The sequence below is a fragment of the Leptodactylus fuscus genome, chromosome 3 (assembly GCF_031893055.1).
Source record: "Leptodactylus fuscus isolate aLepFus1 chromosome 3, aLepFus1.hap2, whole genome shotgun sequence".
In the NCBI taxonomy this organism is placed as follows: Eukaryota; Metazoa; Chordata; class Amphibia; order Anura; family Leptodactylidae; genus Leptodactylus; species Leptodactylus fuscus.
Window position 1 is genome coordinate 66,009,666 of NC_134267.1, and position 72,089 is coordinate 66,081,754.

Below are 72,089 nucleotides of genomic sequence, written 5' to 3' on the forward strand. Positions count from 1 at the left end.
GAGTATTGTTGCTGACCATGTCCATCCCTTTATGACCACAATGTACCCAACATCTGATGGCTACTTTCAGCAGGATAATGCGCCATGTCATAAAGCTGGAATCATCTCAGACTGGTTTCTTGAACATGACAATGAGTTCACTGTACTCCAATGGCCTCCACAGTCACCAGATCTCAATCCAATAGAGCATCTTTGGGATGTGGTGGAACGGGAGATTCGCATCATGGATGTGCAGCCGACAAATCTGCGGCAACTGTGTGATGCCATCATGTCAATATGGACCAAAATCTCTGAGGAATGCTTCCAGCACCTTGTTGAATCTATGCCACGAAGAATTGAGGCAGTTCTGAAGGCAAAAGGGGGTCCAACCCGTTACTAGCATGGTGTACCTAATAAAGTGGCTGGTGAGTGTACATAAGACAATAGTATACATAGGTTCCTTGAAATGGGAATACCCCTTTAAGTAGTTGAAGTGCAAGTTGTTCATAGATTTAAGGGCCCCTTCACACGGTGTAAGCACACCGCTCATTTAGACCCGTACACGCGAGCGCCTCAAAACATATCCCATTCACTTCAATGGAAGCGCGCGTAAAGCCGGCTTTATCGCGCTCCCATTGAAGTGAATGGGATATGTTTTGAAGCACTCGCGTGTACGGGTCTAAATGAGCGGCGCACTTACGCCATGTGAAGGGGCCCTAAAGGTTATCAAGCAAACTATTACGCAAATAGACGTGCGTTATACGAACATGCCATTGAACTCAATGGCTAACTACATTTTACATGTGTATTTTTATACTTGTAAAATGGACAGAATACACGGTGCGTAAACTCTGTGTGAAGGGTCCCTTACACGTGTAAAAATACACGTGTAAAATGTAGATAGCCATTGAGTTCAATGGCTTGTTCATATAACGCACGTCTTTTTGCGTGTGCGTAGACGCGCTTGCAAAAAGGCGTGTTATACAAACAAGCCATTGAACTCAATGGATAACTACATTTTACACGTGTATTACACTGTGTCATACCATTTCATTATTGTCAATTCATCCCTGTTTACATGGAGCAATGTGCTGCCAACAAGCAATGATTTTAGTGTCCACATAAGGCTTCCTGTGTGCCGCAGTCTATGTCAGTCTAGTCTAAGGCAAAGGTCAAAGTAGCGTTATGTGACCGTTCAGGGATTCTGCTCCCCGTTTCAATTAAAACATGTGGAGAGATTTTTCTCTCTCCGATTTTGGGCAGAAATTTGGCTGACCCCATTATAGTCAATGGTGTCTGCAGGTAAGGGCTTGTTCATGTCTGCGCCCGGGGTCTCCGTTATGCAGTTTTCCGTTTCCTGCACGAAACTGGGCAGTAGACGGAAACCTTCAGGCATTTTTCAAAGTGTCCGACAGTGAGCGCAGGTGAGCGTTTTATGCGCCGTTTTTTTTAACTGGACACAAAGTCGAACATGCAGGACTTTGTGTCCAGTTTAAAAAAAACGGTTTCACCGTGGAGAGCATGAAATGCTCACTGGAGCTCATGGTCTGACAGGTTTCCGTCTTCAGCTGGCAGAAGACGGAAACCTGATAACGGAGACCCAAACGCTGGTGTGAACCCAGCGTCACCCATCTAAAAGTAGATAGGATTTCCATTTTTGAGTCCCTAAGGAGACCCAAGGAATAGAAAGTGGGACGCTAATGTTTAGGGTAACCTTGCTCTGTCTAATAGAGTATTTGTTTATCTTCCCCCTGTCTGGGATTACAGCCAGGCCAGAACACCTTCTCTTAGAGAGACATCTATTCCTTCAGCAGCATTCGGAGCACCGTGTGTACTTACCATTTATGGTGCTAGTCGCAGTTAAGAGAAGGTTATTACTACACACAATGGCTAAAGTAATAGGTTTTCCTATATGAATTTATTACTAACGCTGCAGTGACATAATGCGTTGGCCGAGTGCGTGACTTTTATCTGTCCGCCCCCTCCATCACCATCATAACCACAAGCGAGAAGTCATATGAGGTCCCGAGACCGCGCTCCGCCTGTTGTTTAGCTACAGTTTCGTGGGTCACGCGGAGCACTCGTGACGAAATCGAGGCTTGAGCCGCACCAAATTAGTACGGTGGCCGGCAGAGGTCAATGCGGAAGCGGGCGCCTCCTTTTAGGTAAAACATTGTTAATTTGTATCTCAGTGTGTGAATACGTTGCATTGTGTTCGGCAGAGCCCGGTCCTTGTAGTCACTGCATTAACTCTTGTTGAGAGGTTTTTCAGGTGAAATGAATTGGCGTGAAATCTGCTTCCTTTTTTTTGGTTCCGGATTTCCAGATTGACATTGGCCCCTGGCTATGGATTTTTTAGTAGTTTCTATCTGTACTGTATTTGGTCATCTCTACTCAGGATGTATGAACCTGAAATGTGAACATTTTATATAAAAGAGTGATTTTGTTTGGAGTTACCCTTTAGTTCTAGAAGTAGTCAAGATGTTAAAGGGTTCCTCCAACATGTCTCTTCACCACCTGTATGTGAAAAGGGAATAGAGCTGTAGTCCCATATACAGACATATTGGGCAGACCTGATGTGACATATATAATCAGCTTTGCAATATGTTTTTTATTCCTTTAATCACATATGTGTGTGAATGACACCGCTCCATTCTCTTGTTTTACACTGCAATATGTAGATATCCAAGTACAGCAGTCTCAGTCATTTAAAGGGAACCTGTCATATGGTTTGGGGCACCAAATCACCAGCTTATTGTCATACAGCTGTGGTTTAAGGTCCCAAACTCTATGTAAATTGCTGTTGCCCTTTCCCAGAAGATTTAGGATTTCACTAATTGTAGACACTGCCACCGGATCTCTCATTAACAGCTCAGTCCCCTTGGCAATGGTGCTTGCTCAGTTTTCGAGTAGGCACTATATTAAACTACCCAATATCTGTTATGTGTAAGGAAGATGTATACCTTATGGGATTTCTGTTTGTGGAGGACTTGGGGTACTGATGCAATAAATCAACTGTCCATTAAATTCAGTAGGTATCGTCTAAAGGAATTTTCTCATCTGGACATCCCCTATCTTTATGCAGTGTTACAACATATGGAAATCTTAGAGGCACTCTCTGTGAGCTAAGCAGAGAGCAAACTTGAAAAAAACAGAAGCTTTTGTTGTGGAACATTGGGACAGCCAGGTACAAGAGTGGATATTCATCTTAAAGTCAGGCAGCCATGTCCAAAATATCTTCTAAACTAATATGGTATGGGTTTTTAAAAGGAGCAGAAAGGTACCTTTGTGACCACTAACCGATCAAATCATATTATTTTAATGGAAAAGCCTGCATTTGCCTACAGAGACTCATGATGTAGGGCAGTGATTCCAAAAGGGAACCAGAGAATTTGTAGCTGCCTATAGGCTAAATAGGCTCTGCTTCTAGTGCACTTTCTGGTTGATTTGCATATCCATAAAGAGATGATTATTTTTGCATTGCCTCATTGATTTATGACCACAAAGGTATGCTTTCTGCACCTATTAAAGGTCCTTCCATGGCATTGTTATTGGTTTGGAAGGCATTTTGGACCTGCAGATGGATAAATGGGTTGTCTGTAGTGAGACCACTTTAAGGCTGAAGCCCCATGTTGCAAAAATGCTGTATTTTACAGTTCGTGCAAAGTGGATGGGATTCTGCCTAATCCCATCCACACATTTCAGGAAAAAAATGCAGTGAAAAAGCTGCATTTTCAAAAATGCTTGTGTTTTTGAAAATTGCAGCATGTCAGTTATATTAGCATTTTTTGTGTAGGTGTGGTAGGGGCAGAAAGTCCGCAGAAAAATTATTTTCCACAATGTTTTTTTTTTGCTTCGCTAAGGCTGAAGCCCCAGGTTGTGGAAAATGTCACTTTTTCTGTTATAAATTTTGCTGTTTTTTTTTTGAGCCAAAGGTAAGAGTGGCTACAAAAGAAATAGGAAACATAACAATCTGTTTGATATTTACATGTGATACTTATGAAAATCATCCTTCATTACCATACTACAGTAAAGATTGTGTAGTTCTTGTATTTGCCATTGTGTATAGAGAGGTGGTGCGTAACCCATGAACAGTGAAATGCTAATACTTTTATTTTGTTTCTGCATTGAAGATAATTGTGACTTGGAGATATGATAACATTCATGAACAGCTCAGACAGTGAGGAAGAAGAGGAGTGCAATGAGAGAACATCACTTATTGCCTCTGAGAGTCCACAGCTTCCTTCTTATCAAGATGGACCACCAACTACAGAAGATCCTTCTATTAATAGGGTTAGAGATTACTGTCACATGCAGTACTTTGCTTTTAAAGTTAATGTGAATATTTTATTCCAATTTATGTCCTTTATATAACAACTGTACTGAAATAGTAAAATATAAATCTGATTGGTGGGCTATGTTTTAACATTGTGTTAAAAAAACAAACAAAAAAAACCCACTTTTGCATACCTCCCAACTTTTGAAAAACTGAAAGAGGGACAAAATGTGCAGTCATCTCCATCTCTGCCCCCAGTGTCGTGCGGTCCTCTCCATCTCTGCCCCCAGTGTCATGCCGTCCCCTCCTTCATCTGCCCCCAGTGTCATGCCGTCCCCTCCTTCATCTGCCCCCAGTGTCATGCCGTCCTCTCCATCTCTGCCCCCAGTGTCATGCCGTCCTCTCCATCTCTGCCCCCAGTGTCATGCCACCCTCTCCATCTCTGCCCCCAGTGTCATGCCGTCCTCTCCTTCATCTGCCCCCAGTTTCACGTTCCACCTCCACATTAAACTTACCTTCTCCTCCGCTCCCTCGCCGCTCGAAGCGAGGAGCTGACCTGTGTCGGCTCCTTGCTTCAGCCGCATATGTGTTCAACTCAGATCTGCGTACTCTGGACGCAGATCTGAGTTGAAATCGGGACATGCCTCCCTCCAACCGGGACGGTTGGGAGGTATGACTTTTGGAGTCACGTTTTACGAGGGGTGATCCAAAAGTAATGATAATCAATAATAAACACAATGAATATAGTAAAAATAATAATTTATTTTTCTACATAGTCTCCTAACAAGTCTATACATTTAGTCCAGTGGTTCCCAACCTTTCTAATGCCGTGACCCCGCAATACAGTTCCTCATGTTGCGGTGACCCCATTCAGTTTGGAACACGCGTCCATAACGGCGTGCGTTCCAGCTGAATAGCGCTGCTGTAGATAGTAGCGTGGCTTCTCAGTGGCTAAAGCCATCGGAAATATGTCTTTTCTGATAGCTTTAGGCATACCTCCCAACTTTTGAAGATTAGAAAGAGGGACAAAATATGCGGCGCGTGCTGCGGCGAATTTAGCTACGCCCACTTTTATGTTGACTCCGCCCATTCTCATTAATTTTTCATGTGCTCCCACACAGTATAATCCTCCTACAGTCACCCGGACATTATATGTCCCCTCGCCATCTCTCCCCCAGTTTCATATAACCTCTTCATCTGCCCCCAGTGTCATGCTGTACCCCCACCCCTTCATCTGCCCACAGTTTCATGTCCCCCCATCTCTTCCCCCAGTTTCATGTACCCATCTGTTCCCCAGTTTCATGTTCCCCCATCTCTGCCCAGAGCTTCATGTCCCTCCATCTCTGCCCCCAGTGTCATGCCGTCCCCCCCTTCATCTGCCCAGAGCTTCATGTCCCTCCATCTCTGCCCCCAGTGTCGAGGGACGTGGATGGGCGTCCTTCACGATGTTCATCTTCCGTTGTTGCTCTTCCCAGCTTAAACTCCTTGGCCCAGCGTGCAACTGTGCAATATGGAGGAGAAGAGTCCCTCAATGTTTCCACCAAGTCGCTGTGTATGTCTTTGGTAGACATTTTTTTTCAAGCAGAGGTATTTGATGACAGCTCTGACTTCATTTTTTTCCATTTTGATGTTCACTCCTCAGCAGTTCGTATTCAAATGAACGTAGCTCCCGGGAATTGTGGCCTATTTAAGTGATTTTCTTTTTCCCTGAACTAGTGGGTACCTAAGCGAGTAGAGGACATTTTATTTTTATTTTTGTGTGCACTAGAAATAACCGATTATCATTACTTTTGGATCACTCCTCGTAGTTATTGTTTATAGCGGTTATGTTATATTTAGAATTCCCTAGCATGAATCTCTGTATTCACTGCCTCTCCGCTGGTGCTTCCGTTATCTGTTTACTTGCATATTTCCTGTGGCTACTGCTGCAATCAGATATCATATTACTAGCATCATTTCTCCCTTCATATAGCTACAATGTCAGTAATAGGTCACGTGACCACTAGAGTCAAGTGGCATGTGCATGTAAACAGTCATTGGGAGGACTAGAGGGAAGGCAGCAGAAATGCTGGATTCCTGGGTGTCATGCAAGTTATAGTGATTTTTAACTAAGCATATATTTGCATAGCCTTTAGAAAGGCTATTCCAGTCATACCTTTTATTTAGTAATCCTCCCACCCATTTTTGAATTGGCCTGCTTTTATTGATATGCTAATTAGCCTCTACGGTGCACGCAGAAGTGTCTGTGATGCTCTCTGAGCACTGTATGCTATGTGTAAACAGGGGAGAGGTGAGACGGCTGGGAGGATTACTAAATAAAAGGTGTATCTGGAATAGCCTTTCTAAAGGCTATGCAAATATATGATTAGTTAAAAATCACTATAGCCAATGATAGAGCCCCTTTAAAGCAGTGGTATAACTACTGGGGTAGCAGGGGTAGCAGCTGCCATAGGGCCTGGGACATTAGGGGCCCAGCGACAGCTGCTACCGCTGTGTTTTTTTTTTTTTGGGGGGGCCATGTAAAAAGTTCACCATGAGCCCTGCCGTTCCTAGTTACGCCACTGCTTTAAAGCTTGACTGTATGATCACCACGATGTACATGCATATCATGGTTCTTTTAGAAAAGGCATTCAAATGCGTAATGCACAGGTAAGTCATGGTATATTAAAGTATTAAAATTGGCTTTCTTTCTCATAATTTGTGCCAAGTTCCCCCTGACCACACCTTCTGAGATCCAGTGTTTCAGCTACTCCAATACCAACTTTGTTTTAATCTCCATCCACATAAATGTCAACATCCTGTCATATATTAGCATGAGAATATGAATATGCATGTAGGTTTATGCTGCTGCATTTTAAAGTGGATTTTACCCTTTTCAGTGTAAGGGGTGAATTCTTTGGTAAATCTGCAATGATGTGTGCAAAATCTAGAGCAGAAAATGTGCAAAAGAAATAACTTGGATGAGTCTTATGTGAACCAGTCTGTATATGTGTTTGTGTGAGGCTTTTTATTTGACTTATACATCTTCAACAGAAACAATACAGTGGTAGCACATCAGTGCTGGAAGATTCATCAAATGGTGAAACCTCCGGAGCAGCATCCTCTATCAGGGACGCTCCAGTGGAAAATGAAGAAGAAGAAATGACACTGAAGTATGGAGCCAAACACGTAATAATGCTCTTTGTGCCGGTCACACTCTGTATGGTTGTAGTTGTTGCAACCATAAAGTCAGTCAGCTTCTATACTGAGAAAAATGGACAGTTGTAAGTAGACGTTTTTACATTTTTGTATTTGTTATTACTGTATATTATGTGCCTTGTCTTTCACTAACTAGCAGGAATGTGGGGGATGTTTTGTGGGGAAACAAGGCTCTCTGTACTAAAGTACTCTAATCTGAGTATAGTAACCTAGTTAAGTATATTAGAAAAATGTTTTAAAGAAATTATATTTCTGGTTTACTAAAGATTAAAAAAAAGTTGATTGATCAATGCGGTTTAAAGAGGACCTTTCATCAGATTGGGCACAGGCAGTTCTATATACTGCTGGAAAGCTGACAGTGCGCTGAATTCAGCGCACTATTGGCTTTCCCGATCTGTGCCCGGTGTAAAGCGCTATCGGTCCCGATACCGTAGCGCTTTACAGTCAGAAGGGCGTTTCTGACACTTAGCCAGGGACGCCCTTCTGCACAGCAGCGCCTATCGCGCTGTACTGTGGAGTGGGGAGGAACGCCTCCTCCCTCTTCTCACACAGCTCGTCCATAGATGAGTATTATCAGGAGAGGGAGGGGGAAGTTACTCCCCGCTCCACAGTACAGCGCGATTGGCGCTGCTGGGCAGAAAGGCGTCCCTGGCTAAGTGTCAGAAACGCCCTTCTGACTGTAAAGCGCTACGGCACCAGGACCGATAGCGCTTTACCCGGGGCACAGATTGGGAAAGCCGATAGTGCGCTGAATTCAGCGCACTGTCAGCTTTCCAGCAGTATATAAAACTGCCTGTGCCCAATCTGATGAAAGGTCCTCTTTAAAGCTGTGTCTTTTTAACTGTATCATACCTTATCAATAGTGGTATTATATTAATATCTTCATTTAATGAAAGAGAAAAATTGCAGTTAAAAAAAAATCATAAGTATAAATTACCCCAGAAGAAAAATGTTTCTTTAACAGGACCTGTAACCAGGTTTGACAAGCCCATTGTCTGTCACCCTAAGCATATTGATGTTTTGTTTATCCAAATCCGGTCAACCACTCCAGAGATATAAGCCCTTTTAAAGCGTACCTCCAGTTATTAACAACTTTTTGTAAATTAATAGTGCTTGTAACTATAAGAAACTTTGTAATATATCTTCTTATTTATATCTGTTTCCTTCTCCACTTATTAAGGGTTGAGGAGATATCGTCACTCCATAGGGAGAGACCACCAATTAGGTGTGTGGAGTCTTATTATGGAGTGACGATATCCCCTCAACCCTGTCTAAGCCTCTCACCTCTGCCAGGTCAGTCCTCTCTGTGCCAAGCTGATGAGATGCAAGAACATTGAAACAGCTGTCCTTGGCTGAGGGGCTACCTGGTATAATCCCAACATCATTGCAAACAAAGGCCTCTGAGAAGGTCAGCATGATGTTAAAGGGAGCGCCCTCTATTGGTTTGCTTGACTGAGGCTCTGTCTTCCTAATTAGATCATGGAAGATAGACTTGCACATTCTCAGTGAGCGCCCTCTATTGGTATGCATGCCTGAGGCACTGGCTTCCTAATTACATCATGGAAGTCAGATTTGCATATTCTTCCGACTTATTAAGCTGTTCTCCTTCTCATTATCTTTAATCTGACTGCTTGTTTACATTAGATTCTATATTCAACTTCACGCACAGAGCTGATATGGAGAAGAGATGGGTGGAGTGGGAAGCTGCTGCCAGCTGGTTAATTGATTTATTGCCTCATTCTGTGTACTGTTAATCTCTGATCTACAAACCTAGCAGTGTTAAGAGTACAGAGTAGCAGAGTGTAGCTGCCGCAATTATTTGAGTCTTCCGGCAGGCTCATCCTACTCCTTCTTTCTTCATAGACTAATATGTAGAAAGTAACTGCCTGAAAATTGGAGAGAAAAACTTATTTCTCTATTAAGATATATCACAAAGTTTCATATTTTCATGTGTAGTATTCATTTATAAAAAGGTACGATTTAAATGTTACTGAGTAAAGTAGACCTATTACAAGAGTGGACCAAGAAAGTTATTCTGAGCCAGGGCAGAATTTTTCCTCTAATCTGGGGTAATTGTCACCTCTCTTGTAGTGATATGTCTTCCTCTGGATTAACACTGTAACACTTTAGGTCATAATTGATGGATAAAATTAATTTTTACACCCTTATTAATTATGTTATCTGTAAATATGTACTAAATAGAAATATATAGTCTAGATTTTCTAGGCTTTTAAAAGTAGATCTAAGATTTGTTTTCTACCTTATTTCCTTGACTGCTAATTTTTCATTTTAGAATTTACACCCCATTTTCTGAAGATACCCCATCTGTTGGTCAAAGACTTCTAAATTCTGTATTGAATACACTGATTATGATAAGTGTTATCCTTGTGATGACAATATTCTTGGTTTTGCTATACAAGTATCGCTGCTACAAGGTAAGCCAAATCAGCTATTCTGTTAATCCTTGTAAACTCGTATGTTGTAGATGTCAGATTTCCATGGCATTTTGATGATCATAATAGCATAAAAAAGCCTGATGTACCCATTACTAGACAATGGAGACCAAAATGGATCATGTTTCCCAGAAAGTAGAGATCGCATATAAAAGGTTTGTTTGCTTAATCGTGGTATTTTATTTTGTTTCCTGCTATAGAATAATGCATAATGTTTTGGAAGACATAGTGACGTTTTTCAGGCTACAGATATAGTAGAAAGGTCCTAAGGACTATGAATGCGTGAATAGACATAGGTTTCTGTTAGAACTTGAATCCGTATATGAGGTAGTGGATAACAATAGATCATAGCAGATCATAGAGAATTAATGTTATATTGGCTTCAGTCAGGCTGGTATATTTCAGTATATGTATAAATAATTTCCTTTTGATATTGTCTATACAAAGGTTATTGACTATGCGTCGATTACAGATGCACCAAATGCAGAGACATCCCTTATTGTAAGAGTAATATAGGATGAATATGTGTTGTTTTTGAGATCTTCTAATAAAATACTCCACTGACCCTTGCTTAGTAGATATCGTAAAATGATATTAAGTAGACAATAGAGCCCCGCCCAATCATATTGTGGCTATTACCATGTCTGGGTCCTTAACCCTCACAAAAATTATTTTTAGATGATTTGAGTTGTGAATAAAATACAGAGATTCAAAACTGGTTATTAAAATGGATGTGCTTAAAGGGGTTTTATAAATAGTTATGTAAAGATTAGGGCAAGTATAGGAAGTGATTCTAAGTAATAGAAGATGCTATACTTATCCGCCATTCCTGGCCATTATTTCCAGCACTGCATCACGGTTTGCCGTGCCAGGATATCTTTACATGGCTGCAGCGGGGAGGTGCCATACACCCACAACACTGCTGCAGCCAATCACTGGCTTCAATGGCCCAAAAGCACTTCCTGGTTGTAACACTGTAACGATATTCTGGTTCTGAGGACCAGAGGGCAGAGCTGTAAGCAGCGACTGGGAGAACAGGTAAGTATAGCACCTTTTTTAATCACTTCCTCGGGTGCCAGCATTTATGGCAGCATTGTACTATTTTAGGTCCTTTTAGTCATCTCTTGGGTGAACCTCTTTCAACCCTACTAACTATGCAACCGCTATAAAAAGTGTAATGTGGCAGATTTCTGAAAACGGTCTTAGTTGCCCATAGTAACCAATCACAATTAATCTTTTTTAAAAAAATGAAAGCAGTGCTGGGTTGGTTGATATGGGCAATGAAGACCGTTTTCAGAAATCTGACATAATAATTGTTCTGAGTATGGACAGCAGTGCTAAATCGCTGGAGATGGATTATCAATATTAATATCGTGGATAACCTCCTCTTAAAAAAACATAACCTTACCTTGTACTGCTCCTGAATTCCAAAATCTAATCATTTTATTTTTCAGTTTATTCACGGATGGCTCATTCTTTCATCTTTGATGCTACTTTTTATGTTCACCTACATTTATCTATGGTAAGTATGCTCCCATTTCTTACTATTACAGGGCATCAGGAGCAGGTTGCCAGTGAATATGATCAATAAGCTGTGTGAAAGTAACTGTACTGAACCATTTGCTCCCCAGAAAACATGATGTGCACACTTGCCAACACCTGACATGTTCTCTGTTCAGTGCCCAGTGCCAAACTTCTGTTTGCTGTTAGTGCGGAGCCAACCACATTATAGCAGGAGGAAGGAAGACTCCTCTTTCCTTTCTCTATTGCGGCCAGTTATGGGGGTGGCTGGGGGCACAACACATTCTTATTCCTTCTCACAAAGCAAGGGGCACAGACAGTGTCTCACAAGCACCATTATTGCCAGGAGTCAAGTGTGATTGTGTGATCAAGTAGTGACAGCTCAAACTGACTAAGGACTTATATCCCCCATTTAAAATCTGAGGCATATTAGGTATTTGAGGTGCATGGGAATCTCCATAAACTTCTGTATAAGCACTATGGGTAGGTTGGGATAGCACAGCTGGATATCATTACAGGTTATGTGGTGACAGCAAAACCGAACATCCTGGAATGATATCCAGCTGAGATGAGGCAGTGTTTCACTGAAAAGCACAGGCCACCAGGGACAGGATGCAGTTGTAGCCGCATCCATGTACACTATGTGTCACCAACCCAAAACAAGTGGTCTGGCCCCAAAATGATTTTTCACAGGATAGGTCATCAGTATCTGTACTGATCAGTACACCCAGGACTCAGAGAGACCCAGCATCAGGATTTACAGCAGTAGACAGGGAATGCATGCAGCTGCTCCAATTCAAGTAATAGGAACTGCACACACTCTGTCCACCGCACCAGCTTCCAACAGGTTGGAGGCCGCTGGTCAGCTGACCTGTGTATAGGTGATCAGTATATAAAATCATTTTGGGGTTAGACAACTCCTCGTAGCCCTTGAGCCAATACAGTAATGTACCTTCTTTAGCTCAAATGACAAAACATGTGGCATGATCCCTCATAGGACCTATTATGGAGAAGCAGAGTTTACAGTGGAGGGCCAATAGAGACTCTCTGTATTGTCTATATATACATGTCAATTAAGGAATATCCTTTTAGAAAGCTTGTAGATCACAAATGGAGGTATTAGTCTATTAGACTGGTCGAGAAAATTTTATACATATGTGCATGCTATTTGATTTCTAAAAACTAATGACTTTGCTTTACTTTTATAGTGAAGTTTTCAAGACATACAATGTGGCAATGGACTATCCAACTTTGTTCATTGTCATCTGGAATTTTGGGGCAGTAGGAATGATCTGCATTCATTGGAAGGGGCCTCTTCAGCTACAACAGGCTTATCTGATAATGATCAGTGCTCTTATGGCCCTTGTTTTCATCAAGTATTTGCCAGAGTGGTCAGCATGGGTAATTCTGGGAGCCATATCTGTTTATGGTATGCAATTAATTGTTCTTGTTTTTTAATACGTTGATTTAAAGATGATCTATCACCAAATGCAAAATGTTAAATGATGAAAAAAATGGCCCATGGTAGGTTGTATGTAAATTAGCTATTGTTTTCCAAGTAGGCAGTAACCTTTTATTTTTTCATAGAAAATAAAAGGTTAATTCCCACTTGGAGAACAACCTTCTGGGAGCCATCTATTGAATGGGTGGATGGATTCAAACCCCCCCCCCCAAAAAAAAAAAAAAAAAAAAACAAAACAAAACAAAAAAAAAAACACTGCAGCACAGTGGCAGTCAACAGGGAATAGGGCATTCCAGAGCCTCATGTTCTCAAACCAGAATATAGAGTCCTTGGAGGCACACTTTGTTGCATTTCAGCTTTATTTGCATATTTTGAAAACAACTTGGAAATGAGGGTGTTCACCATAACATCCCCTACAATGCACTGTGGCTGGTTCAGTATTGACTTTTCTGGTGGCATACTCTCCTTAATTGCTATATCAAGACAGAATCTGATGACAGAGGTGGGTTTTACTGTCCTTGATTCTTGAACTTTAACACCTTAATGACATTGTAGCGACCCCATTTTGTAGGAGTCATTTTAGGGTCTCTGCCAAGATGACAAGACATCCAAAAACCAAACAATCCAAAGCACATAGCACTCTTTCACATCTGCTCGCTGGTGTGAGCCCAATTGTGGTTTATGCCCACATGCATGACGCTGTTATACATTATACCCAGGATAATGCATTTAAAGGGATCCTATCTTTCAAACCCTTTTTTTTTTTTCTAACTAACACGTCGGAATAGCCTTAAGAAAGGCTATTTGTCTCCTACCTTTCGTTGTCTTCACCGCGCCGCCGTTCGCCTAAAATCCCGGTGTTTGTCGGTATGTAAATGAGTTCTTTCGCAGCACCGGGATTTTTTTTTGTTGACGAAGCTGTTTGAGGGTTGCTTTTTGTGGGCCAATTTTAGACCATATATAACTTTTTGATCACTTATTATTCCATATCTTGAGATAAAATGGCAAAAAAATTATTTCAAATGTTATTAACTTTTTTTCTTTTTTTTTAAACTCCATTCACCGTACAGGTTAACTAATGGTTTGATTTTATTGTACTGTTTGTTATGGTTATGGCCATATACCAAATTTGTGCTGTTTAATACTGTATTTTGAGCTTTATACTGCATATAGGAAAAGGGACATTTTATTGAAGGGGAGCTTTTATTTTTATACTTTTTTTTGTTGTTGTCCCAATAGGGGACATGAACCAGTGACCAGAGAATGAAGTAGACATCTCTGTTCTCTGTTTGGTGGCTGAACCTAGTAACCACAGCTCAGCTCCTATTGCAGGTATTGATCTGCAATACCTTGGTGTGTTCACTACATGGAGAACAGAGCTGTCTGCTTCCTGCGCCATTCTCTGTGAATCAGATGCTGAGAACAGCTGATTTTATCGGGATGCGGTTTGTTGAACCTTCACTGATTTGATAGTAATGACTTATCCGAGGGTAGGCCACCAATATCTTTAGCTCAGAAAACCCCTAATAAAATTAAATTTTGTTGATAAATATGAAAATAAATGCTACAAATTCTGATGTGTTTCATAACTGTTGTGTCTTTGCTGACAGATTTGCTAGCTGTATTATGTCCAAAGGGCCCCCTGAGGATGCTGGTAGAAACTGCACAGGAAAGAAACGAGCCTATATTTCCAGCACTGATATATTCCTGTAAGTATAATAAATATTGTTTCATTATTTTCCATATCCAGTGCCATGCTATATTACTATAAGATGTAATATATGCTTCCATGGATTATTTAAATAACATATTTGGGCATATTCCCATTAAAAGAAACATGCCATAAAACATAAAGTCAAAAAAAAAAAAAAAATACTAATATGTGTAATGGATCATTATTAGAAATAAATCTGATTCAAGATCTACCGGTATGCATGGTGTGAAGCACTTCCTATACTTGTTTGTCATAGTAATGACCATCATTGGCTGTGAGATGGTGGACACAATTGTAGGCTCCTTCACGTGTATACGTGCCAGATTGCGCTCTACTTTCCCCCGTGTGAACTCACCCTAAAGCAGCTGCACAAAATCAGGCAGTCCCAGACTTGCTATAGAGAAGGCACGGGCGTTTCTGAATATTGTGTCACAGTTATGGGAGCAGCCAAGTTGTGCCTCTGCATCTGGCCTGGTGTTCACATGAACGCTGGGGTCCCAAAGTTCTCCAGTTTAAATCAGATTTTTAACAATTATTAAGTTAAAATGCCATCTAAAGGTCTATTATAACCTTATTAGGGGTACAATGTACAGGGTGGGCCATAAGTATCTTATAAGTATCTTATCGGTTGTGGCATATTAGTACATGGTAGGGGGAAACATTTGAGGCCAGGTGTTGCCCGAGGCGGCCATCTGCAAAGCCACCATTTTGGATTCAACTTTACTTTTTTCAATGGGAAGGGGGTCATGTGACGCATCAAAAACATGGACAATTGCACAAGAAGAACAATGGTGGGCTCATTTTTAACATAACTTTATTTGTTATCGAGTATTGACACGTTTGTGACATGGAGCAACGACAGTACCCACTAAAGGATGTACTCAAAGTTCTGCCCATGGTGTTGAATTGTCAATGTGATTCTCCCCAGAGATAGAAGTCCAAGGAAGTAAGATCCGGAGACCTTGGGTGTATCCAAATCTGGGTGAATCCATACTTAGGGCCCACCTGGGTATATCCATACTTATGGCCCACTCTGTATATAAAAATAAATAAATAAAAATGTTACCACTCACATGCCACAGGTTCTAGCCCTACCCCTGGCAATACAACAGTCCTTTTCTCATAACATCGTCTCGGATATTAAAATAAGGAAAAAATATGCAAAAAGAAAGCCCTATTTATCACCAAAAAAGATGCAAACATTTTTGAATAATCCAAACAAGTATACGTTATAGCCCTCAAAACGACATGTATAAAATAAAAAAAACAAACAAACAAACATGAAAATGACCCGGTCATGAAGTGGTTAATAGCGAATTAAAATATTCACTACTAATGAATTATGCTGTCTAAAGTATTCCGTCAGTATTTCAGATTCACATGGATTCATGCATGTAAATACATCAGTTAAAACCTGTAAGCATCCATTGCTGTCATCCAATGCACAGAGCCGGCTAAGTGGTGTTCTCTTTCTAGCCACTCAAGCTGCTACAATTTCATTGTATTGTGTGATAAGATATATTATTTATAGATATGCAATTCTTTTTTTATTTCACTTTAAAAGCTGCCATGGTATGGATTGTGGGTATGGCAGATTCAGAAAATACAAATCGAAGATTAAGTCAACATTCAGGAGGTAAGTGTTCTTATAAGTCACCTATGCAGTGTTTCCATTTAAAGTAACAATAAAGATGGATGGCCACACATTGTTTAGGTGTTTTTTTTATATCCACCTGTGTTTCTAAGCCAAAATATCTGAGGCCAGATGTTTGTTATTGTTTAGAGAGCTATAAACACCATAATAGAAATATCATTTTGGTTTGTGGCAAATCTATGGTTGGTGGTGACTTTTTCTCAAAACACGGCATGCTCTAAGTTCAGAGGTCTCAAACTTGGTCAGCAAGCGGCTTGCACATAGAAAATTTTTTTAAACTGAAGGGCCGCATTCCTTCTATACAATACAAATTTATCATTAACTAACCCTGACAGTGGCCAGTACAGTTTAATGTTCCCCAGCAGTGGTGCTGTATAGTATAATGTCCCCTACATTTTACTACTGCCCACCCCAGCAGTGGCCCCAGTATTTACCCCACACTCTCTTCCTTGCTCTAGGCGCATATATGTCATAGCAGTGTGCCCGGAGCAAGGGAAGAGAGTGAGAGGTGCCTCCTGTGGAACAGAGAAGTAAGTATATACAGTATAGCTGCCCGACCTTATAGGCCACAGGTTTCAGGCCTACAAGCATGGGAAGCTCAAGACCCCAATCAGGGGTTATTTTCTCTTTGATTCTGCGGCATCGACAGAACTGGGGGATAAGGCAGTGGACTGTATTTGCATACAGAAAGGCATTCATTAAAAAAACAAACAAAGAAAAACCCATTTTAAAACACTTTAAACAGCTTCAAGCGTTTCTAATGTAACTGTGTATGAACCCAGCTTTTTATACTTTTTATTGGGTCCTTTTCTAATTGTATGCACTATAAACATGTTTTTTTTTCCTGAAAATTGTATTTCAAGTTATTGTTGGGTGGTGATGAACGCCTCTTTAACACTACACTTCTATGTGTTCCTAGGTGTTTCTTACTGCCTAGCGATGTTGCTAAGCTGTAAGGCTGGTGCCTCTGCCAGTTCAGTGATATCGGTATCGACAGTAACATCACCAATGCTCTGCAACTGGGAGATACCTGAAAAATGCTCACAATGTTATTCAAAAAATATATAACTTTAGTATCACTGTACTCAATCAATCCAGACAATAAATTCATCACGCTATTTAATGAGGACCTTTCATCAGTTGGGGCACATGCGGTTTTATATACCGCATGTGCCCCAAGCACTGTCGGCTTTCACGATCTGTGCCCCAGGTGAAGAGCTATTGGTGCTGGTACCATAGCTCTTCACCGTCAGAAGGGCGTTCCTCCCTGCTCTCATAGTACAGCGCTATAGGCGCTGCTGTGAGGAAGGGCATTCCTGACAGTCAGGATGATGGTGAAGAGCTACGGTACCGGCACCGATAGCTCTTCACCAGGTGCACAGATCGTGAAAGCCGACACTGCGCTGTATTCAGCGCACTGTCAGCTTTCTAGCGGTATATAAAACCGCATGTGCCCCAACTGATGAAAGGTCCTCTTTAAGTGCACAGTGAATGACGCAAAATTTAAAGCAATTTAAAGGCAATGGTTACATTGATGTTTTTTTTCGTTTCAGTCAAAGAAAGAGTTAATAAAAGGGCCAATGGTGCTATCACATACAGTGCCTACAAGTATTATTCAACCCCCTGCAGATTTAGCAGGTTTGATAAGATGCAAATAAGTTAGAGCCTTCAAACAAGAGCAGGATTTATTAACAGATGCATAAAACTTACAAACCAAAAAGTTATGTTGCTCAGTTAAATTTTAATAAATTTTAACCCCTTAAGGACCAGGCCATTTTTTGGTTTCGCATTTTCGTTTTTCCCTCCTCACATTTCAAGAGCCATAACTTTTTCATTTTTCAGTTCACAGAGTCACATGATAGCTTATTGTTTGCGGGACAAATTGTACTTTGTAATGGCACCATTCAATATGCTGTGCAATGTACTGGGAAGCTGGAAAAAATTCAGAATGAGGCGCAATTGGAGAAAAAATGCATTTGCGCCATTTTCTTATGGGTTTAATTTTTACAGCATTCACTGTTTGGTACAAATGACATGTTACCTGTGTTCTACGTGTCAGTACAAACGCGGTGATACCAAATTTATATAGTATTTGAAATTTTTTGATACTTTTAAAAAAATGATAAACTTTGCAAAATAGAAAAAAATTTTTGTGTCATCATGTTCTAACACCTGTAACTTTTTCATATTTCCATGTATGGAGCTGGTTGTGGTGTCTTTTTATGTGGGACAAGATGACGTTTCTATTGATACCATTTGGGGAAAGATCCGATGGTTTGATCACTTTTTATTCAATTTTTTATAGGAGGCAAAGTGTTGAAAAAAACGCTTTTTGGCTGTTTTTATTTTTTTTGCCGCTACGCCGTTCGCAGTACGGGATAAATGTTTTAATATTCTAATAGTTCAGGCATTTTGGAGCGCAGGGATACCTAATATGTTTATGTTTAATGTTCTTTAATTACTTTTATAGCTGATCTAGGGAAAGGGGGGTGATTTGAACTTTTATATTTTTTTTATTTTTTTAATACTTTTAAAAACTTTTTTTTTTCTTCTGTTACATTTATGATCAGACCCCTTAAGTACCTTGAAACCTAGGGAGTCTGATCGCTCATACTATTCACTGCAATACTACAGTATTGCAGTGAATAGCAAAATCCCAGCACTTCTATTAGACGATGCCTCTGGCATCGTCTAATAGATCTCGTGCAGAGACAAGCCTGGAAGCCTTCAATAGGCTTCCGGCTGTCATAGCAACCGATCACCGCCCTCTTGTGACGTTCAGGAGGGCGGCGATCGGCGAAACATGGCGGCGCCCATGCCGCCTGCGCTGTTTACACGCTGCGGTCGCGTTTGACCGCAGTGTGTAAAGGGTTAACAGCAGCGATCGGCTCGGGCACCGACCGCTGCTGTTAGTGGCAGGTCCTGGCTGTATTATACAGCCGGCATCTGCCGTGTATGGAGCGAGCTCAGCGTGTGAGCTCGCTCCATACATCCCCATGCGACCCATGACGTACAGTTACGTCAAGGGTCGCTAAGGGGTTAAACATAAAAGTGTGGGTCAATTATTATTCAACCCCTAGGTTTAATATTTTGTGGAATAACCCTTGTTTGCAATTACAGCTAATAATCGTCTTTTATAAGACCTGATCAGGCCGGCACAGGTCTCTGGAGTTATCTTGGCCCACTCCTCCATGCAGATCTTCTCCAAGTTATCTAGGTTCTTTGGGTGTCTCATGTGGACTTTAATCTTGAGCTCCTTCCACAAGTTTTCAATTGGGTTAAGGTCAGGAGACTGACTAGGCCACTGCAACACCTTGATTTTTTTCCCTCTTGAATCAGACCTTGGTTTTCTTGTCTGTGTGCTTTGGGTCGTTGTCTTGTTGGAAGATGAAATGACGACCCATCTTAAGATCCTTGATGGAGGAGCGGAGGTTCTTGGCCAAAATCTCCAGGTAGGCCGTGCTATCCATCTTCCCATGGATGCGGACCAGATGGCCAGGCCCCTTGGCTGATGCTGCCACCACCATGCTTGACTGTAGGGATGGTATTCTTGGGGTCGTATGCAGTGCCATCCAGTCTCCAAAAGTCACGTGTGTAGTTGGCACCAAAGATCTCGATCTTGGTCTCATCAGACCAGAGAACCTTGAACCAGTCTGTCTCAGAGTCCTCCAAGTAATCATGAGCAAACTGTAGACGAGCCTTGACATGACGCTTTGAAAGTAAAGGTACCTTACGGGCTCGTCTGGAACGGAGACCATTGCGGTGGAGTACGTTACTTATGGTATTGACTGAAACCAATGTCCCCACTGCCATGAGATTTTCCCGGAGCTCCTTCCTTGTTGTCCTTGGGTTAGCCTTGACTCTTCGGACAAGCCCGGCCTCGGCACGGGAGGAAACTTTCAATGGCTGTCCAGGCCGTGGAAGACTAACAGTAGTTCCATAAGCCTTCCACTTCCGGATCATGCTCCCAACAGTGGAGACAGGTAGGCCCAACTCCTTGGAAAGGGTTTTGTACCCCTCAGCGCCACACCTCCCATGAGGCGACCTGAAGTGACCGCTTCAGGCGGCGCTATGCCAGGGCCCCAGGGAGGGCGGCATTTTTGCTGACCTAAGCCAGTCCAGGACAAGCTGGTGATTGTAAGGCCCCGCCCCCTTCCAATCGGCTCCACCCCCTCCTCCGGTTGGGGGGGGGGGCGACTTTCTGACGTCTGCCTGAGGCGGCAGAAACTCATGGTTCACCCCTGGTACCCCTTGCCAGCCTTGTGACCCTCCACGATCTTGTCTCTGATGGCCTTGGAATGCTCCTTTGTCTTTCCCATGTTGACCATGTATGAGTGCTGTTCACAAGTTTGGGGAGGGTCTTAAATAGTCAGAAAAGGCTGGAAAAAGAGATAATTAATCCAAACATGTGAAGCTCATTGTTCTTTGTGCCTGAACTACTTCTTAATACTTTAGGGGAACCAAACAGAATTCTGGTGGTTTGAGGGGTTGAATAATAAATGACCCTCTGAATAAACTTTTCACAATTTAAAAAAAAATTAAACAAAGAAATAACATTCTTTTTTGCTGCAGTGCATTTCACACTTCCAGGCTGATCTACAGTCCAAATGTCACAATGCCAAGTTAATTCAGAATGTGTAAACCTGCTAAATCTGCAGGGGGTTGAATACTACTTGTAGGCACTGTACCATAGCTTGTCCTCCCAAAAAACAAGCCCTCAAATTGTTACATTGATGAAATTTTTTTTTTAAGTTTTGTATCTTTGTATGCAAGTATAGAAAAATGCAAAAAATGGTTCTTTAGGGAACAAACACAGGTTGGTCATTAAGAAGTTAATCATTTATTTATGTTTGGAAATATATCTCAAATGTTTAATCTGCCACTATTGTCTGCTCCTTTTTTAAATTTTATTTTAGAAACATCAGAAAGTGTTAACCACATATCAGAAGTGGATACAGAAGCTCCAGAGTCTGAAATTCGGACATCTAACAATAGGACTGCAATGTCAGATGATGGAGATGAGGAAAGTAAGTGTCAAGAAGTGTGCGCACTGATTTTACAGAGTTCCATGAATAATCCTAATAAAACTTCATAGACTGTAGCAGTCTTTGGGTGCATTCACACGGAGTAAAATGGAGTGTAATTTGGAGCGTTTACGGAGCGTTTACGTAAACGCTCCGTAAACGCTCCAAATTACACTCCATTTTACTCCGTGTGAATGCACCCTTTAAGGACGCCTTGTCTGAGGCATTTTGCACAGTCCACCAGGACCCTCTGTACTGACTAGAGACCCCCCTCCCCCCAAAAAAAAGCAAACAAAACCCCCCACAATGCTGTCTACAGATGGGTGTCAAGCTAAAACAGCAATATATGCATATATAACATATACGGTACATATATAATGTATTACTTGCATATTAACTAATTGTTTTTCAACTATATCTTATGCACATGGCAGAGCGGTTTATAGGAGTCTGTATGTTGGCACATACAGTCCTCTGCTGTTTTGTAATACAGGAGGTATGGTCCATTATACAGCATCCAATGGAGAATTCCATCATTTCTGTTCTATGGGATTAGTACAAAATGTGACAGGCAAAGAACTTAAGAACAGTAACGTGCATGAATGTCTTTGGTTGCCTTTTTATAGCTCTGTACAATTCTAATCCATAATATATTTATGTATGAAACCTAAAGGACCTTACAAAAGGTTGATAAAAGGTAATTAATGGTAAAGTCGTCAGTCTGTAGAGTTTTCTGTATGTTTCCAAATAAGACAGTTTCGTAGAACCCTTCAGAGGACACAGGTTAATTTTTGGCTGATAGAGAAGTGTGGATTGGTTGCAGAAACTCTGTGCAGCCTCGCAGAGAGGGGAGGTTTCGGCAGTAGTCATTTGTCTTATGGTCAGATACAAGATGGTGAGGGAGATGAAGAGATAAATGGCTGATCTCTTGGTTCACTCAGAAGAATTCTTTATATATTTATTGGAGTGTAGGCAGATTTAGATAACAATAATAATAATGTTATAGAGTAGTTGGTGTCGCTAGCTCTGGTGAACTAAGGGTGGTGTCCCTGTTCTTGAAAATTTATGGTAGAAAAGGCGATTTGCATTGATAGGGTAGGAAGGGTTAACCTTTTCGCTGCCAAAGGTCTCTAGAAATTTTGCACCTCCAGTAGCCAGAGCAATTTTCACAGTTTTGAGATGAACAAATCAAACCTAAATTGCAACATTAAAAAAAGCATCCAACCCCCCCCCCATACCTATATATTTTCTTAAAGTAGACACCTGCAGTATTGTCAGAATGCCACTTGGTACTTGGTACTGTATACGAACAGGCACCTTCATGCAATTTTGTTTTAAAGTGAATGTTTTATGAAAAAATGCAAATAAATGTATATTGGTTGTTAAAAGCGGAAACCAAACAAAAAATTAAATGCACCAAACCTCCTCAAAATAAGAGCTCAACATGTGCAGAGTTCATACATATCACTATAGCCTGCACCCGCATGCACGTGTCTTCAGAAAATCGCTAGAACTGAAAGGAACAAAAATCTGCTTTGAAGCTGGAAATGTTAAAAAAGTATCATCCTATAAAATGTAGGGATTACACACCATGAAAAGTAAATGAACCCCTAAACCCTATATATTTTTTGAAAGTAGACAACCTGAAGATTACAAATATTTTAATGGGTCATCGATAGCCACATCCACCTTCATGCAACTTTGCGACCAACACAATTAATTTTTTGAAAAAATATGCTAAAACACATATTTGCACCTAAAACTCATGTTCAATCTCAGATTCATATACAAAATACATTTAAAATAATAGCTTAAGGTGTATACAATGTGTATATATACTATATGTACCGCAAACATCAACTACAACAAGAGCTCAGACTCCCTAAAACACGTATACAGAAGACAAGCAGGATTTTGCTGCTGTTCACTAATATGTTAAAAGCTATACTGCACCTACCAAACGGTGACTGTGATACCAAAATCTAACTTTTTTTCAGATTACACAGCATACCGTATATAAAAACACAATTTAATAGCTCATATATACAACCACCTTCATTCAACTTTGCGGCAAACAGAGATTGCTAGCAAAAATTGCGCAAAAATTCTAATCTGCCACTAAAGTGCGGCTCAAGCAATCCCTTTCTGCAAACATAATGTACTGTACATAAAACTGCAATATGTGAGGAGTTCATAAATACCACAGATGAATATATTTAAAGGGGCGGGTGTTAAAGAATCGCCAAGCCATCCCATTTTGCGCATGAAAATTAAATAGGACTTTACATAAAAATGTTATTTTCCATCCCCCTATAAAAATTTTAGCAATCTATACGTTCATCTCTAGTGATAATCATTATTACTATTATTTTAGTGTGTAACGGACATCACTAGAGACGTATTTTACTGTAGAAAGCTCAGGTATAGACAGGACAGGGATTGGGTGAAATGTAAACTTTATTTGCAACTTTATGTATATGTTGTGTAAGTGTTTGGTGCGACTTTTTTTTTTTGGCGCTGCGACCTGGACAATGGTAAATGCCTGGGTCACAGCGCCAATAAACTTCCTGGTTATGTTCAAGGGGTATAACATAAGAATACCCCACTAGTAAAGCTCAGGGAGGAATTACATTATACCTGTATGTGACAATCAGAGACAAATGTATAGTATGTTCTCTGATTGGCAGGAGAAGGGTTAATAGGGACAATAGAGTCCCTGCCACCCCCTCCTGCTGTCACATACAGGGTATGTACAGAGTCTGATTGTTTCTCTGTCTCTCTCTCTCTCTTCTGAACTGCTCGTGTCCCTCTCCCTTTCCTGTTAAAGTTTGCAAATTGCTTTCTTAGATGGGGGGGGGGGACACTTTGGAGCTCTATATCTTTGGACTGCATCAACATATCTTGATGCTTTCAATTGCATTTTAAAGAGGAGAATCCCGTCTTTAAAATGATACCAGGAACTTGATGATTATACTTACGGTTTTGGAGTGATTCACTGTTGAAACGCTGTCAGGAATTGAGATCTGCAGTTGGATCTCAATGACAAATAGTGTTTTCAACAGTGAATCGCTCCAAGACTGTAAGTATAATCATCAAGTCCCTGGTATCATTTTAAAGATGAGATTCTCTTCTTTAAAATGCATTTTAAAGCATCAAGGTATGTTGATGCAGTCCAGAGATATCGGCATTAGTAAGGAGGACGTAGTAACTACGTCCTCGGCTACTGAACTACCACCTTGGGAGCACGTATAGCTACGTGCCTGGCAGTGAAAGGGTTAATAGAGTATGTTGTCTTGTATATGAAGGTGCCATGTTGGACCCCCGCCAATCTCATATTGTTAGCCTTATTCTTAGAATAGGTAATCAATAAGAAGACTTGGTTTTACTCTTTTTAAGCCCCATCTTCTTTTATAACCGTAATCTGCACACAGTTTTAGATCTATAAAATAAATGATGATCATATTCCATATTTTTTAGTTTCAAAGGTAATTATAAAATTACATTATACTAACAGGCAGATAAAATTGCAAGGAAGGCAAGCAGGACTGGCAATAAAATAAGAGAGTAGGTAGCAAATACCGTAAACAATACCAAATGGTAGCATACAAGTAAAACAGTGTAAAAGGCACATAAGGTGATAATAAAATCCTAAACCGTGAACTGGAACAAAGTAGGAAAAAAGAAGCGCTACGATGAGTACGAGCAGCCATAGAGCCAACTAAGAATCTGCAAGTGTGGGGGTGGAGGGAGGAGTGAAGACTCAATCCAGACATAGGACTAGAGCTGGAGACCGTACGGGAGGCCCAGGATGTGAGACCTGTCGACCCACGGCAACACTCATGTTTTTTTAGTAGACCATGGAAGAATAATCAGGTGTCATACATCTGATGTCTGTCCAGTTTCACTGGAAATGAATAGCTTTGTCTAAAATACTGATAATTTATTTCCATTCTATTTGTTCATAGGGGGAGTAAAGCTTGGTCTTGGAGATTTCATATTTTACAGTGTGCTTGTAGGAAAAGCAGCAGCAACAGCGAGCGGAGACTGGAATACCACATTGGCCTGTTTTGTTGCCATTTTAATAGTAAGTAGCTTCATAGGTATGCATAACATTACTAATTCAATAGAATTGTTCTACATTAGCAGACTTCTTAACATCTCTTTTTCATTTTATAGGGTTTGTGTCTGACCCTGTTGCTCCTGGCAGTTTTCAAAAAAGCTCTACCTGCTCTTCCAATCTCAATTACTTTTGGCCTGGTATTTTACTTCTCTACAGATAATATTGTGCGGCCATTCATGGACAATCTAGCTTCCCACCAGATGTACATATGATAGGTACTGCCATATATTTGTAGGTGAACACGTAACCCACTACTGCTGTATTTTTTTTTTTTTTTTTAACTTAGTGGAGATGCTCTTCACACCATTTGGTAATCGTAGAAACAGATTTTTTTTTAGAAGGACATTAAGTATTTCTATGTGATAATCTGAAAACTGTGGAAGTACTGCAATAGGATATAGGATAAAATATGTGCATTTTTTTGTTCTTGCTTACTAACCTAATGGTAACAAATCATGTTTTTGTTTTTTGTCTTTATGGCTTGTAGCACATTATTGCAGGTGTTACATAGTGGCATAAATAAAACAGAGGTTTCAGGCATTTAGGTCTTAAACTTCTGCTGGGATATTACGCCAAATTTGTTTGTACTGCCACATTTTTAGATTCCTTGTTTAATTGCAGAAAAGACCAAAACAAAATTCACTACTGGAACAGTTTACTTTTTCAGGAAAAAAAAATCTAGATAAACATTCTACAGTGTTACATTGTTACAATTATTATTTTTGTGGGGGTTTTTTTAAAGAGAAAAGTGTTCACCAATTTTCAAAAATATACCTGTGAGAGAATGTGCTCTATAACATTAACAGTTAAATAATGAAGTAATTTGAGATAATATATATGTATATCTTTTATATATTTTTAACTGCAAGGATTTGCAACAATTTATTGTGAGGTTTACAAACAGAATAACCCTAGTGTAACGTAATTAGAAAGAATCCTATTTTTCAAGTTTTGTATTTGGAAAACATGGGTTCTAGGCCTCATACCTATAGGCATCTCTAGGATTCTTACAACACATATCCTGAATAGAGATAAGCGAGTAGTATTCGATTGAGTACCTCCCCTGCATAGATATTGGTGTACTTAGTCGAATACCATGCGGTAAACGCAGTAAAAATTCAATTCCCCTCTTACCTTCCCTGGCGCTTTTTTTACACCAATATCTTTGCAGGGGAGTTATTCAATCGAATACTACTCGCTCATCTCTAAGGCTGAATGACGTGTCACACTGGATTAAAATGGAGGCTTGTATATTACTATTAAAAAAACTGATTTAGTGATTTAGATTTCTTCTTGGACTGCACAAGAAAAAAAAACATTGCAGTGTGTTCCATCGCATGTCATAAATAGAGATGAGTGAATATGCTCGATTGAATACCTCCACCGCATAGCTCCTGGCGCCAGGGAGGGTGGGAGGGGCAGTAAAAATTTGATGCCCCAGAAGTGTTTTTGCAGCGGGAGCTATGCGGCGGCAGGTATTCGATTGAGCATATTCGCTCATCTCTAGTGGTAAATTACAGGAGCTCTGCTCTAGAAGTACTGTGGTGCTTCTAGAGAGAAAATGTTTATACCATATTGCAATACACACAATCACACACAAGCAGAGCTGTAACTTGAAGCTTCTGGCCCTCAAAGTAATATATGCAACCCGGCCCCCATTAACCAGGTGCTATGGGTAATACTAGTGTCATCTTAAAGGGGTTTTCCGGGATATTTTGAAATCCCTACACTAATCTATACACTCTCCTATTTTCTAAATAACATTATTAATAAAAAAAAAATGTATATTTACCCATGAGACTGCCCCAGGAACATTTTCTGATGACCCGTTTCCCCATTTATGGAAACAGATCATCACTACTATTTCCCCCCCCCCCCCCCCCCATTCACTTCACTCATACTTACCCATCCGTGGCTTCTTCCGGCGAGACAGGTCCTCCCCCTGTACTGGCAGGGTGCGCGTCCTTCTCTTAGCAGTGTGCATGCACACTGCTGCCGGTAAATCACCTGTACTGCATGTCTATGCATGCACAGTAGAGGTGACAGTGGAAAAGGAGTGCACACACAGTACAGGAGGAGAAGAGGCCATCTCACAGGAGGAAGCCATGGAGGTTAAGTATGTAATATGGGTCAGGCTGAGTAAGTAGGGAAGGACATATAACATAGCAAGGATAGCTAGACAGGGAGATGGTGTATGGGGGGGGGAGAGGAGAGGGGTTAGGAAGTTACACAGCAGGAAGCAGAAGATAGTGAACAAAAGCAGGAGACACCAGAGACACCCAGAAATCATTCAGAACACACAAAAAAGTATATAGGTACATTTATTAACTCATTAATAGCACCAATACACTTTTTTTTTTTTAAACACTTTATGCCTGGAAAACCCCTTTAAGTTGTACAAATGCCTTTTGGATCATTATCAGCAAACTGCAATTCTCTGCACAATTGTCCTGCTGAGCGCTAAGTAAATGACGGTCATTTGTCCTATCCCACAGGTCCATGGTTATAGTAATGGGATGGATAATTTCACATAGGAGAACAAAGCAGAATTTCTAAAGCAATATATTTAGGAAAAGTCTTCAATTTACATAAGCTACCGGTATAAATAGGGTCCTTAAGATGGGACAACTCCTTTAATGCAGAATTCCTTTTGCTACGTTAGAAAAAAAAAGTGGCCATTATTAGATTTGCCTTATTTATCCTTGCTTTATGTTCCATGCATTCAGAAACCCTTTCCTTGCTCATTTTTTATAGCTATATAAGGATTACTAGGAAGAGCTGTCACTCATGGGAATCTGTCAGAAGGTTCATGCTTCAGGAAAATCCTTTTTAGGCTAAGGCCCCAAGCTGTTCCCCCCCATCATATATATATTTTGCTGCAGTGTTTTGAGCCAAATCCAGTGGTGGCTACAAATGGAATAAGAAATATATATATATTAAAAAAAAAAAAAACTCTTACTCTTCTCCCCTCTGCTCAACCCATTTCTGGCTTTGGCTCAAAAACGGCAACAAATCTCTCTTTTGACCTTGTGCCCTCGGATACCTGCCCCACACTGGCAGTACCTTCAACTCCATCACTGTTACAACTGGCTGAAATGTACATGAACCTTCATAGACTCCTGTCACAGTTTGAAAAACTGCAAATCTTCGACTATGCCATGCCGTCTACAGCCTATTCTCAGACACACCAGATGAACCCTTACTGGCCTTTGTTAAGGGCTGGGAAAGGGAGCATCATACCACTTTTCCACCAGAAGTGTGGCTCTCTGCCTTTAGGTCAAGCCATACGTTCTCCATCTCCTGTAAAACTCAAGAATCAAACTATAAAATCCTATCACAATGGTACAGAGTATCTTCTGCTCTTCATGAGATTTTCCCCTCAGCTGATGGCGCTGTGGGACTGATCGGGGAACAATGTTAAGCATCTAGTAGAACTGCACTGTAATGCAAGGTTCATGAGATTGTTGAAGCAGTCACGGGAGAGGCTCTGGATGATAACCCCGCACCCTTCCTCCTCTCCATTTTTCCCCCACAAAATTAGCAAGTATCACAGCAAACCATTGGTATTATGTTAGTTAAGGCTACGTCTGTCATCTCAAGCTGGTGGATGTCTAGGTCTCCCCCTCCATTATGTCTTTGCTACATGAATTTCTACACATCCAACGTATAGAAGAGCTTGTCTCAGCACTTAGGCCAAATGCCAGAGCCCATCAACAGGTCTGGCTTCTCTGGAATACCTTTTACTATTCCTCCACCTTACAACCCTCTTTCCCCAATACCTCTCCTCTCTAAACCCGCCTGTTCCTCCTCATTCTTCTATCGTGTTCCCTGCAATTTTTAACATGCAGTCATCCATCATGTTTGCTTACTTTTGTAACAGAAAAATAAAACATGAGTCACAAAAAAAAAATTTGAAAAAAATGTATTACTTTTTTCTGACAATAAATAGGTAAGCGTTTTTATTCATCTTTTTATTCTTCCTATGAGCATTTCACTGTAAAAATGTAATTTTTGCAGCATATGTTTAATTTTGTGTCTGGGCAAATTGTCAATGGCACGAATGCCACTAATTCCCAGTACTTCCGACTTAAAGGGATCTTATCATTCAATCACTTTTTTTTTCTCCCTAACACGTCGGAATAGCCTTAAGAAAAGCTATTTGTCTCCTACCTTTCGTTGTCTTCTCCACGCTGCCGTTCGCCTAAAATCCCGTTTTTTTCTCAGTATGTAAAGAGCCATCGGTAACGGCACTGATAGCTCTTCCCCTGAGGCACATAACGGGAAAGCAGACAGTGCGGCTTTTTAGAGGTATATAAAACCACATGTGCCTGATGATATGAAAGATTCTTCTAATTCTGCATTTTGTGCAGCGATGGGGTCTACTCTTGAAACACTGTAGTGTTAAGGTGGTGACTAGAGATGAGCGAACACTGTTCGGATCAGCCGTTCCAAACAGCACGCTCCCATAGAAATGAATGGAAGCACCTGGCACGGCGACCGGCCAACTGTACGTGCCAGGTGCTTCCATTCATTTCTATGGGAGCATGCTGTTCAGAACGGCTGATCCGAACAGTGTTCGCTCATCTCTAGTGGTGACACAAAAGGTACCTGATGCGTCTATAGCTGTATCCAGCGCACGGCCACTGATGTGCAAGTGAAAGCACAAACACCCAGGACTTGTATGCCGTTATAGCTGCATCAGATACCTGATGGGTCAAAACCCCTAAGAGCTAGTTCACACGGGGGCAAAGAGGCTGATTTTGACAGAGGATTTTGCTTCAAAATCCGCCCCTTTACAATAGTGGTCTATGTAGACTGCTAGCACTTTTTTTTTTTTCTGCTAGCAGAAAAAAAAGCAACATGACCTTTCTTCAGGCGTTTTCCGCCTGAAGAAAGCAATAGAAGTGAATGAAGGCGAAAAACGTGCGTTTTTCTGAGAGTTTTTTTTTTTTTTGCAAAAATAGCAACTTTTTTTGCAAAAAATGTGTGGGAAAAAAAAAGTGACGCATTTTTTTCGGCCCATTCACTTTATGGGAAGGGGAAAACAGCCTGGCGTTTTTTGAAGCGGGTTTTAAAAAAAAAAAAAAAAAAAAAAAAAACCACTACAAAAAGCACGGCAAGGTCCAAAAAAGCTTCCCAATTAGGAAGCTTTTTTTCCTGGTGCTAAAATAAGCTACACATAATTTACATGTGAACTAAGCCTAAGAAAGCTCCCCAACTCACAATATGTAGAAATTTCACATTTCCAGCAGCCTCCTGTAGTTATAAACGCTGACTTCTCCAACAATTAAGCAGGACACCAAGTTCCCCTCAAAAATGGGGTATCTTTTGTTGGAAAAGCAACTAATAACGGGTGTAAATTGAAACTACACAGTAAGAATAAAGTTTATTGAACAATATTTGATAATGATAAATCTAGTGCAGTAGTCTAAGAATACACTTTCTGAAGTTTTGAGGTTGAAAACACCCTTTATCATGTTAGAAAAACAAAAACAATTTTTTTTTTTTTTTTTTTAAACAATGAAACACGGACAAATGACGTCTGATACATCACACGTCATACATTAAATGTGGGATAAAAAAGAAGTTATTGCATTCTTAAGTAAGCCCTAATCATGTCCTATTTTTCTTGCACTGGTAATGCACTTCCATTTTAAACCACGAGCACAGGACTGATAGGTCCACAAATTCTAACATTCCATCAAATAATCGACATATTATATTTTAAAAGATTTTATTTCTCTAAGGTCACTTACATCAATTGGACCAGAAGTTTGCAAGAGACATACAATGTCAAAAGTTAAAGAAAATCAGTCCACTAAGATGGAAGTTGCACAAAGGTTAATTCTTGACTGAATGTCATCAACCTGAATGCATGAAGTTTTAACAGAAAACGTGGTGCCAATGTTCTTCTTATCTGTTCGGTTTTATCCCAGTATTGTCCATTAACTTCGCTCTTCAAACTGAGTCTTGTTTTTTAACAAGTAGGCTGCTAGGAATTCTATTGGATTCGGAGGCCTAGAGAAGGATATATACAAAGAAAAAATTAAAGTCTATAGCAAATGTTTATAGGGTCCTTTTGAGGATTTCACTTTGAAAGTCATAAATTAACGGGTGCTCGATTTCAGTGACCCCAACCTATCTAGAGCAGGTGAAACAAATTGTCACCATTTTTAAGTTAATATATTTCGAAAAGTGCTCTTGACATAAAATTCTCACCTGATATTGGTAACAATCTATCCAATCCACGCATGCAAAGAAGTCAAACCATAGATGTCCATAAATTAAGTTATGTGCAATAATGAAAAAATGACACAGGCAAAAAGTTTTGAACACATGAAGAAAGATGCAAAAAGCCATGGAAAGTCATGACACCAACTGAAATCTATCAGGAATTAGAAAGCAATCCCGACAGTGAAAGCTTTCAGCTGGTTAAACTAATGGCCTCTAAATAGGTGTCTCATTAATACGGTGCCACACAAGAAACTTCTCATGGTGGGTAAAGCCAGAACTGTCTCAAGATCTTTATAACCTTATTGTTGCAAAACATATTGATGGCATTGGTTACAGAAGAATTTCTAAACTACTGAAGGTTCCAGTAAGCACTGTTTCACCATAAAACAAACAGGTGCTCCCCACAACACCCCAGTAAGCACGCAACAGTATTTATCTATCCTACACAACCCTATTTAATAGTAATGTATACGTTTACTTATTAAAAATCCATGAAATTTATCTTTTTGTAATCTTTATTTTCTGATTGAAGGTTCACAGCCACCATCTTGCCTGAGCTTCTCTGCTGTAATTCTTATCACTAAATTCTAACAATTTCCCAGCCATAGGCACCAATATTGTGGGACTACCCCACTGAAGTCTAAGTGATACTGGTGCCCCACCTACACTAAACCAAACTCTCCTATGCTGCCTCAGTATCAGGGATCTGTGGGGGTATAGGTGTCTACAAATCGAATACTGATGACCTATAAGATCTTAAAATCCAGATACATTTTTGAAACCATTAAAAGTTATTACCTCTCCTTTGCCAGCACAGAAAGACCTTGTAGAAGTATTGGAACCACGGTCTGATCAAGATATGCACGTGTAGGCAGGGCCTGTAAATCCACTTTCTGCTTTGATACTTTTTCTGTGTTTGCCTTCTCATTTTCGACTATTCTCTACAATAAAACACAATTCAAGCATCACATATTGTTTACTTTGCATTAACAGAATACTTTGTTCGCTTGGGTATACAGGGCCTCAGACTAGCTCCATTAAGCAGAATATATAAACATATACATTACTCACCAGTAAACAATGCAGAAAACAGAGCTGTGTCTCAGTACAGCTGATCTGCAGGGATCCTGGGTGACCCCACAGATCTAATATTGATGGCCTATACTAAGGCCTGGATATCCCCTTTAAAAACACTGGTGAATTACAGACCTCATTATTGGCCAAATGGTAACTGCAAAATGAGGATGGAAATATATATATATATATATATATATATATATATGTGGCTACCGAGAGGCAGCACGCTAATGGCGTGTTATTTTAACCCCTAATGATGCAGGGTACTGCATCAATACTGCTCGGCGACTTTTTTCATATTTTCCCTCCCCGATTTCCAAAACTCGTAACTTTTTAAAATTTTCTGTCAAAACTATGTGAGGATTTATTCTTTGTGTGTAGTTGTATTTTTATTTGCCACTTTGAGGTACATATGTTTTGATCAGCATTTATTTACGTTTTTCAGGGGGTACATGTGAAATAACTCACAATTCTGCTTTTGCATTTTCTCTTTTTACAGCATTCATTCTGCATTAAAAATGACTTTGTAGCTTTGTCCGGAGTCACTGTATTCTAACGCCTATAAACTTTTTTCTACTGCACTGTTATTGGAGATATGTGAGGGATCTTTATTTGTGAGGCAAGTTGTACTTTTTAACTGCCAATCTTGTCCCCGAACCCCCAGCGTGCAGTGATATTTACTGATCACAGCATCTGGTGGTATTCCAACTCTGGTGGATGATCCTGCCCTAGGCTGCGTAAACATAGCCGAAAGCCAGAAGTAATGTCGCCAGCACAGCTCCTGTGCCTGAGGCATTACTACACTGTACTATTATGCTGCTGGGCGTTAAAAATACATTTAGTGCAACGCAATATTAAAACGCAGGAAAATAAAAAGGATGAAAAAAAAAAAAAAACACGCATCCTCCCCTCCATGTTTTTTTCGCTATGTTTTTTTTCCCTCTGTGGTTTTACTTTTCTTATTAAATCTATAAGGTAAACTCATGTTCTGACATGTTTTGTTTTTCTAAAACATGCGTTTTTGAAAAATCAGATTCTCTTTTCCCTGCAATGTATGGATGGGATTAACCAGAATCTCACTCAATTTGCTGGCACTGTAAAACAGTTTCTTTTTTTGCTGCATTTCTGCAATTTGGGGCCTTAAACCTTATGCAGTTTTCACACAGTGTATATTAGATTTAACAAAACAAAAGACTGCATCCAGGAGGTTACTTAAGGGAGCCTACCACCTCCCTAACAGCATATAAATTAAAAAGTCTTGTAGAGCTCTATGACTGCTTTCATGAAATTTGCAAAATGAAGAACAGAACTGTGCATGTACCTCACTATTCAGGTTAGGCACCCACACATTGTTGGTGCTGAGCAGCAAGGATGGCTCTGAGCAGGGAAAGGGATTACTGGAATAAGGGATAAGGTTTGAGGTCTATGGTTAGTGTTGGTGAAGAAAAGAATAGTGTATCAGGCACCAAAGAATGTCGCATAACCCCCCCCCCCCAAAAAAAAAAAAAAAAAAAAAAAAGTCTTATATTCGGGTCGGCTTATAGTCAAGTATACACGGTATGTATTAATTATATAAAGATTGCAAGTAGCAAGGTATGGCTTTAAAGCTGTCAGCATGCCCCAAAAGACAGAGGGAAATTTACTAAAGCGACAGCATCTGAATTCTGTCTTAAAAAACGGTACATCAGTTCTAGACTGTTTTTCCAGACTAGTAAGCCAAGATGGCGAGGCTTAGGATAAGAGTGTGTGCGTCAACAATGCCAAAATTCTGTATCAAAGCAACTCAACTAATAAATGGTATAGACAGTCTAAAAGGTCCACCAGATTTATCACCTAGAATTAGCCAATGTGATAAGTCTGGAACAGTTTAACTTAGTTTGCACTGCTAGTTTTCTGTAGACATGGGTCACTACTTTTCATTTAATATATGTATTAATGAGGTGGTAAAGTCCCTTTTTGTCCAAATTTGTCATGTGAAGAGGGTTTTGTTGGGAGGGTAATAAAATAATTATTTATGCTGGCATAGCCATAATACGCGAATGTGTACTAGTCCTACATGCAAGACACTGCTAGACTGAGGCTGCATATTGTAGAAAAGCTGTTTTTTTTTGTTGCAGATTTTGCTGAAGCGGATTTAGTACAAGGAGAAATACAAGAGTTTCCTTTATTTTTTCCCCATTCCCTTTTAAGCCACTCTTGGCTTACACACATCAAAATCACATTCAGTGCCAAGACAGCTGATGCTTTCACATACAAGTATAATTATAGGCCACTTCTCATTTCAGCAAAACTGCATAGCCAGTAATGGGAAATAGCCCGTACATAAAGGGGTTTGCCACTTTATATACGGACCACTATATAAAATTCTTCTCTGATGAATCTGTAAATAATGTACATGAATACAGAGTGTATGTAATATTAGCAATGCTCTTCCTCTTTGTGCCTTTTCCTTACCTTTGATGATGACACGCCACCATTCTGCCAGCTACATTTCTTTGGATGGCGCTCTCATCCACAACATGGCAGCAGTTGGAGGACCATATGACTATTATGTCACTCAGCACTCCAGAAAAGGGAGCAGGTTCAGTAGAGGAGGTTTAGTGACCTCGGCAATCAGATGGTCATCCATCAAATGATATGGATAGGAGCACTGTCCACAGAAGCCAGGGAGCTGGCAGAACAGGAATGGGGCGATCAACTATAATGAAAAGGAACAGAAGGAGAAGTACGTACTAAATAGCCTTACATGTACATAATCAACGAATTTTATATGAAGTGGCCAACCCCATTAATTAGTGTTTCACTTTACAAAAGTGAAAACACAGATGGCCCCAGCATAGACTGTGTAAAAGTAATAGGCTATAAGTCATCAGTCTAGAAGTATTCCAGTATTACCCAGTCAGAGCAAACAAACATAATTCGGCACCTAATCGTTACAATGATTTACATTAAGCTTTACTTCCACTACACAGGTACCGACCCAAAACACCATCAGCCAACATCATCAAATCAAAAACTTATTACTCATAGCAACGACCGCAGTGCATCTTTACTTTCTTGATGTCAGAATATATGATTTGTTGCCATGTGCAACAAAGTTTTCTGTCATTTTAATAACCTTCTTTAAAGAAGCCAATATGTTTCAGAATACACAAAACAAAAATAAGGTCAGAACTTGTGAAACTTGGTCCAATGTGTTGTAGTTACAAATATCATGAACATGGCAAGAAAAACAAAAAAACTATAAAAAAAAACAAAAAAACTGTTGTGCTGCAGGGTGCCTTATACCATTAGTCAACTATATGGTAATGCAATGTCGCATCAATTAGTGATCAGAGAACATTTTAGAAGACGGCAGACGCTGAACGCAAGTCAAGAGGTCTCCACATAAGCACGTTAAAGACTGTGGCCCAGATTTACTAATAGCCAATGTAAACTTAAACTACACTATCTAAAAGATATACTAGATTGATCATTATCACCCAGCATCAGTCATAGTGATAAACATGGCACATTTTCTGTGTACGAGGTTGTGAGTAATGGAGAAAAGAAGGGGGTAGAAGGGTCATTCAAAAGTTAGGGACCGATCACACAGGCACAGAGGTGGAGGATTATGACGCATAATACATGTCATAATCCACCCCCTCACAATGGTGGTGTATGGAGACCGCTAGCGGCATGTTGCTGCTAGCGAAAAAGAGAAGCGAGCTGCCCTTTCTTCAGGCGGAGTCCGCGGCTCAGTGTCTGCCTGGCGGCAGCAACCTTTGGAGTCGGCCCATTCATTTGAGCCGAGTCCGGAAGGGGAACTAGTGACTGCGACAGTCGTGGCAGGCGGATTTTGACCCGAAAGTGACGCGGCTCCCCGCGTCACTCTCTGTGCCAAAATCCGCCCCACGTGTGAACTAACCGTTATATCTCAGTAAGAGATATCACTGGTTGTAAACACAGTCAGGATGACAGATATTTATATTGAGCTGTTACAGAGAGAAGCAGGGTACAGGTTTTCAATAAAGAAAGAAAAAAAAAAAACCCAAAGATTGTTAAGTACGCTACTAAATTTATCAGTGTCACAAAAGCTGCTGAAAAATCAAAAGTTGATTAAAAGTTTTGCGACACTTTAATCCACTCCCATGTGTAAAGCCATTTACAAACTTTTTGGCTCAAAGTAGATCTGTCATGTTTACACAAGCCTACAAGCAACAGTAGTAAATCTGGCCCTGTGTAGTTAAAAGTTAAATGAACCTTACAAAGACTTACCTGCAAAAAACAAACATGGCAGCATAATACAATTTAGAAAAAAGAAAAAAAGTTTACTTAAATGCAGTTTCATTAATACACAAAATGTAGTGCACTTGCTTAAATAGATCAGTCTCTCAAAGTGGGTTGTCCAAATATTACATGTATATGCAAAGAGGTGATAAAAAAAAACAAAAAACAACAAGAACACCCCACACAAAATATAACCATACCTGCTTGTCCTTCATCACAGTGGTATGCTGCACTGTGGTCAAGTCCAGCAGCGCCCCGGGGCTTGTTTCGGCGGAAGTCCACATCGCACGTGATCGCTGGGGCCAGTCAGTGGCCCTAGTGGTGACGTTGGTGAGGACTTCACTGGAACAAGCCCTGGGTGTTGCTGGACCAGACTGCAGTGGGGCAGACTGAAGCCCTGGGTGACAGGAGTGTAATTTTATTTTCACCTTCCCCAGCCTCCTTGCAGAAACTTGTAATTCCTACACAACCCCTTTAAAGAGGACCTTTCATCTCCTGGGGCACATGCGGTGTAATACACTGCTAGAAAGCTGACAATGCGCTGAATTCAGCACACTGAGGCTGTGAGGAAGCTTTCTAGCGGTGTATTACACTGCATGTGCCCCAGGAAGTGAAAGGTCCTCTTTAAAGGGATTCTACCATTAAAAATCTTTTTTCTGTGGCTAACATGTCGGAATAGCCTTTAGAAAGGCTATTCGTCTCTTACCTTTAGATGGGATCTCCGCCGCGCCGTTCCTAAGTAATACCGGTTTTTACCGGTATGTGAATTAGTTCTCTGGCAGCGATGGGGGTGGGCCCCAGCACTTAAAATGCGATGAGGGCGTCCCCACCGCTGCCCAAGAACAGGATCCTGCGCCGCCTCTATCTTCTGCTGGATCCTCCCCTTCTTTCTTCTGACGCCTGCGCAGTTGGCTTTGCCACTGAGACACTAGTAGAGCCGACTGCACATGTGCGCACTTCCGGCTTCGGAACTATGGCCGCGCATGCGCAGTCGGCTCTACTAGTGTCAGAGCCGACAGAGGTGAAGCCGCCGAAGACGAAGGGGAGGATCCAGCAGAAGATAGAGGTGGCGCAGGATCCTGTTCTCGAGCAGCGGTGGGGACGCCCTCATCGCATTTTCAGCACTGGGGCCTGCCCCCATCGCTGCCAAAGAACTAATTTACATACCGTTAAAAACCGGTATTACTAAGGAATGGCACGGCGGAGATCCCTTTAAAGGTAAGAGACGAATAGCCTTTCTAAAGGCTATTCTGACGTGTTAGCCACAGAAAAAAAGATTTTTAATGGTAGAATCCCTTTAAGGGTATATTCACATGTGTGGAATTAGATTTTCACTAAACTGTATCAGGAAACAATGCATGCAGTTTTATCACAGTTGTAGCTTTTATAGGTAAAACAATTTTAAGCGTCAACTATAAAACCTGTAGCCCCATACATCTAACTAATGTGGTTTTAACTACAATATCTTAAAGACACCCTAAAAATAAAGTAAGCAGGTTGTCACTCACACCAGAAATTTAAAGGTAGGGGACGAATAGCCCTTCTTAAGGCAATTCCAATGTGGTATGACTGAAAAATTGATTCTAATGATAGAATCCCTTTAAAGTTAATAAGATCCTGGGTGGCACTAGGCAAGACAAAGTGGTTGCCCAGTTCCTATCTTTATTTGTTAATACTGCTGCTACAGGAGATATAAACATATTTTCCACCACCAGCAGTTGTGTTCATTGTCTAGAATCTAGATATCCATTGCAGTTTCTATGAGAGGACCGTTTGCAGCCAGGTCACGTTTTCACAAACTGTACATAACTGCTTAGGCATATTTGTCAAGAGATCACCATTGAGGGTTGTACTGGCCATGTGAAGAGTGCTCATTTTTTTTCTAAAACAGCCATAGTATGACAGCATTAATTTCATTGTATGTGAATGAAAGCTATTTACATGAACAATATTTTGAAAGCCCATTGTCAAAATATAGGTTATGCTCTATTTTTACCCATTTTCACTAGCGTATGCGTGAAAACAGGCACCCCTCAGATACAAAATGGCTATGAATAAAATGACAATTTTTCATGGCCACTTTGCACCTCAGTGCCCAAGTTCAGCAGTGACCTACAGTTAGGAAACAGGTCACATGGAGCAGCGAGTGTCACTATATGGAATTACAAACTAGTAAGTGCTTAGTTCACACGTGAAAAAAGCCTAGCTGATTTTGTCACTGATTTTTCAGCGTCGCTTTTTTTGGACACTGTTTTTTGCATTGGACGCTGTTTTTGACGCTTTTTCAGTCACTGTTTTTTTGAAGCTTTTTTTTTTTTGCATTACAAAAAAGTACATGATAAAAAAACCGCTAGCGGTTTCAGTTGCTGTTTTTGCCAAAAGAGCTGCAAAAATAAGTGACCAAAAACCGCTAGCGGTTTTTTCAGTGCCCCATAGACTCCTATTCATTTTTTCAGGCGTTAAACGCCTGAAGAAAGGTCATGTCGCTTCTTTTTCTGCTAGCAAAAAAAGCTAGCAATAAAAAAAGCTAGCAGAAAAAAAAAAAGCTAGCAATTCACATAGGGCTACATTTTATGGAGGCTGATTTGGCCGCAAAATCAGCTGTCAAAATCAGCGTCCATGTCCCCGTGTGAACTAGCCCGCTAGTTCACACGGGGACATGGACGCTGATTTTGACAGCAGATTTTGCGGCCAAATCAGCGTCCATACAATGTCCACACTATGTGAACTGCTCCCGCCGCGACCATCGCGGTCGCGGCTTTCACCTCCGCTGTCGGCTCAAATGAATGAGCCGACATGGAGGGCGCTGCGGCTGGGCGGAAGCCGCGGCTCATCGCGAGCGGCTTCCGCCCGAAAGATAGGTCATGTCGCTTCTTTTTCTGCTAGCGAGCTAGCAGAAAAAAAAAAGCGAGCAGTTCACATAGGGATACATTGTATGAACGCTGATTTGGCCGCAAGATCCGCTGTCAAAATCAGCGTCCATGTCCCCGTGTGAACTAGCCCTTACACCACAACACTAAACAACCAATGTAAAAAAAGATAATGTAATTAATCTTTAAACACCAGGCATAGCCTGGTGCAGAGTCAGATATTCTATATTGGGCTGTCTGTGCCACGCTCTAATATACTGTATCTGGCTCTGTACTGTGTCACTTGACTAGGCTTGGATGCTTTGCCTTCACCCAGCCATATACACCTAAGGACTTATTAACTTTTTACTGAAGCCAGCTTGAGTAAGTTGACGCTTTCAGTTTAGAAGATTGTGAGGAGTTTTCAGCCACAAAATCTGCTCCAAAAGGCATCTAGTCTGCTTCCCATAGTTTTATAAGGGAGGAAGTGACCATCACTATTTTTTTCTATGCTGAAAATAGAATAGTCCTTTTGACGGATTAAGCTCCATTGAATTTGACTAATCAGAAAAAAATTCCACAGGCAAAATACTTTGACAGATTTTTTTGATTAGTATTTTAATGAAAAAATTAGTTTATCCAAGATAGCCAGATACTTAAAAAAAAAAAAAAAAAAAAAACATAAAACACAAAAAAACCTTATGCAAGGTTCACACTAGAGCCCGGAGTACATTCTGAGGCTTCAGTTTTCTGCATGCAGAAGACGGAAAGCTGAGGGGGCCACACGGTGGCTCAGTGGTTAGCACTGCAGCCTTGCAGCACTGGAGCCCTGGTGTTCAAATCCCACCAAGGGCAAAAGACCATCTGCAAGGAGTTTGTATGTTCTCCCCGTGTTTGCATGGATTTCCATCCCATATTCCAAAGACATACTGATAGGGAAAAATGTACATTGTGAGCTCTATGTGGGGCTCACAATCTACATTTAAAAAAAAAAAAAGAAGACGGAAAGCTGTCAGACCAGGTCTGGCTGTGTGTGCCGATGAGCGTTTTATGCTCTTTGCTGTGAAACCGATATTTTAAACCGGACACAGAGTACTGCATGTCCAACTGTGTCTGATTTAAAAAAAAAAAAAAAATATATGGTTTCGCGGTGGAGAACATAAAACGCTCACGGCCGGACAGCTTTCAAACCAATTCAAATGAATGGGTTTGAAAGAGTCCTGCAGATTTCTGTCTCCTGCCCAGTTTTTTGCAGGAAACGGAAACCTGTATGAACAGAGACCGGGCGCAGATGTGAATGAGCCCTTAGAGGGATTCTACCAAACTGTTATTAAAACAAGTCATATTACCACAATAGCTAATTAAACACAAGCGCAATGAATCCTGTGCTTTGTAATTTCAACCACATGGTGCCAAAAATCTTTTCTTTACTATAGCGAGTCAAGCAGGGTCACTGCAGCCCATGCAAGTTATACCAGAAATCTGTAAGTTTATGACTGGCACAGGTTTCATTTCTGGAACACAAGTAGCTCCACATTCAACAGAATTATTAATAGGGCAGAGTATCACTATAATGGTACCTATTTTTTTTGCAGCACACACAAAAATTAAGATTAGCCTACAATGCGTTGATCTTAAATGGGGTTATGTGGGAAAGTTAAAGTGTCCACAGTGCATTCACTGGATAAACATCTTGTGTTTCTGCCAGCCCTCCAACTCTGCTCTACTTCAGCTTGCTTTGATATAGAGTAATGTGGAGTCTGTCATGTGACCAAAAGTAAGAGCAACAGAAGAGTAAGCAAAGGGATGATACTTCCAGCCCTGTAAATATAGTAATAAGGACAGCGGAATACAGTGCAGTGAATGCAGTGTGAATACATTACTCCCACCAAGTGAGTGTCATGACTATACAAAACCATAGGCCAGGGTGGTAAAACAGGCATATTTATACGCAGGTCTAGCACACACGGACCCAATTGTGTTCACACTGTATCCATTAGGACTCTCAGTCAAAAAGTCTATAACAGATACCAGACAGCTGCGACATTTCATCTGGTGACGCTATAACAGAAACCATTATAGTAAGTGGAATCTATTGGGCACCGCCATCATTTTCATTGATCTGCTCCCATGATGGAAATGACCACAACAATTGTGACCCATAGGCAGCCACTTCACCAGCCTGAACCAAAAGATGACGCTACTATCCAGGATAGATATTACTAGACACAGGGCTAGATCTAGAGGACGATTCTTCCTCACCCCCTATTTCTCAGATTAGGCATTCTACTATACACAGGTCTAGGAAAAGCTAACTACAAGCCATTGTCAGGTGATAGTATACACAGGTCTAGACATACTACTCCCCATGTTAGTCTACCACACACACAACAAAGCAAAGGGAAGAGCAGACGACAACCAGGACAGTACTCAGCGCCTCACAGCAGCGACTGGTCTGGTACCTCAACATTCTCTGTGAGACCAAATTCAGAATGGGGATTTTCCGCAACCTGTAAAATAAAACACTAGTCAGGACAGGTGAGGAGACACACACGACAGATCAGCAGCGACACTAGCACGTCACAGTACCTGGCTCTGTCCGCCTTCCATGCTCTGGTCAGCGTCCATTTTCCGGCACGTCAGTATACGAGCACCTGCGCGATAAAGCAAGGCCACACAAGATAAGATAGCACATGGACGCCTATATCATACAAACTGCATCGCTACATATATACATACATGTGTATCTACCTGGTAACTATGACTGTAGGGAGGGAAGAGCGTGCACCGGAAGCTGAGCACTGTATAGCAACCCCGCTAAACACTTCCTCGCTCCCGCCCTCTGCTTACTGCTCCCTTCTTTACAAGCAACTACATTCAGCCCATAGCGGTGGACGTCTCAGCTGTGGGAATAACAAGCGCTGTGATAGGCCGGCAGCGTGTGACGTCAGGTTGTAGTCGGAACACCGTTGTGGACTGTTTTGTATTGTCTTGCTATCGCTGTCTCAGTGGGAGGAACCTGCATAACCATAACTGATAAAAAAAAAATCTGAAAAACAAGTTTTCTATCTGTGACATTAGGGTTACCTTACCACCGTAACCTTAGCATACATTTAGACGATTGCTGTGAAAAAATGTTAACCGTGCTATTTCTCAACCCTGGGGCAGCAGTTTCCACGAATCCTTGGGGCTAGTTCACACCACCTGGAGATTCCGTTCCATTCCAGTTTAAAAATGTAGAGAGAAAAGCCCTACAAGCATTGCCTGTCTCCCTGCATTATCTACCCTTCTAGGGCAGAAACTTGGTAGACCCCATTATAGTCTATGGGGTCAGCTGTTTTTTTTTTGTTTTTTTTTTGTTTAACCACTTCAGTACCGGGCCAATTTGTGGTCCAGGATCAGACACATTTTAGGTTTATTTTGTATGTGCGGTTTTGAGGGCTGTATCATTTTTCCCGTAAGTCAACTAATTTTTGCATCTTTTTTCGGGGACACATAGGGCTTTATTTTTATGTTGTTTTTGTTTTTGAATGTGTTTTAATTTTTTTTATATCTGGGAAAATATAAATATAATAGGAGAGAAATTATTATTTTTTTTATTTAATAACACAAAGTGTCACTGAAAAACTTTATAAAATAGTTTTTCCTCTCCGTTACGGTAATTTTTATTTTGTATGGTGTCATCGGGGGTGGGGCTATAACCTTTAATAATGGCGTTTTATTAGCTTTATTATTATTATTTTTTACACATATTTTTTACACAATATTTACACATTCACAAGGGGTTAAAGGAGAATATACATTACACAATTTGTTATGCAAGTTCTTCCGACTACCAAAATACCCCACATGTGGTTGTTAACTGACATATGGGCAAGATGCAGAAGGGAAGCAGTGCAAATGAATTTTGACCCCTAAAGGAATTTATCAAAGAGTATAGTGAGTATTTTGACCCTACAGGTTTCTCACTGAATTTTCTGCCATTGGGATGTGAAAATTAAAAATCTTTTTTTTTTTGTTAAAATGTCGCTTTAACCCCTTGTGAATGTGTAAATTTTAGAGCTAAATGAATATATTAGTAATATAAATTGAAATGTGTAAATTTCACCTCCATTTTGTCTTAATTCCTGTTACACACTTATAGGGTTAAGATAATTCATATATGCTGTTTTGACTTATTTAAGGTGTGCAGTTTTCAAAATGAATTACAGGGGGTTTTATAATCCTAAGGCCTTTCAAAGGTCCTTCAGATCTGAATTAGTCTCTTACTGCATCTTCACAAAGGGTTAAAGATGAATAAGCAACTAAAATTATTTTCCAAAGACCTCCCCTCCATCTTTACCACCAGTGAACACAATCCATATCAGTCCCTCTCTTTTTCCTATTCCCATATACAGCTGTGAGGGGTTAAATGCAATTATGTATCGTTGTATCTTTATATATTCCATTTTGTTTCTATATAACATACCGTGAGACTTTGCTCAGAATGTTCCTAAGTCTATCGTGTTCCATAACAAAACACAGAATATTCATTACATATGAGATCAGTCTAAACCAGTTCTAAAGATCAAGGACAGACCGTCCATCTTAGAGCACTGTGCTACCATTAGAGCTAAAATGGATGACACCGACAACCATGTGTTAACTCATGAATTGCTTATGCACGTATTTATCATTTGTAAACGCCCATTATATACTCTAACCAATGTTATAACAATGGCTGACAAAAAAACACTTTTTGAAAACTTTTTTGTCTGGTAAGGTGATTTAAAATGTTTTTTAGGTGATGATCACGAATCTGCAATTAGTTTTTCTGTATCACCCACCGTTTTTTTTCTAATTAGCCTGAACCGTTATTTCGGATATCACGCGCAACAAATGAAATTTATAATAGAAAAATTTAAAATTTATCATACATTTATAATGAACATTGTTTATTTACTTTCTTATGGTATTACGTTACATCTGTTTGTATTTTTGAATTCTTTTGCCAGTAAAACTGCGTACATCGCTTTTTTCTCTTGTACGATTTTTCTGGTTGGTCTCGATGTAGCGACCAGCAGTAGTCTCCCATCATTGCAACGTTCCATTCTTCATCACCTTGATATCCTGATGGAAGTGTTCACCTTGTTCTTCGCTAACTGCTCCAAGATTTTCAGGGAAAAATCTCACATGTAAATTCAAAGGGTCAGTTCACACGTGAAAACCGACTAGCTTATTTGTGCGACGTTAAAAACAGCGGTGAGTTTTTTCGATCTGCGGTTTTTGACGCAGTTTTCGCTAGCGTTTTTTTTCTCCAGCCCATTTTTTAACAGCCAGCCCACTGGGCATGGTCAAATCCCTCCCCTTTTTGCTCTAGGCGCCATTTTCCCTGTGGAGAACACCGAGGGAAACTCCAGGCAACAGCCAAAAAAGGAATGGAAGACAATAGCCAGCGCAGGCTACGGCTGTGCCCACCGCAGATCCATCTGCTATTCGCAGTGGCGGTGGGCATGGCCAGGCGAAGGGGAGAACAACATGAGGTAAGTTCACAAATACATTTTATTTTTAAATAAAAAAAAAAAAAAGCAGTACTGTACTAAAATGTTCTTTTCAATTTTGACAGGATGAGGAGGAACGCCAAAGACCAAGGCGGAAAAGAATGTGGGTCCACCCCATAAATACATTACGGCCAGAGAGGGGACATTTGGGACAACTTTATCACGAGCTCAGACAGTAAGTTGCTTTTTTTTATGTTTAGTATTTTTTAATGTAATGAAATATAGAGTAGTATATTATATATGTATGTATGTGTATATAGTCTAGTATATTATATATGTATGTATAGTCTAGTATAATATATATGTATGTATAGGGTAGTAGATTAATCCGTATGTATAGCCTAGTATATTATATATGTATGTATAGTCTTGTATCATATATATGTATGTATAGGGTGTGGGGGAGGTAGGCTCAGCGGTAGCAGCAGCGGACCCAGACAGTCAGAGACAGACACCAAAATCAGTTTGAACAGGGTTTTTGCCCTGTGTGTTTATTTTGCAAAAAGTTTTAAAGGTGTTTGGCAAACAAAATAAACAGGCCTTTACTTCAGGCAAAAACAAAAACACAAATACCTGCCCGGCTAGGCGACTAACTACACAGAAGTAATCTGTCTATACGTATGGCTTGCTTCAACCACACGGACAAAACAAAGCAACAAAAAATACAAGCTGTGGAGCACCCACTGGTCTCACCAGTTTTCAGTTAGGATGGACAGGACCTGGCTCCACCACTCTCCCCCAGGAACTGCCCAGGACTGAAGTCTTTAGAGGCTTTATAGGCCTGTGATTAGGCCTAACTGTTCCCACCTGTGCACGTAAGCTCCTTCCTGCAGTAGGATGAGAAGAGGTTAACTGACCGATGCTTTGCTACAGCTATTGAAGCCCTCACTCACCACACATATGAGAGGACTCTGGGGGAGATATAGCGTCCTTCCAGGACTTTTCCTGTCACTTTCTTACATACCCTCCCCCTTTGTTCGAACCTATAGGGGCGAACACCTTTCGCCACCATACAATGTGTCCTGGACAAAGCGTCTGCATTCCCCTGTAATTTACCGGATCGGTGTTCGACCTTAAATTTAAAATTTTGTAAGGTAAGGAACCATCTCGTAACCCGGGCATTTCTTTCTTTAGCCTGAGACATCCATGTGAGAGGGGAGTGGTCAGTAATCAACCGAAACTGTCGGCCTAGCAAATAATACCGTAGGGACTCCAGAGCCCATTTGATGGCCAAACACTCCCTTTCTACAATACTGTAATTTTTCTCTGCAGGAGTGAGCTTTCGACTTAAGTACGTGACTGGATGTTCCTCACCTTCAATCACTTGTGAAAGGACTGCCCCTAACCCTACATCTGAGGCATCTGTCTGTACCACAAACTCTTTGGCATTATTGGGAGTGACCAAGACTGGTTGTATACAAAGGACCGCTTTCAACTTTTGGAATGCCCCCTCAGCCCCTTCACTCCATTTGATGAGGCCAGTTCTCCCTCCCTTGGTCAGGTCAGTCAGGGGAGCTGCAATGGAGGCAAAATTGGGTATGAACCTCCTATAGTACCCCACAATTCCCAGGAAAGCCCTCACCTGCTTTTTACTTACGGGCCGGGGCCAATTCTGGATAGCCTCTACTTTATTCACCTGGGGTTTGATCACTCCTCTTCCTATTGTGTACCCCAAATACCGGGCTTCCTCAAGGCCCAAAGCGCACTTTTTGGGGTTAGCAGTTAATCCGGCTGCCCGAAGCGAATCTAGTACCGCTTGGACCTTTGGCAAGTGACTCCCCCAATCAGGGCTGAAGATGACAATATCATCAAGGTAGGCTGAAGCATACCTGCGATGTGGCTTGAGGATTTTGTCCATCAACCGTTGAAAGGTGGCGGGAGCCCCATGTAGTCCGAAAGGCATAGTTACGTACAGGAAGAGACCATCTGGGGTGGCAAATGCCGTTTTCTCTTTAGCACTTTCCGTAAGCGGGACCTGCCAATACCCTTTTGTTAGATCAAGAGTAGAGAAATACCTGGAAGTCCCTAACCTCTCAATCAGCTCGTCCACTCTGGGCATTGGGTAGGCATCAAACTTTGAATTTTCATTTAATTTATGGAAATCGTTACAAAATCTGATTGTACCATCGGGTTTGGGAATCAGGACAATAGGATTTGACCATGCACTTTTAGATTCTTCAATGACCCCAAGGGCTAACATATCGCTAACCTCCTTGGTTATGGCCTGTCTACGAGCTTCAGGTACACGGCAGGGCTTCAGACTGATTCGTACCTGCGGCTCGGTTACAATGTCGTGCTCTATTAGATTAGTACGCCCAGGGGTCTCTGAAAATACATCAGTGTTTCTTTGTACAAGTTCTTTTGTCTCTTGTGCCTGTACCTTAGACAGAGTCACCGCTATCTGTACCTCAGGACAATGATTACCAATTGTACCCCTGACTTTAGTGGCAATCTCTCTAGGGGTACTTAGGGCCGACAAGGATTCCCTCTCTTTCCAGGGTTTTAACAGATTCACATGGTAGATCTGTTCAGGTTTCCTCCTGCCTGGTTGGAAGACCTTGTAGTTTACATTCCCCACTTTTTCAATTATCTCATAAGGACCTTGCCACTTGGCTAGAAATTTACTTTCTACAGTGGGTACGAGCACTAACACCCGGTCACCTGGGTTAAAGGATCTGAGCTGAGCCTTTCTGTTGTAAACGCGGCTTTGTGCCAACTGAGCATGCTCCAAGTGCTCCTTTACGATTGGCATTACTGCGGCAATTCGGTCTTGCATTTGGGTTATGTGCTCTATAACGCTACGGTAAGGAGTCTGTTCCTGTTCCCAAGTTTCCCTAGCAATATCTAACAGACCCCTTGGATGTCTACCATACACTAGTTCGAAGGGAGAAAATCCGGTGGAGGACTGGGGTACCTCTCGGATGGCAAACATTAAATATGGCAGCAAACAATCCCAGTCCTTACCATCCTTGCTAACCACCCTCTCAACTAGGCCATCGGTCTGGGGGTGGTAGACAGAGGTTCTTAAGTGCTTAATGCCCAGGAGCTTACACATTTCCTTTGTAACTTTGGACATAAAGGGGGTACCTTGATCCGTCAGGATCTCTTTAGGGATACCGGTTCGGGAAAACATATAAAACTCCTTTGCGATCAGTTTTGCCGAGGTATGTCTAAGGGGCACTGCCTCAGGGTACCGGGTAGCATAATCTACTACGACCAATATGTACTGATGTCCCCTAGCAGATTTCACCAGTGGTCCCACCAAATCCATAGCTATACGCTCAAAGGGCACCTCTATAATTGGGAGGGGTACTAATGGACTCCTGAAGTGTGAGACTGATGCAGTCAATTGGCACACTGGGCAGGAGCTACAGTAGTCCTGTACATGTCTGTCCACCCCCGGCCAATAGAAACGTTGTAATATCCGTTCCTTAGTTTTCTCATACCCCAAATGTCCTCCCAGTGCATGCTTATGGGCTAAGTCTAGAACCACTTTTTGAAAGGGTTGAGGTACCACCAATTGCTCAATAACTTCATTTCTTATTTTGCTTACTCTATACAGTAAATCCTGGTTCACAGCAAAATAAGGAAATTCTCGGTCAGCCCCCGGATATTGGGACTTACCATTTATCACTTTTACATTTTCTCTTGCCCGAGACAAGTTTGGGTCCCTGAGTTGGGCAGTACCAAAATTGTCATGGGACACCTCAAGTTCCTGTAGGTCAGACACCTCCCGCTGACCTTCAGTGTCACCAGCTAACACTGTAAGGGGCGAGCTAGTTCCTTCTGGGACTGCAGCTATTGCTGGCACACCACAGTCCGGGTCGAAAGGTTCAGGGTCAATTTGAGTCAACCTTTCACAATCCTCCCGCTCTTTATATGGAACCTTCTGGTTTTTCCGCAGGCTCCAGAACCCAGGAAAGTCTCTTCCAAGAATGACGCTGTGGCACAGACTCTGGACTACGCCGACCTGGTGACAGACTACACCACCGGTAGTCTCAATGGGGACCTCAGTGATTGGGTATTTTCTGACGTCACCATGGATGCACAAGACCCCCATCATACGCCCATTGTATTGGACAGGGTCCACCAGAGTTGCACGTACCAGGGTCACCACACTACCAGAGTCCAGGAGAGCAGACACAGACTGTCCTCCCACAGTTACCACACACATTTGGGGATCACCATCAATCGGCAGTTCTGCTAAGCAGGCAGGTTGAGCAAACAGCGAGACTTGCCAGGCACTGCTACAGTCCATTGGCTCACTGGTCAGAGGGCAACGTGCAGCTACATGTCCCATCTCATGGCACCGCCAGCACCGTAAATGTGATTGGTCGCCATTTTGCGGGTGGAATCTAGACAACACGGCTCCGGCTGCCTGCTCCCTTGGTATACGCCCTTCCACTCCAATCCTCCTTACACCCCTACCGGTGGGTATTGTCTTACCAGACTTCGGGGAGGTCGGTCTGGAGGGTGTCTGGAGGAGGTCCTCAGTGGCCCGATATCTCTCCACTAGGCAAACCAGCTCCTCTGCCGTCGTGGGCCCTGCTTGGCCAACCCAGCGTTGGATTTTAGGGGGAAGGGAGCGAATATACATGTCCAGCACTACCCGTTCCACCATCTTGGCAGGGGAGGCTTCTTCTGGCTGGAGCCACTTCCTCACCAGGTAGACCAAGTCATGCATTTGAGACCTGGGCAGGAGACTTTCAGAAAAAGTCCATTGATGTACCCTTCCGGCTCGTACATGCATGTTTACTCCAAGTCGGGCTAGGATTTCTCCCCTCAGCTTGGTATAGTCCCTGGCGTCTGTCTCACACAGATCATAGTATGCCTTCTGTGGCTCCCCAGTTAGAAAGGGCGCCACAACATCTGCCCACTGTTCTCTTGGCAGCTTTTCCCGTTCGGCAACCCGCTCAAAGACATGTAAATACGCTTCCACGTCGTCTGTGGATGTCATCTTCTGTAACGAACTCTGTACAGCAGCTCGAGCATTGGATCTCACCTCCCGGGACTCAGCAGAAGACTCTCTCCCCGGTTTTTGAGCAGCCAAGGTCTCACTTAACGCAGTCAACTTCTTCATGAACATCAGATTCATTTCTTGTTGCCATTTTTCAGATGCCTCCATTGCACGCTGTTGCCGCCTCTCAGCATCCACCTGGGCCTGTCCAAGCAACTTAACCAGGTCTTCCATTGCGGCAGCGTTCGTCTTCTGTTCTACCACCGCCTTCACCCAGGACATCCGGTGATAGAGCAAGAGAAAAAAAAATAGGTATCTGTCTCTTTAAGAGCTGTTTTAAACTGGGCTTGCCCGCATCCGAAGCACCAAATGTGGGGGAGGTAGGCTCAGCGGTAGCAGCAGCGGACCCAGACAGTCAGAGACAGACACCAAAATCAATTTGAACAGGGTTTTTGCCCTGTGTGTTTATTTTGCAAAAAGTTTTAAAGGTGTTTGGCAAACAAAATAAACAGGCCTTTACTTCAGGCAAAAACAAAAACACAAATACCTGCCCGGCTAGGCGACTAACTACACAGAAGTAATCTGTCTATACGTACGGCTTGCTTCAACCACACGGACAAAACAAAGCAACAAAAATACAAGCTGTGGAGCACCCACTGGTCTCACCAGTTTTCAGTTAGGATGGACAGGACCTGGCTCCACCACTCTCCCCCAGGAACTGCCCAGGACTGAAGTCTGGAGAGGCTTTATAGGCCTGTGATTAGGCCTAACTGTTCCCACCTGTGCACGTAAGCTCCTTCCTGCAGTAGGATGAGAAGAGATTAAACTGACAGATGCTTTGCTACAGCTATTGAAGCCCTCACTCACCACACATATGAGAGGACTCTGGGGGAGATATAGCGTCCTTCCAGGACTTTTCCTGTCACTTTCTTACAAGGGTAATAACTTAAATCCGTATGTATAGGCTAGCATATTATGTATGTATAGGGTAGTAGAATCCATATGTATAGGCTAGTACATTATATATGTATGTATATATGTACTGTGTACACTATGGTAATTTTTTTTTACAGATGCCCAGAAAAATTTCAAAACTTCATAAGAATGACCACTGCCACCTTTGACAGGATGCTACGGCTCCTCGCACCCCACCTTTTACATCAGGACACCACCATGAGGGAGGCCATCAGTCCCACGAAAAGGCTGCTCATCACGTTGCGGTAAGTTATCAAATGTGTACCTTGCTGTTTTTAATCTCATATGTTCACTCTATTTTCTTTATTGTAATTTAGAGGGAATCCATATAGAGTAGTATAAAGGGATGCTGATGTGTAGACATAAATAGGGTCCGAACCCATTATCATGCATAATGGAATGTCACAATAGGAAGTACTAGTAAATAGCAGTAGAGTGTAGAGTAATTATTTTATTTTATTGTGCGCTAATTTTATTTTATTTTTTTTTTCTAGGTTTCTCGCAACAGGGGAGAGTTTTGCATCCCTGCACCTCCAATTCCGTATTGGAAAATCAACCATATCTGGAATTGTGAGGTGCACATGCCATCTGATCTGGCAGCACTTGCAACCCATAGTGATGCCCAGTCCGACCCAGGGGATTTGGTTGCAGGCAGCAGCAGGCTTTCAGTCTGTGGCCAATTTCCCCAACTGCATAGGCGCCGTCAACGGGAAGCATATACGTGTGCAGAAGCCACTGCACTCAGGATCACTGTACTTCAACTACAAGAAGTACTTTTCAGTGGTCCTGATGGTGGTCGCTGATGCCACGTACCGTTTTATTGCCATCAAAGTCGGTGCCTATGGTAGTACTGGTGACTCCCGGGCGCTACTGTCATCAGTTTTGGGTCGCAGAGTTCTGGTAGATCAGGTGTCTCTACCTCCACCAAGACCACTTCCGGGTGCCACGCATCCAGTCCCCTTCGTCATGGTAGGGGATGAGGCGTTTCCACTGAAAGAGAACCTGCTACGCCCTTTCCCACAGAGGAGACTGGATGCCCGGAAGAGGGTCTTCAACATGAGGCTGAGCCGGGCACGACGCTTCGTGGAGTGCACGTGCACCTTCGGGATCATGACTAGTAAGTGGAGGGTCCTCACCTCTGCAATGCAGTTGGCTCCCGACACCGTGGATGTGGTCGTCAAAGCTGTCTGTGTGCTTCATAACTATGTTCGGGAGTACGAAAGCCCGAACATTGTAGTGCCACAGGCAGCTTTGAGCGACCCAATTTTGTCCACCAGTGGCCACGGTCGGGCAGCTGTACGGGTGAGAGATTCCTTCGCTGACTATTTCATGAGTCCCGAAGGTGCCGTGCCTTGGCAGTTTTCTCAGCCTCAGTGATGAGCAGCCTGACTGGGACTGAAGACCTTCCTCATCGTGGTGGCCTTTTTTTTTTTTTTTTTCCCTCAATTGTATTTACCCCCACCCCCTTTTTTTCATCTTTTAAATCAAGTTCCCCCCCCAAAAAAAGTTAAATTTAACTATTAAATTTAAATATAAAAAATATAAATTTAATATTGATTTTTCAACATTTAAAATTGTTTAAAAATAAAAAAAAATTGTTATATATCTGTGTCAGTGTATTTTTTTTATTAGGTATTGGTGTAAACCGCATGTGTCCCAGAGGGCCAAAGGTCCTCTTTATATGAAGAGGACCTTTCCTCACTGGGTGCACGTCCTTTGACCCTCTGGGACACAAGCGGTTACACCTCTAGGAAGCAGACCGGGCGCATCAGAATTCAGCGCACGGTCTGCTTCCTAGAAGTGTGCTGCATGTGTCCCAGAGGGTCAAAGGGCCTCTTTATATGAAGAGGCGAAGCCTCCGCCAGATGAGAAGGACCAGGCAAGACGTCAGGTCCCCTCTCCGATTCCGAGCAAGAAGGCAGAGTCGGTGGGGCTCTCTCCCTCTGCTGCAGTTCCTGTACAGCGGGTGCAAAGAAGGGGTTAAAAAATGCAAGAAAAAGACAATACAATTCAAAGAAAATGCAACCATTTTGTACCCCATACTTTTTTGGAAAAAAGCTGTGGCGTGCACAACGGGTGCGGTGCGGTGGCTTTGTGGAGTTGTTTGAAGAGCTGCAAGAAAAGGGGGAAAAAAAGGAGATTAGCATCAAAAGGGAAAATCACTTGCATTGTCAACTGCCAGTACCTAGCACCCCCCGTACTGATACGGCGGGTGCAAAGAAGGGGTTAAAAAATGCAAGAAAAAGACAATACAATTCAAAGAAAATGCAACCATTTTGTACCCCATACTTACTTTTTTGAAAAGAGCTGTCACGTGCACGACGGGTGGGGCGCGGTGGCTCTTTTGCAGTTGTTTGAAGAGCTGCAAGAAAAGGGGGAAAAAAAGGAGATTAGCATCAAAAGGGAAAAGCACTTGCATTGTCAGCTGCTAGTAAAGAAGGGGTTAAAAATGCAAGAAAAAGACAATACAATTCAAAGAAAATGCAACCATTTTGTACGCCATACTTACTTTTTTGAAAAGAGCTGTCACGTGCACAACGAGTGCGGTGCGGTGGCTCTTTTGGCAGTTGTTTAAAGAGCTGCAAGAAAAGGGGGAAAAAAAGATTAGCATCAAAAGGGAAAAGCACTTGCATTGTCAGCTGCCAGTAAAGAAGGGGTTAAAAAATGCAAGAAAAAGACAATACAATTCAAAGAAAATGCAACCATTTTGTACGCCATACTTACTTTTTTGAAAAGAGCTGTCACGTGCACGACGGGTGCGGTGCGGTGGCTCTTTTGGCAGTTGTTTGAAGAGCTGCAAGAAAAGGGGCAAAAAAAGGAGATTAGCATCAAAAGGGAAAAGCACTTGCATTGTCAGCTGCCAGTAAAGAAGGGGTTAAAAAATGCAAGAAAAAGACAATACAATTCAAAGAAAATGCAACCATTTTGTATGCTTTTTGGAAAAGAGAGTCAAGTGAGGCAATTTGGCAGTTTGTACTAAAAAAAAAGTAAAAAAAATAAAAAAAAAAAAAAAATTCTATTCATTTTATATCATGAAATATTGAAGCAGTACTTACATTTTTGCTGCTGCTGCTTCTGCTGCTGCTGCTACTGCTACTACTATGCTGCTGCAATGAGATTATCACAAAATGGCTGCAGGAAGCAGCCAACACCCAGGACCACCCCTCTGGGGTGTGATTTCCTATAAAAAAAAAAATATGTGCGGTAAAAACCGCGCGTTTTTTTGCAAAAAACTGTGCGGTTTTGTTTGCAAAAAACCGCATGTTTTTTTACCGCGCGGTTTTCGCCTCCCATTCACTTCTATGCATTTCTTCAGGCGTTTTCCGCCTGAAGAAAGGTCATGTCGCTTCTTTTTTCCGCTAGCGGCGATAAACCGCTAGGAGGGAAAAAAAAGCTAGCGGTCTACATAGACCACCATTGTAAAGGGGCGGTTTTTGAAGCAAAATCCGCTGTCAAAATCCGCCCCTTTGCCCACGTGTGAACTAGCCCAAAAAGTGAAGTTTGAGGCTCATCAGACATCCTAGATTTTGAAATTTTTGCAGCATATTTTGAATGATTTTTTTTGTAGCATTTCTTTTGAATGCTTTCCATGCCCCTTTTCATCTTCTGTCATTGTCACTTCAAAGTTAACATCAAACATCACATTTCAGATAGGCCCAACAAAAACACCTTCTTTAAGTTTCGCTTCTAAGAAGTGAGGACATTTTTCACTCAAATGTGTGAAACATGGTCCAGTCTTAGGTAAGGCTTTCACAAATTGTTTCATAATGCCTAATTTGATGTGAAGAGGAGGGAGCAAATTTTTTTTCAGATCAACCAAGCTCCTCCGCAGAACATTTTTCCCTCCAGGAGTAAGGGATTGACGAACAGGCCATTGTTTTTTTATCCAATGAAGGTCACGAGCTCTACTGTCCCACTCACACAAAAAACATGGGAATTTAGTAAATCCTGACTGCTGATCTAGTAGCATGCACAGTACCTTTAAATCTCCCCAGAGCACCCATTCATGTTCTGGATACTTTATCTTGTCTAGGATTAGTTGAAGATTTTCATAACTTTTTTTTTAAGACACACAGAATGAGCAACAGGAACAGAAGCATATTGGTTGCCATTATTGAGCAGAACAGCTTTCAAGCTTCTTTTGGAGGAATCAATGAAGAGCCTCCATGCATCTGCTTCGTACTGTATACCAAAAGCAGTCATCAATCTAGGGACATCATGACAAAACACCAGGTTTTCTTCCTTTTCAAAATAAGGAGTAAACTTGAGTTCTCTCTTTCTATAAAAATACACTGACCTTCCTTCGACCAATAGATTTTTTTTTCTTGTAAACGTGAACCCAGTAGTTCTGAATTTTCTTTGCTAAGTCCAAGATCCCTCACTAGGTCATTCAACTCATATTGGGAGAACAACTGGGCTGAGCACACAAACCACATTCAAAGTCTGGATCCGTTTCACCATTCTGTCCATCACTTTCGGGAGAATCTGTATCCAAAGGCATCTCTAATAGAGATGAGCGAAAAGTAAAATATTCGTTATTCATTTCGAATAGCCGCTCAATATTCGACTATTCGATCTAATATCGAACCCCATTATAGTCTATAGGGGAAAATGCTTCGTCGCAGGGGATCCCACCATTCGACTCAGGAGGGTCACCAAGTCCACTATGACACCTCAGCAAATGATGCCAACACCTCTGCAATGCAACTGGGACAGCAGGGGAAGCATGCCTGGGGGCATCTAACAAGCCCAAGTCACTGTTTTACCCCACCATCACAGCCTATCAATTGCACATTTTCCACACTCAAAAAAACCTCTATCAAAGTGGGAAAATACCTGGAAACCTTCTTTCTTCCCAAATGGATGGACAGAAACCCAAATTTAAGCTAAAGAAACATTAACAAGCACCCTTTTAAATCATGTTGCCCATGACAACCACAGATGGAATAGGCAATGGGAAATCCAAAAGCCCCCACCCTTAACTGTCATTGTGGATGTGTGTGTGTGTGTGATGTGGTAAGACCTTCCAAAATTCACTTTTATGGCCCTTAACGTGAGCCTGCAAGGCTGAATTTGGAAAAATTAAGTTACAAGCCCTTAAGCTGAGCTACCAGCAGAGATTGAGGACCTTCAGGTGACTTCAGCCTTCTACCTGCAGAGTTTTAGGCCATTTGGTGAGTTGAGCCTTGCACCAGCAGAGTGTTAGCCCCTTTAAAATTCTTAGCCCCTAAAACGGTGGTTCCAGAACCATCACTCTCATTATGTTGGATTGATGCAGTGGATTGGACTGAGGAACCAGACATTGACCTTGATTTTGATTGTCAAATTGATAACATTTTGGCATCAAGTCCTGGGGGTAACTTTTATTTAGAGGACCGCAAAGGTGGAGAATTGGCTGAAACCATTACTAACTGTAATAATCCTCTAATATGGGACTCTACATTACCTCTACAGGGTTCTGATCAGGTGTTAATAGTCCAAACAACATGCTCCAGTACTTTAGATGTAGATCAGAAATCCCTTTCCCTTCCGACACTAGATTTAACCAAGCTTCATCATCATCATCATCATCATCATCATCCTGCTGAGATGGAGCTACTAAAGGAAACCTTGCCTTCAAAGGCATGTTCTGGAGCTGCGACAGAGCCAAATCTAAACACAGAGTCCTTTGGAACTGAACAAAATTCACCAGCAGTGTTTTTGGCTGAGTTTTTGGGTGAGTTGAGCCTTGCACCAGCATGTGTCCAGTAACATCAGGTGGGCCCTAAGTTTTGCGCTAAGTTGCACAAAGTTCCACTTGACAACAGACGCGTGGACAAGTGCATGTGGCCAGGAACGCTGCATCTCAATAGGGGCACACTGGCTGAATGTAGTTGAGGCTGGGACCGGTTCACAAACTGTGGCGGCCTGCCTTGTCTCCCCGCGCAATATTCCTGGCAGGAGTTCTGAAACACCACCCTCCTCCTCCTCTGCCGTTGAATCGACCCCAGCTACTGGCGTGGGGAGAAGTCAGCAGGCCATGCTGAAGCTCATCAGCTTGGGGGACAGACAGCACAGTGCCTCCGAGGTCAGGGATGCCATCCTGGATGAGATGGCAATGTTTTTTGCCCCGCTGCACCTTGGCCCAGGTGCAGGTTGGCGTATGTGATAATGGCCGGAACCTGGTAGCAGATCTAGAGCTTGCCAGACTCAAACACGGTTCACACATGGCCCGCGTTTTTAAATTATTAGTGCAACGGTTTCTAACAACTTACCCCAATTTACACAAGCTACTGGTTAAAGTGCTGAGCTTGTGCTCCCACTTTGGCAAGTCTACAGTACCTGTTGCTAGCCTCAATACACTCCAGCAATGCCTACATCTGCCTGAAGCACCGGCTGTTGTGCAAGGTCACCACACGCTGAAACCCTAGATACTGTATGTTGAGCAGGGTGTGTGAGCAGCAGAGACCTTTGATGGAGTTCCATCTACAAAACCCAAGGGTTCATCAAAGTCAGCTCCCTCAGCTTCTGCACCATGAGTTTTCATGGATGGCAGACTTATGTGAAATCCTATCCCATCCTTTCCACGGGACAAGAAACATTAGCATGCGCTCATCACAATTCCTGATATGACAGCGGCGTTAAGCAGGGTGCAGGGTACAACGCAGACCAGGCCTGAGCACCAAGAACAGGTGTTACAATGGCTAGCGGATAATGCTTCCAGCTGCTTTTCCAGCAGCCGGTCAGCCACTACCTGCAGTCATGTTCATACCCAAGAGTCTTCCCCTCCTTCCTCCCAACATGCCCAATCATCCCAACAGAGTCATCCCACCCTTGCCCCCTCCCAAGATCTCTTTTCGGGTCCTTATACTGTCTCTCCCTCTGTTGAACCACTTCCCGAATCCCATTAGCTACCAGATGACTTGTGTCTACTGATGCCCAAACACTGGAGCATCCACCATCACCTGGAAATTTTGTGGTTGTGGACCCGCAACCAGCATTTTCCATCCTCAGTGATGATGAGAAGACACAGTTGCCATCAGGGCATGCTGTTGTCATGTGCGGTTTGCAGTAAGAGGAGAGTGAGCAATTGGAAGAGGAGTTGACAGACAATGAGGCCACCGACCCTAAATGGACAGGGGTGATGTATAGCGGGGAAAGCAGTGTAGATGTGGAGGCAAGCTAAGAAGGAAAAAAGGTGGCTACAGGCAAAGGCATGTCCAGAGGCAGCAAGGCCAAAGATTTTCTGTGTACTAGACACTCATGCAAAACTCGCCAATGTTACCAGACTAATTCCTCCAACATGCTAACAACTGCCATCTGGTCCACACCCACCAGGGGCACACTCTCCAAGGTCTGGGACACATTAATGGCACCCCTTGGCCAAACTACCGCCACTGAGGGGCCTAGTGTCACCAGGAGGGACAAGTATAGGCGAATGTTGCTGGAGTACCTGACCGACCCCAGCCCTGTCCTCTTCCATCCCTTTGCGCCCTACAATTAATGGGTCTCCAAGTTGGATTTCTGGCTGGAACTTGCGCTCTACACATTGGAGGTCTTTTCCTGCCTTGACGCCAGCGTGCTATCGGAAAATGTCTTCAGCGCAGCTGGTGGCATCATCACAGATAAGCACAGCCAGCTGTCAGTGCTGACCGGCTGATGCTGATCAAAATGAGCAGCCACTGGAAGGACCCATCATTTTCATTTCCAGCAGTGTCAAGCACCCTGACATGAAGTTTGATGTGTGTGCTCACCCTCTACAATTCTTCCTCCTTCTCATACTCCTCCATCAACAGTGTTGCACAATTCTGCTCCTACTAGGTTCAATTCACACTAATGCCCCCAACTCTTCTGGTTAGAAGCTCAATCCACCCTGATTCCCCCAACTGTGCTGGTTAGAAGCTCATTATAAGTCGTGTCAAGTAACACACTGGCACACATGGCTGACTTCATGTTAGGTTGCTTTTCAAGAGACAAAGGCATAGTTCACATCATGGAGAGCAAACAATAATGGATTTTTGCAATCCTCGAACCCCGTTATAAGTTAAAAATCACATCCTTTGTTCTGGTACAGGAGAGCAAAAAACTCGCACAAATGATATGTAAATATGGAGGCAGGCTAAGCAGCAAAAAAGGTGGCTACTGGCAGAGGCATGACAGGGGTGATGTATAGCGGGGAAAGCAGTGTAGATGTGGAGGCGACCTACGCATGAAAAAAAGGTGGCTAGAGGCAGAGGCATGTCCAGAGGCAGCAAGGCCACTCATGCAAAACTCGCCCATGTTGCCAGACTTATGCAAGATCTCTCCATGTCTTTGAGGAGTCCACCAAGAGGGTCAGCTTTGACGACGCACTACTGATTTTAACGATTCTGCTCCTGTGTGTGATGCAGGAATCCCTCATCACCATCATGGATAACGCATTGTACGCTGAGGAGTCGGGCATATGAGCAGAACCATTCCAGCAGGATAGTCAGTGCACACTCCTGTCCGCTTCACAGTGTATACTGATCGAGGAAGAGGAGGATGACGAAGTGGCAGATGATTTCATTGTCACACAGGAGGCTAGCGGCACTCCCTGGCCAAACTACCGCCACTGAGATGCCTAGTGTCACCAGTTACATGACAAATTTAGAGTGGTTTGCACACTTTGCAAGTCTAAACTGAGTAGGGGCAAGAAAAGAGCAACCTTACCACCTTTTGCGTGCGCTGTCATTTGGAAGGCAAGCCCTGGGCTCAGTGGGAGAGAGCAAATGCAGGACAATCGTCGCCCGGTGTTGCCGACACTGCCTCTTCCACTGTTTACACCAGCCTGGACACCTACACATCTGTCTCTGACACAGAGGGGAGTTCACCCTCATCCGCCTTTTTTGCCTGCACCATAACGCGCCTCTTCCCAGCCACTCCCCATCTCCCAGGCGTTTCATTGCAGGCAGAAGTACAGCGCAAGCCACCCACATGCCCAAGCCTTTAACGGCCTCATCTAAAAACAACATGGAAAGAGACGTGAAGTCCAGCGAAATCCTTATTAATAAAAATTGTTCACTTTATTTAATCCATGATAAAAAATACATGCATCTCCATATATAGTGCGTGGCTCAAGGCGTATGGATGACTGAGACCACAGCAGATGTCAGTGACAGACTTAGACTGACCAGCTGACGCGTTTCGAAACAAATCGTTTCTTACTCATAGCTTGGTATGTCTAATCAGCCCACACCCTTATATGGCGGAAGGAGTTGTACATAAAAACAGCTGAAATCTAAACTGAGCAGATTACATATCTCAATTTATCAAAGAAACGTACAAAACCCAAAACGAACAGGACAAAACAAAAAAACACATTAAATGCATTCGATGCAAAAAACAATAAAAATGAAATGAAAATAAATTAAAACAAATAGTCCGTTATGACATGTGCTGCAAATGAAATATTATTTGAGCTAACAATATATTATATTAATATGACAAAATTGTGGCACTGTATTTTTGCTAGAGAAACAACGGTGTTAAAGAAAAGGAAGGAACCTCAATGATGAAGCACTAACTATAATTGTGATGAAATATTCACATGCATGTATGAATACATGCATGTGCATCACACATTGGGTCTCAGCCCTAACTAATGCACAAACTGTTTAAATATTCTACAAACAACACAATATGCATAAAGATTGAACCCAATTCAAACTGAAATGGTATACTCTAAATATTGAAGGAAAATATATAACTCACCATGAATAACCCCAAAACAGAGGCCTGACTCCGCGATGAGCTGTGTAAACATAACCATTCTAAATCTAAATGAGGGTCAAGGACTGTGCGCATGCGCTATACAAGACCATGTGTAAAACTACGGAGACGCGATCTCGCAATGAACGCACCTATACTGCCAATAATTTAATAGATATAAGCGAGATCATTGCGCCTATTTAACCCCTTAGGGTATCTGGTGTCAAGCTTTAGTATCCATCTCGCTTCAAGAATCTTTAGCTGGTGTTCACGATTACCTCCACGTATTGGTTTCTTAGTCTGATCGACAGCTTTAAATGTAAAGCTGTTGATGTCCCTGTTATGTAACTGGATGAAATGTTGAGAAACTCCAGTAGTTTTGGAACAAATGGTGCTGGTTATACTGTATAAGTGTTCTGCAATTCTAACCTTCAATGGACGGGTTGTACACCCTACATAATCTAAGTCACACTTCGTGCATGTGACGACATATATAACATGCGAACTTGAACAATTGAAAAAGTTATTTATGGTGTATACTTGGTTTCTATCTGAATTGCAAAATTGAGAGGTTTTGGTAACATATTTACATACATTGCATCGACCCAGACCACATTTGAAAAAACCTCTGAGATGTAACCATGTGGATGTGGGCGTGGTGACTGTTGTTTTTCGGGGGATGTACAAGCTAGGTGAAAGATAGTTGCCCAATGTGCACCCTCTTTTAGACACGAAGTGGCATCCATTAGATAATATGTTGCCCAATATTCCATCCTGATTAAGGATGGGTAAATTCTGCTTAATGATGTTTACAATCTGGGAATAGTTAGTATTAAATGTCGTGGAAAAAACCACCCTGCCCTCAACGGCTCTGCTAGATGTGTCAGTTGCAGAATTCGAGAGCAGAATTGCTCTATCTCTCCTGGACACAATACTTTTAGCCCTTCTTATGGTCCAAGGTGGGTACTTGCGATCAAGAAACCTGTTGGTGACTTCTTTTACACTGATGTCATATTTTTTAGAATCTGTGCACGCCCTTTTAACCCTGACTAATTCCCCAACTGGGAGTGATTTGATCGTATGCCTAGGGTGTTGGCTGCGTGCATGTAAAAGTGTGTTGCCCGATAAGGGCTTTCTATACAAACTAGTATATACTAGATTGGTTTCCATGTTGACTGAAAGGGTTAAATCCAAAAAATTAATGCTTGTCTTATCCATATGATAAGTGAACTTGAGATTGAAGTCATTGTTATTTAAGTGTTCAATGAAATCTATGACCCTATCCGGTGCACCCTGCCAGACAAACAGCAAATCGTCGATGTATCGACCGAACCACACTATTGATTCCTTGAAAGGGTTGTTATCTCCAAAAATAAAAGTATTTTCCCAGAAGGCCATTACCAGGTTCGCCAAAGAGGGCGAAAATTTCGCCCCCATTGGCGAACCCAGCAACTGTAAAAAAAATTCATTGTTGAACATAAAAAAATTATGCGTGAGCAGGTAATCGACAACCGACAATACATATTCACAAAACTGGGGCGTGAATGCTGAGAACCTGGATAAATGAAAGGCAACAGCTTGTCGGGCCACTTCATGTGGTATGCAAGAATAAAGCGACATAACGTCGCAAGAAACCCACACATAATTCCCCCTCCACTGAAACCCATCCATGGTGCATAATAATTCCTTGGTATCTTTAATGTAACCAGGAATACGTGTTACAAATGGTTGCAATACTTTATCGACCCACTGACAAAGTTTCTCATTCATGGATCCTACACCAGATATGATGGGTCTCAGCGGAGGGGGAAAAACATTTTTGTGGACCTTCGGTAACCCATAAAAAATGGGAATGGAAGGAAAATCGGATTTGAGAAATTTCAGATCCGAATCTGAAAAAATACCCAATGAATAACCCTCATCCAAGATACTATTGAGAGTTTTAAGAAAAGATGCAGAGGGATCACCAGGTAAACGTCTATATGTTACGGAATCATTTAAGATGGAATACACAGATTCCTCATAATCCACGGCATTAAGCACCACTATTAAACCCCCCTTATCCGCAGCTCTAATTATGATATCTTTATTATTTTTTAACTTGTTCAGACTCCGTCTTTCAGCTATGGATAAATTGTCTTTCAATGGAACAACTGAAGACTCTTTGTACAAACTAGTAAGCTGCTTCTCAACTGCCTGCTGAAATTGATCCAGGACTGATGTCCTGGAAACAAGGGGATAATAATTCGGATTTTTAGTATCCACACCTACATCAATATTTGAGATAGAATAACATTCACTCAAATCTTGCAATTCATTAAGGCAACATTGCTCTTTAAACATCAATGAACTAAACTCATTCTCTTGTGCATGTCTGGCAACCCTCTGTTCACTCTGGCTATCAAAAAAATGACGCTTAACAGTGAGATGTCTGATAAACCTGTTAAGATCTAACAGCGTATTAAACAAATCAAATTTACTAACAGGAACGAAACCTAAACCTTTAGATAGTAAAGAAATATCATTTTCATTTAATATTATGGAAGAGAGATTCAATACATTCCCCTCAACTTTGGACAAAAAATTGGGCGGATCGGAAGAAAAATTATTCAACCCATCAGAACAATTAATATTAGACTCAATATTGACACGCCCAATATTCAAACTGGAAACCTGGTTTGAGACATCAGAAGGATGACATTCAATCTGTGAGGAGCGAGTTAAGACATCAAATTTGATGTTGGTTAATAATCCCGTTTTCTGTAAGTACGGTGTCTTGTTTTTCTTATGTTTGCGTCCTGCTCTGTGTCCTCTATGTCTGATTGTCTCATTTGCCGCTTTTTGACTGGAATCCTGTCTCGGGTTCCTAAAAAAGAGGACGAGGTGGAAGCAGCTGAAGTATTAGAAGATTCCATTTTGGATTCCACATCCGAATATTCCGAGTCCCGTTCAGACGAACTGAAGGATACCCTGCGATTGAACTTTCTACGCCTAAAAAAATTTTTTCTACCTTCTGCTCTCGAATTCTGCAACTGACACATCTAGCAGAGCCGTTGAGGGCAGGGTGGTTTTTTCCACGACATTTAATACTAACTATTCCCAGATTGTAAACATCATTAAGCAGAATTTACCCATCCTTAATCAGGATGGAATATTGGGCAACATATTATCTAATGGATGCCACTTCGTGTCTAAAAGAGGGTGCACATTGGGCAACTATCTTTCACCTAGCTTGTACATCCCCCGAAAAACAACAGTCACCACGCCCACATCCACATGGTTACATCTCAGAGGTTTTTTCAAATGTGGTCTGGGTCGATGCAATGTATGTAAATATGTTACCAAAACCTCTCAATTTTGCAATTCAGATAGAAACCAAGTATACACCATAAATAACTTTTTCAATTGTTCAAGTTCGCATGTTATATATGTCGTCACATGCACGAAGTGTGACTTAGATTATGTAGGGTGTACAACCCGTCCATTGAAGGTTAGAATTGCAGAACACTTATACAGTATAACCAGCACCATTTGTTCCAAAACTACTGGAGTTTCTCAACATTTCATCCAGTTACATAACAGGGACATCAACAGCTTTACATTTAAAGCTGTCGATCAGACTAAGAAACCAATACGTGGAGGTAATCGTGAACACCAGCTAAAGATTCTTGAAGCGAGATGGATACTAAAGCTTGACACCAGATACCCTAAGGGGTTAAATAGGCGCAATGATCTCGCTTATATCTATTAAATTATTGGCAGTATAGGTGCGTTCATTGCGAGATCGCGTCTCCGTAGTTTTACACATGGTCTTGTATAGCGCATGCGCACAGTCCTTGACCCTCATTTAGATTTAGAATGGTTATGTTTACACAGCTCATCGCGGAGTCAGGCCTCTGTTTTGGGGTTATTCATGGTGAGTTATATATTTTCCTTCAATATTTAGAGTATACCATTTCAGTTTGAATTGGGTTCAATCTTTATGCATATTGTGTTGTTTGTAGAATATTTAAACAGTTTGTGCATTAGTTAGGGCTGAGACCCAATGTGTGATGCACATGCATGTATTCATACATGCATGTGAATATTTCATCACAATTATAGTTAGTGCTTCATCATTGAGGTTCCTTCCTTTTCTTTAACACCGTTGTTTCTCTAGCAAAAATACAGTGCCACAATTTTGTCATATTAATATAATATATTGTTAGCTCAAATAATATTTCATTTGCAGCACATGTCATAACGGACTATTTGTTTTAATTTATTTTCATTTCATTTTTATTGTTTTTTGCATCGAATGCATTTAATGTGTTTTTTTGTTTTGTCCTGTTCGTTTTGGGTTTTGTACGTTTCTTTGATAAATTGAGATATGTAATCTGCTCAGTTTAGATTTCAGCTGTTTTTATGTACAACTCCTTCCGCCATATAAGGGTGTGGGCTGATTAGACATACCAAGCTATGAGTAAGAAACGATTTGTTTCGAAACGCGTCAGCTGGTCAGTCTAAGTCTGTCACTGACATCTGCTGTGGTCTCAGTCATCCATACGCCTTGAGCCACGCACTATATATGGAGATGCATGTATTTTTTATCATGGATTAAATAAAGTGAACAATTTTTATTAATAAGGATTTCGCTGGACTTCACGTCTCTTTCCATGTTGTTTGTATCTGTGTTCCAAGCCGGAGGAACCAAGAAGTCTCGCTGCGATTTTCTTATACGCCGTGAAGAGTGAGTGACCCATATATATACATATATATGTTTTTGGACATTGTATTTGAATTTGATATGAATATGCTCTTGGATGCTCAAGTTTATACCAAATTTTAGGCCAACTTGGGCTGTGATTTTTCTATTGCATTGACTTCATCTAAAAACTGCTGGCCCTAGAGATGTTGGCGTTTATGCTTCTGGATAATCAGGCCTTCCATTACCAGATGGCAGCTGGGGCACCTCCCTATGCTGGGCCTAGCCGTTACTACTTCTCTTGGTGTGATGTCCCCGCCTTGTGCTTGCACATGTCCCATAACATCAGTCTTTTATCTATTATTCTGCCCTTATCTAAACTGGCCGTTTGAATTCCTTACATGTCAGGATACATCACATAGTATATTTAAATCCTTTGTAACCATACAAAATAGACATCATTGTTTTTGATATGTGCATTAGATCTTTTCAATGGTTTCTCATTAACTATACTCTCAGTGATCCGGTTATCCAAAACAATGCGCAGTACCATTTTCCCTTCTTTCGATAATAATAATAAATAATACATTTTATTTATATAGCGCCAACATATTCCGCAGCGCTGTACAATTTGTAGGGTTCAAATACAGACAGAAAGATACATTACAAAGAAAGTCATTTCACACAATGGGACTGAGGGCCCTGCTCGCAAGAGCTTACAATCTATGAGGTAGGGGGTGACACAAGAGGTAGCAGGGGCGGCATTGCTTATGCAGAGGTCAGACGCTTTTGTAATAGAGGTGACTGTCATTACACAAACATAAAACTTTATGAGCCGTCAACAGTCGTGTCCTTTAACATGTGGATGGAGCTTGGACAGAAAGTTATCCTGAGATGACATCATATCATGTGTGGTAATGTGGGAGCGGGGACAGGGGAAGGTTAAGGGTTTACCTTAGAAATTGTGATAGGCTTGTCTGAAAAGATGCGTCTTTAGTTTGCGTTTGAAGCTGTAGAAATTGGGAGTTAATCTGATTGTCCAGAGTAGAGCATTCCAGAGGAATGGTGCAGCTCGGGAGAAGTCTTATATACGAGCGTGGGAGGTTCTGATAATAGAGGATGTAAGTGTTAGGTCATTGAGCGAACGGAGAGCATGTGTTGGTCGGTAGACAGAGATGAGGGAGGAAATGTAGGGAGGTGCAGCATTATGGAGAGCCTTGTGGATGAGAGTGATAACTTTATATTTTATTCTATATTGAATAGGCAGCCAATGTAGTGTTAGCGTTGTCATTTACCTTACCCCAGGACCGACCAGGTAGACCATATAATCAGATATTAAAGACAGACACACACGAGTTAAATTTCTGTGCGTCCGGACAGAGCTCTGCAAAGTTCTGCCCAGAATCAGTTTATTTTATAGTAAGTATTGTCATTGAGAATTAACCAATCCAAAAGTATATCGGAAATGAACCAATCAGATTAGATCAAAATTCCACCAATACAGTTATTGTCAACAATCCTAAATTGTCCAATCATGTACTGACAGACTGGTCAGGCGTCATGCATAACCTGGCCAAAAATACATTCTTTTAGTATGTGATCAAGAAATTCTGGAACTTTTTCCCTACATCTGGCATCCATCATTGGTCTGCTAATTGGTCTGAAAATGATAACCGTTGGCAGTTCTTTCCTGATTTCCAAGAAACCAAAGAACAACAAAACAACTGGACATCTGGTATCTTGGCTAACTAGCCAGCACAAAGGTTCAGATGTGGGTTAGCTAACTTGAATATGGAGTAGAGGATACAAAATGGCTGCTGTGTGTACCAATAAGAATACACATCAATTGAACTACTCTAACAACTCCCCTCTTTTTATCATTTTCATACAAGGCACATATTTTCCTAACTACCTCCCTTTTTCTCATGGATAGCAAAACAGAACCACCCTACATACTCAAAGTGTGTGAATACTAATTCCACAGATTGAGGGATGCAAGCATCCATCCGGATGGTCCCACCACCTCTATCCTTCTACCTTGAATCAAATCTGATCCACAGGACCTTGTTTAAGAAAAGGACAAAAAGATACAAACTAGAGGGAGCATTCTCCTTCACTGCTGCCCTAACTGTAATAATGAGTGTGCTACAAGATGAACAACAAATATATCAATATGGCGGAAAAGCTTCTTCTCAGCAGGCTGTGGCTGTTTCGAACTTTGTCCCACAATATATTCAGTCGGACAGGTCGTCTAGAGCTTCTTTTCCGCAATGAGTACATGTACATTTTCGGATCATCAATATCATCATGGAATGGACATTGGAGCTTTGTGCAAAAGTTGGTCCAATCTTAACTTTATCTGAAAAACTATTAGACTTTAGTGCTCTATTTCAAATCATCAAGTCAAGTCTAAGCACAATCTACAGTATAAATATCCTCCTGGTCCCCTGAACCAATTAACTGGAATAGCCAGAATAGCCATCCTGGCCAGGGGCATCTTTTTCTGAATGACTTTCTCTGAACTCTTCTTTCAATCTCCTTGTTTCTAGTAAATTATGGGCAACCCTAAGCATACCTTGGGCATCCATGTAACGACAACAAAATGGCCCACAATCTGACATAAGTCTTCTTGAGCTGTAGTCAATTAATCTAATATCATAACATGCTGACTAGTGTCTAGAACTAACAGCTTTATATACCAAATACTAGTATTAATAGTTTACTTTATCTGTCTGCCATCATAAGCATCATATGTTCTGACCTAAAACATAAACAAAAACATAACATTGAATAAGAAATCAGATAATCTTTAAGACTCATGATTGAGGAATCGGCTGTAATGTGAGGCTTGAATCCGGGTCAGCTTTCCCTCCAGTGTCACAGAGGTGGATATGGTTAGCTAGACCTGGAATGGACCATCGAACCGTGGATCCACCAAGGATCTCCTGATGTGTCTCCTCACAGTAACCCAATCTCCAGGCTGTAGAGAATGAGTCTCCTCCAATGAGTCAGAATCTGGAATAGAGCTGAGACCACGGTTAGGAATCTATGGGAGATTCTTATGCATATCCCTACATATTCTGTCATGTCAGAATGTCTGATTTGAAGCTATCATGGAAAATTAGAATCTGGTGGGAAAGGGAAACTGAAAATATACATTAATCATATGCTATTAATGATTCATCACATAGTCAGGACATCAGACTACATCTGGGACAATTATGAACAATACAATCCAAATCTAGGGCTAAGGCTAATTTCTCCTGTCATGAATGTACACTGCAGAGAATACAAATGCATGTGACAACCAATAAATACTTCCCAATACTCGGGGAACAGCATGGGGGTAAGAAACACTTGTTATATCCCCATGGTATACATTTTCTTTATTACCCGTATGGTAAGTTCCATTATCACTTTGATGGTCTCGGGGATCTTACTTACACTACATCAGTCCCGTTTGTGGTGGTTTTCTTCACCAGATATGCCCCAAGCCATCCTGAAGGGAAACAACTACACACAAGCTTGTACTCATACCGTCTCACCTTTAGTAACTGTATATACTCAATCTGCAATCTCTGGAACAGGTACAAGGGCTTCAAGCCTGACTCTTTGGCCTAGCACATGCCATGCGGCTTACATATATATCTGACCGTAGTGATGCTAAATCCTGCAGCTGCCCATCCTCCGCTCACCAGGTCACACATGGCTACTACTAAACAGTACACATAATACTGCTTATACCATCAATGGGGACGATGCTGTCAGCAAAGATACTCTCTTACCACCGGACACCAGGACTTGCACATCCTCTTTCCGAGTCTCCTTTCCTCCTGGACCGTTCTCGGTGCATCAGTGTCGTAAAACCTGAGAAGAGAGCTAAAACATTTTGGGTCTAGCAGTAAAACATGTCCCCTAGGCTTGTGCAGCTGGGCTAATGGCAATGTCTGCCCACATGTTACTCTACTTTCTTCCCTATCAGCCTTGATGTGTGCCATGACTTCCAACTATACCCACCTGTGTGGGGGCAGCAGCAGGGTCCATCACTACCTGAACAGCATGGAAATCCTTTTAGGCTCAACATTAAACATACTGAAAGTTCTCGCTCTCCAGATCGGACCATAGTCCCACTATATCAAACACCTACCCTCAGACATTGTACCATGTTCAAGCGATGGCTTCAAGTTCAGCTAAGACCCTTGGAGTCTCATAATAGGTCTCCGGTCTCCTTACGCTTAGTTTACCTCATATTCGGTGACTGTGGCATATCTAATGCAGGATCCACCATCTTTCCCAAATCCAAGACCATCTATAATAGAACTCAATAAAAAAATTATCAATAGATTCTTAAGTTGTTTTAGTGAGAGAGATATACCGGTCAAAGCTAGACAATCCAAGAAGAGCCGGTATTATCTTATTATGCTGCAGCTGACATAGCTTCCTATCCCACTCATAGCTGCGGCTAGATATCACCCCCTGTCTCATAGCTGTGTCTTGTGTAGGACTACAGACCTCAGCAATCTCTCTTAAAGAAACAGAACACATTCATACAATCTCATAATATCAATACAATAAGGTTAGGCAAATATTCACAATATACATATATCAGCAGAGTAAGCAGAAACATCAACTGAAGGATCAGATCGATCTGATCACACAACAAAATCATACACACAGAACATTACACAGCAGATATGGGAGTGACTTCTAATTTACTTCGTATAGAACAAAATAATTTTCTTCTCTTTTTCTTTTAAAAAAACAAAACATCATTACAAAAATAATCTGTGCTACGTTTTTTTTTTCCCTATCAACATGCACACACATATTTTCAAATTCAGACACCTTACTGAGTTTCTAAGTTTCAATAACGGTTTTCCTGCAATGGGGAACATTCCTATTATGTGCATATTATCACATCACTTTATGTTTCAACATTCTGAGTTCCATCTTTTTGACATCCTAAACTTAGGCAACATACTTAAACCTCCTGTCTTGGATGCCAGGACTGTAATATCAAATAAATATCAAATAAATATGCTAACTAATCGAACAATCAAGCATAATACTTATCCCCTGCGTCCTCTATCCCTTGGACAGCATCAGTTAACCCAGTGATTAACACTAACTGGTTGTTCAAACTCTGTATTACTATCTGTAACCCCATAAACAACAATTCCCTCCTTTCCATCCATTCTAGTACTGGTTCTATTCATGTAGTCACATCAGTTAGAACTTTCTTAATTCTGCCCATAAATGAAGCACTTCTTCCCCAGTACACAAAAATGATAAATCAAGGAACGTCACTTATAACCTTCCCAAAACTTTCTGGAAACCTGATGGATTTTCATATAACCGTATGAGAAAATACACTTAGTAGACTAATCATTGCAAGCTGTTCATTCTGCAGGGTTTGTCCCCTCATATGCAGAGTACACATCTTCCTTCATGTTCATCTGGTGTACCAGACACTACAACTCTCCTAGGTACTCTAGGAAACTTCATCTTTCAATATCCAAGCGTCCGTTCTAGGGAGAAATTTGCACCATGCTATCACCTTCAAACTTTTTCCACCTCCAGACATCAGAGCAACCTGTGGCTGGCATACCAGCCTTCTTAAGAATCCTTGCCGAATCCTTAATGGCAGCTTTCCTTTTTCTTCTCTGACTAAATCCCTTATCGTAATCTTGGGGCTAATCCTCTCTGATTTGGCTTCCCTTCCGGATTTAGTGAGAACAGTTCCCATAGCATTCAGTCAAGGGTTGCGACCCCTGTCTCTGATTCATTCCGCTATGGTCAGTACTAGCAAACTAAAGTTTGCTACCGTACAACTAAGTTCTGTTGGATGTCACAAGGAGGAAAAAATGTAGCAGCCTCTAAATCTGCAACTATTCCCAACGAGGTGAGGGCAACGTCCTGTGACAAATTCTCACCCACAAGTGTAATCTGAAATCGTAATTTGAGATTCTGGACACCTGGAAATGTAGAATCCACAGCAACTGATCAAATGATCATTGCAATATACTCAACAAACAACCTTCATTGTGGTTAAACGTTCAGAACAACTTACAGTAAAACTTGCAATCCTGCACTTCTCTGCCTCAGTGTAATTTTCTAGTTGATCAAGATTCTGAGGACCTCTAAAATCTATCTCCACCAGATGACACAACTTATTTTTCCTCAATATCACTCAATCACAGTTTAGCATTCTCAATCCAGTACTTTCCAACTTCATCCTGGCTCTATCACTTTAACAAATCTTTCATATTCTTCTTCTAATCGGCCAGCATTAATCCCAATCCGCAATGTGGACAAAACATTTACAACAATAACATAGATGGTATCCCACATTGGCGTCTGCATTTTCTGGCTACGCAAATGCTTAAAAATGTACT

General features: G+C 41.6%; 2 protein-coding genes across 3 annotated transcripts; one reads left to right on the forward strand and one right to left on the reverse strand.

Annotated features, from left to right (window-relative positions):
* Window positions 1-2,105: 2,105 nt before the first annotated feature.
* Window positions 2,106-29,250, forward strand: LOC142197408 (presenilin-2-like). Of its 2 annotated transcripts, none has more exons than XM_075267660.1 (11): window positions 2,106-2,144; window positions 4,113-4,272; window positions 7,289-7,518; window positions 9,747-9,888; window positions 11,361-11,428; window positions 12,636-12,856; window positions 14,500-14,598; window positions 16,168-16,239; window positions 21,174-21,284; window positions 25,247-25,365; window positions 25,458-29,250. In XM_075267660.1, the coding sequence occupies exons 2-11, from the start codon at window positions 4,132-4,134 to the stop codon at window positions 25,611-25,613; spliced, it is 1,359 nt and encodes a 452-aa protein (XP_075123761.1). In that variant the 5' UTR covers window positions 2,106-2,144; window positions 4,113-4,131; the 3' UTR covers window positions 25,614-29,250. The 2 variants fall into 2 exon arrangements, with proteins under 2 accessions (XP_075123761.1, XP_075123762.1); XM_075267661.1 differs by lacking the exon at window positions 2,106-2,144 and adding an exon at window positions 2,176-2,251.
* Window positions 29,251-31,118: 1,868 nt separating this feature from the next.
* On the reverse strand, window positions 31,119-42,697 carry DPY30 (dpy-30 histone methyltransferase complex regulatory subunit). The gene is made up of 5 exons (XM_075267731.1): window positions 42,582-42,697; window positions 42,420-42,484; window positions 42,293-42,340; window positions 32,434-32,576; window positions 31,119-31,419 (listed from the first exon to the last, which is right to left on the reverse strand). Exons 2-5 carry the CDS (start codon window positions 42,456-42,458, stop codon window positions 31,347-31,349), a joined length of 303 nt encoding a protein of 100 aa, XP_075123832.1. The 5' UTR covers window positions 42,459-42,484; window positions 42,582-42,697; the 3' UTR covers window positions 31,119-31,346.
* Between the last annotated feature and the right edge of the window lie 29,392 nt (window positions 42,698-72,089).

Coding starts and splice junctions, on each gene's coding strand:
- LOC142197408 (XM_075267660.1), top strand. CDS start 4,132: ATGATAACATTCATGAACAGCTCAGACAGTGAGGAAGAAGAGGAGTGC. Junction 21,285..25,246: donor AGATGATGGAGATGAGGAAA/GTAAGTGTCAAG, acceptor ATTTGTTCATAG/GGGGAGTAAAGCTTGGTCTT. Junction 25,366..25,457: donor GTTTTGTTGCCATTTTAATA/GTAAGTAGCTTC, acceptor TTCATTTTATAG/GGTTTGTGTCTGACCCTGTT.
- DPY30 (XM_075267731.1), bottom strand. CDS start 42,458: ATGGACGCTGACCAGAGCATGGAAGGCGGACAGAGCCAG. Junction 42,341..42,419: donor TGGAAGGCGGACAGAGCCAG/GTACTGTGACGT, acceptor TTTATTTTACAG/GTTGCGGAAAATCCCCATTC. Junction 31,420..32,433: donor TCTGTGCTGGCAAAGGAGAG/GTAATAACTTTT, acceptor ATCCTTCTCTAG/GCCTCCGAATCCAATAGAAT.